At 43.6% G+C, this 69,066-nt stretch overlaps 6 protein-coding genes across 10 annotated transcripts; 2 read left to right on the forward strand and 4 right to left on the reverse strand.

The window, feature by feature from the left end:
- Window positions 1-7,485: 7,485 nt before the first annotated feature.
- On the reverse strand, window positions 7,486-15,900 carry AP1M1 (adaptor related protein complex 1 subunit mu 1). The gene is made up of 12 exons (XM_054805645.1): window positions 15,792-15,900; window positions 14,981-15,137; window positions 14,531-14,598; window positions 13,835-13,965; window positions 13,448-13,595; window positions 12,927-13,053; window positions 12,405-12,547; window positions 11,482-11,553; window positions 11,032-11,190; window positions 10,270-10,395; window positions 10,000-10,075; window positions 7,486-9,401 (listed from the first exon to the last, which is right to left on the reverse strand). The coding sequence occupies exons 1-12, from the start codon at window positions 15,831-15,833 to the stop codon at window positions 9,379-9,381; spliced, it is 1,272 nt and encodes a 423-aa protein (XP_054661620.1). The 5' UTR covers window positions 15,834-15,900; the 3' UTR covers window positions 7,486-9,378.
- A 417-nt stretch (window positions 15,901-16,317) lies between these two features.
- On the reverse strand, window positions 16,318-17,627 carry FAM32A (family with sequence similarity 32 member A). The gene is made up of 4 exons (XM_054805873.1): window positions 17,482-17,627; window positions 17,263-17,401; window positions 17,073-17,126; window positions 16,318-16,903 (listed from the first exon to the last, which is right to left on the reverse strand). The coding sequence occupies exons 1-4, from the start codon at window positions 17,556-17,558 to the stop codon at window positions 16,835-16,837; spliced, it is 339 nt and encodes a 112-aa protein (XP_054661848.1). The 5' UTR covers window positions 17,559-17,627; the 3' UTR covers window positions 16,318-16,834.
- On the forward strand, window positions 17,557-23,241 carry CIB3 (calcium and integrin binding family member 3). The gene is made up of 6 exons (XM_054805952.1): window positions 17,557-17,649; window positions 19,227-19,261; window positions 20,953-21,064; window positions 21,435-21,582; window positions 22,480-22,675; window positions 23,137-23,241. Exons 1-6 carry the CDS (start codon window positions 17,557-17,559, stop codon window positions 23,156-23,158), a joined length of 606 nt encoding a protein of 201 aa, XP_054661927.1. The 3' UTR covers window positions 23,159-23,241.
- Window positions 23,242-23,842: 601 nt separating this feature from the next.
- RAB8A (RAB8A, member RAS oncogene family) lies at window positions 23,843-32,231 on the reverse strand. Its single transcript, XM_054805543.1, has 8 exons — window positions 32,083-32,231; window positions 31,541-31,601; window positions 31,249-31,309; window positions 30,774-30,851; window positions 30,206-30,295; window positions 29,484-29,549; window positions 28,911-28,961; window positions 23,843-27,960 (listed from the first exon to the last, which is right to left on the reverse strand). Exons 1-8 carry the CDS (start codon window positions 32,204-32,206, stop codon window positions 27,868-27,870), a joined length of 624 nt encoding a protein of 207 aa, XP_054661518.1. The 5' UTR covers window positions 32,207-32,231; the 3' UTR covers window positions 23,843-27,867.
- Window positions 32,232-32,588: 357 nt separating this feature from the next.
- TPM4 (tropomyosin 4) lies at window positions 32,589-42,424 on the reverse strand. 4 transcript variants are annotated; one of them, XM_054805393.1, is made up of 9 exons: window positions 42,115-42,424; window positions 39,526-39,651; window positions 36,287-36,420; window positions 35,902-36,019; window positions 35,511-35,581; window positions 35,188-35,263; window positions 34,525-34,587; window positions 34,377-34,446; window positions 32,589-33,113 (listed from the first exon to the last, which is right to left on the reverse strand). In XM_054805393.1, the coding sequence occupies exons 1-9, from the start codon at window positions 42,226-42,228 to the stop codon at window positions 33,031-33,033; spliced, it is 855 nt and encodes a 284-aa protein (XP_054661368.1). In that variant the 5' UTR covers window positions 42,229-42,424; the 3' UTR covers window positions 32,589-33,030. The 4 variants fall into 4 exon arrangements, with proteins under 4 accessions (XP_054661368.1, XP_054661370.1, XP_054661367.1 ...); XM_054805392.1 differs by lacking the exon at window positions 32,589-33,113 and adding an exon at window positions 33,601-33,830 and having other exon boundaries at window positions 42,115-42,422; XM_054805395.1 differs by lacking the exons at window positions 39,526-39,651; window positions 42,115-42,424 and adding an exon at window positions 38,468-38,670.
- Window positions 42,425-52,583: 10,159 nt separating this feature from the next.
- On the forward strand, window positions 52,584-64,692 carry TINCR (TINCR ubiquitin domain containing). Of its 2 annotated transcripts, XM_054805630.1 has the most exons (5): window positions 52,584-52,843; window positions 59,658-59,766; window positions 60,460-60,618; window positions 61,967-62,065; window positions 62,754-64,692. In XM_054805630.1, exons 1-2 carry the CDS (start codon window positions 52,584-52,586, stop codon window positions 59,659-59,661), a joined length of 264 nt encoding a protein of 87 aa, XP_054661605.1. In that variant the 3' UTR covers window positions 59,662-59,766; window positions 60,460-60,618; window positions 61,967-62,065; window positions 62,754-64,692. The 2 variants fall into 2 exon arrangements, with proteins under 2 accessions (XP_054661605.1, XP_054661606.1); XM_054805631.1 differs by lacking the exons at window positions 60,460-60,618; window positions 61,967-62,065; window positions 62,754-64,692 and adding an exon at window positions 59,886-60,164.
- The last annotated feature ends 4,374 nt before the right edge of the window (window positions 64,693-69,066 follow it).

Raw genomic sequence — 69,066 nt, forward strand, 5'->3', positions numbered from 1 at the left:
GGGGAAATACCTGGTACTCAGTCTAAAAAAGAGGTGATATTTCCAGCAGTGGGCTGTGTATGTGGATGCAGGGCAGTGAACAGGACATTTTTGGTACCGGCTGCCCAACAAGGCAGGATGGGACATACCACGTGCTGTCATGCCTTCCCACGCCGCTGGCTTCCCCTGTGCCCTCACACGACCGCCACTCTCACCCAGGATTTGTGCAGGAAACGGGGGTGAGGAGTTCTCTGAGAGCAGACGTAATCCTGCTGCGGGCTGCCCACGGAGGCACCCGGGCACCAGCCTCCCTCTGCGGCATGTTGACTCAGCGCGTGGTGCCCCGCTCTCACCCGGGGATGTCCCATGGCACCTGCAGGAAATTTAAACTGAGTGTGGAGGTGTGCGGCTTGTTGCGAGGGCAGGAGCTTTGATGAGCTCAGCAGGGGAAAAAACCTCTAGGAAGGATTACTCTGAAGTTTTGGAGGTGAGGGACCGCTGTGGTCCTTTATAGCATCACCTTTAACATAATGCACAGTGCAGCATCCACTCCATGCCTGTGGACATGAGCTGCAGCAGCAGCCGCTCTGGGACTGCGGTTTTTGGAGGAGATACCCCCGTCTTCACGCAAGGACCTCTGAGCTTTCCCCTGCATCAGTTCTTCCAGCAGCAAATACATGCACACAAACGCACACGCTCTGCTGGAAGCAAACTCTTCTTTCCTAATTTGAGTTTGCTTAGCTCTAACTTCCAGCCATTGCAGCTGCTGTTTCTTTTCTCTGCTGAATTCACGTTCTTACCCCAATTAAAAAAAAAAAAAAAATCTTGTGTTTGCAACAAAAAAATTTCACTTCATTAATCTAAACCTCTCTGGCTATACTGTCACAAAATACTGCTTGGAAAAAAGAAAGCTGCTTCAATGCTGCTGCCTCGGAGAGCTCGGTTACTGAAATGCTTAAGTCAGGAAGACCAAAATGTTCCCTGCTTTCCCGCCACCTCCACCAGCATGTTGCAAGACTGAGCAAGAGGGAGGAAAAAAGCTCTTACAATGCCCCATCTATGCACTGTGTCAGTCCCTCAGAAATAACTCCCGTTGTCATCAGCCCCTGATATTTTTGGTATTTGACACAATACATGGTTAGATAAGTTTGGGGACACAATTTTGCACAGCAATCCAGAGCTGTTCGAGCGCTGCAGCTCCCTGGCTCTCACAGCGCGGCTCGGGCTTTGCCCAGAGATCTCAGGACATTTTTGGGACAGCACTGCCCATGCAGGCGCAGCACAGACCGGCATCGGCGAGGGGATGCTGCGTTGTGTCAAATGAACTTTGTGTGGCCAATTGAGTGCCGAAACGAGCCTGCAAACTGCTGAGCTTTTCTTTGTGTGAGTAGAATAAAACAGAAAACAAAATCCTGACTTTCCTCATGGTAGAGGTCAGTTTTAGCAATAACAAAATGATCCCTTTGCTCATCTCTACCAAAGAATTGCTACAGAGAAATAACATTGATTTCTGAAGTTCAGGGATGTTTAAGAAAAATTCTGAGTGGAAATTAGAAAAATCTGACTTTGGGAATTCCATAAAAGCAACCATAGATGAGTGCAGTGAAGTTTGTGTAGCATTGTTTATTCTGAAGAATTAAAATGAACCTCCAGCTATTATAATTTTTCATTATGCACTTTTTAGGACAAATTTTGGGCTATCATTGTGCTGGGGTTTTGTTGTCATTTTTCCCTCTTGGTAGTTACAGTTACTTTGGATCATAACAGTGACAGCAACTATGGAAAAAAAACACTCCAGCTTTATCAAATGGTCCGAATGGTTTGCTATAATCAGCGAGTGGTTTAATTCTGTACAGAATATTAATTGCAATATTGGCCCCCTTCCAGCTTTGCTCTTTACAGCTCCATTTAAATGCTATTTGCTCTGATCTAATACCAGTTATAGATGATACTAGACCTTTTTTTTACCATTAACTGCATGAGGCAGAAGGGCTGATCCTTTCAACACATAGGTCATTCAGCACAAGGAACGCTTCTTATTTCAGAGCCCAAATATAACATTTTATCATCTCGCGAATCTGAAATTTGCTTGGATAGAGCTCAATCCTGCACCATAGAAGTCTGTGAGTATTTAATGAAAGCTAAACAAGGCCCGCATTGATATGATTTATGGATTCGTTGTTTATTTGCTAAATGCTTCTTTACAAGACTTATATCACCATGTTAATCACCTTAAATATGTCCATCTGCACTCAAATATTAAAAATATACATATGAACTGTAATGAAATACCACCCTGAACCGTGCAGGGCAAGAAAAAAAATCATTCATGTTGCAACTATAGCAACTACTAAAATAGCAAAGCACACTGATTTCTGACATGAACCTGTTCCTAATGGCCAAAAGACACTGTGTGCTGCGAGCTTTATATACCAGCTCCCAAAATATCCGAGTCCTGATAGGATGAGAAAACACTGTCATGTTCTTGCACCAGGCCAATTACAAAGCTGTAGTTCCTGTGCTGGTAAAGATGTTTCCTGTTGATAACACAAAAGGACAACATAGCACTTAGCTGCTAATGTTATCTGGGACCCTTGTGACCTCTCGGAAACTTTAACAATTGTAGAGTTCACAACACGTAGAAGCGTTCTGTCTTGTGCTTTTGTTTTAATAAATAAGCAAGAAAGAAAATAAACGCTCGTTCTGCAGCCATGCGCTCGCTATTGGCCAGGGAGTAATTAGAGGTGGCTGGAACATAGATGAGAGCTCAGCTCTATGAGCAAAGGGTTCCTACCTCCGGCATGGGGCAGCGCTTGACTGATAAGTCCTTTTCTAAACAAATACAGTGAAAAGGTGGAATTTTACACTGTAGTATTTTCTTTTGTCAATTTTAAACATATTTCTTTTCAACTTTATAGACTGTTTTTTTATGTTTGAAGACTAAAAAGCAGATTTCATTTGTTTATAATGTTGGTGTTTCTAAACAGATCTCATTCATATCCTTTCCCCCAAGCTTTTTCTCCAACTTTTACACTGAAGTCTCTTCAAACTCTTCCTGTCTGTGTAGCTTTGTTGCATCTCCTTGGCTAGACCACAGCAGTCACTGGTCTGCAGCACTCCAGGAGATTTGAGGAAGAACTTCCTGAAAATATAAAACCCTAGCTGAATTTGGGTATATTACCTCTTAACTGTCTATTTCTAAAGTACAGTTGAGATCTCCTACCTGACACCCAACAGGTATTTGCCAGCCCACTCAGAAAGCCCTTATGGCAAAACTCCCTAAATCTTGATACGACAAGAAACCCAGTACCTCTGCTCGCTCCTGGACTTCATGGGAACCTCAAATTCCTCATTCCCTGCTGGTGCAGGAGCACATTTACACTCACTAGAACATGGGTAGGAACCAGCAGCTTCTACAAGCGCTTAAACTAAGGCTTAAAGTGGAAAAACCCAGAGCGAGATTCGCCCTCTCTCTGATTTTGGAGCATAGGCTCGACCCCTGGTTTCCCAACAGTGCAATCCAGAGCCTGCCGGGAAGGAGTCACTCTGCGGAGCCTTCCTTGCCATCCGACAGGTCCATCAATGACTTGTAACCCATTGAAATTCAGAAATAACAGATTTCTCGATTTAGCCCAGTCTGCCTGATTTCCCTAGATCTTCTTCTATCCTTCAGAATCCGTGGTGCAACAACCATGCTGCTCCAGATGGTCTAAGCAAGTCTCAAATCAGGACTAGGACGTTCCTTACGCAGGACACTTTTAAAGCCTTATAACTGGATGTTTGGGCTTTAGTTCTGTGCTAAGAGTGAGTTCTTTCAACGCTGCTTAAAACGCCCCATCCGCTCTTCACCTATACCTGCCTAACTGGAAGAGCGGAGATAAAACTAGTCAGCGTTTTTCCTTGCTCAATTGTTATTCCTGCTGGAAAGAGGCAGAACTTCTTGTGATAGTTTCCTTTGAGCAGTGCTTATTCACAGCAAGTCACAGTGGGAGAGGGTGGGAGGCAGAGTTCATTCATTTTTGTAGCATAACATAGAGCAGATTGTGTTTGGATTTCACTAGATATTTGTTGTTTTACATTTCTTTGCTTTATATTGGAGAAGGGCCTGCAACAAAACTTTGATCCAAGGTACAAATCCACAGCCAAGATTTGAACTAAGCCTACAAAACTTTCTCCAGAACGGGCTGTAGCCCAGCACGCTGACTTTGGGAGCGTCTTGTTCTTCACGTTGCTGATCATTTGATTCAGGCCTGTTTCTGCTTATTTATTTGACCATCAGCCTGCAAATGAACTCAGAGGCTCCAGGTTCTAGTCCGTAAGTTTTTGAGAGTAACCCAGAGTAATTCTACCTACAGCACAACAAAGTTGCATCAGTGCAACGCTGCAACGGCCAGGGCAGTGACGAGACCAGAGTGAGCATGAAGAGATGCTGGCAGCTTCAAGGGGGAAGGAAAAGAGGAAGGAGGGAGAGGGCGTAAGGTTAACCTAGGCATCATTTCTGATATTAAACTCAAAGTTATCCAAATCCTCTGGTTCAACCAGTCTGCCAGTAACCACAAAGCGGCAGAACAGCTGAAGTAGGAAAAGTGGCTTCAATCTTCCCGTGTGATTCCATTGATTTTGCAGGGCTATTGATGATCTCCATTTCAGATGGCTGTTTGCACCAAGTTCCTGGGAACTTAGCCCAGAACACGTCCTAACAAAACAAGAATCCTTCATTTTCAGGAGAACAAACATGGAACTGAGTTTAGCTACAACTCCTATCTTTAAAAATATATTACGTTTTTCTGTTTAGGAACCAGTGCACAAGGAACAGAGCTGGACGCGCTGCTGCCCGGAGCAACGGTCACATTGTGAAGAGCCCACAGCCAGAGCTGGCCACGATCCGCACACAGACCCCGTGCTGCCAAAGCCAGCGATCAAAGTCAACAGCCCAGTTCACCAGCCCCGGGAAGGGAGGAAACACAGAAGGACCCAAAGTCTTTAACTAATACGCTAATAACAGAGTGAAATAACTACAAAAAGGAAGCTCCTGCATCTGACTACAGTGAGAGATGTGACTAACTGCGCTTTCATAAACGCTGAGTCAAGACAATGTGCCCTAACTACAAGAGAAACAAGTTTTATCTGTGCGTAGGGAGGGCATGACTTGTATGACACTCCGGATTGCACAAATTCAGTGGAAAGAAAGGTTTACGATCGTTCATGATTTCAGTACAACTTCTCCTGTAGGATAAATGACATTCTTGTATAATTAATTACCATAGCAATTAAGATTATTCATATTGTCCCTTAACTTTGCTCTCTGACACTATTTTCTGCAAGGCCATCAAGCCTCGTGGTGCCAGGGCTGCTGAAATTACAAAAAGCAGTGGGTGTCAACCACAGAGGGGGGGCGGGGGGACGACGACGGGGGAAGCACTGAACGAATTGCAACATACTGCATTTGGCACAAGATTGAGGTGCCAAGGTTTAGCCCATTTCTTGCCACAGAATATAAGTCAGAAATAAACAGGTGCAACCTCCTAAGTGGCGACAAACCCACTATGGATAAAGTCTTATTGTTTCTCTCTATATGTGAGAATGTTTTATAGACAAAACCAGCTCAGATTAAAGTCGAGAAGCAAATATAAACAGTCCAAACAGCATACAGGCATAAAAGGATGGCAATAAGGAAGGAAGAGTAGAAACACGTAAAAGAAAACAACCAAAGACCCACTCCAGCTGAAGTCAGAGGTAGGATGGAGCTTTTCTAATGCACCCGTTCTATTTGATTGAGAGGAGGTTCTGGCTTCTTTTATCAAGACAAAGCCAGTTTTCTCTAGAGGTAATGAAATGGAAAAAAGAAAAAAAGGAAAAAAGGGATACTCTCTCCACTATGTTGTATCAAACAGGAGCTTCCAGACCCCCAGCTGGGTCTTAATTTGCGACCCAGCAATGTCCACCACCACCAGCATACAACTCCGAGTAGCTGCTTCTGTGGCACTGCAGAGCGGCTCCTCCATCGCCTTTGCGCTGATGCCCTCTGCTCTGTTTTGCAGTATTGCCATTGTCAGGAACGCCAGAGTAACAGAAAGAAATAAGAATGTTAAAAGAAAACTGTCAAATTAAATTGAGGAGGAAGTTGGTGAACTTCAAAAATCATACTGCATAAGACTGAAAAAAAATTGGGTTTTTTTATGAACTCAGAGGTACTAAAATAGCTGTACCTTCCAAATCAAAATGCACACTTTGTACATTCTATTTGAGCGTACAACTTTCTGATAATTAAAGGGAAGTATGTGGCATGCTCAGAATGCCATCTACTGGCAGAGCTGCCAGTGGAGGAGGGAAAAAAAAAAAAAAAAGGCCTAGTAGTTGCAACCTTTCATTCTAAGAAAGCCAAGATATCAGTTACACACACACACCACGACAGGAAGCGAAATACCTATTTACTCCACTCTGACGCACCTTGAGGAACAGCTATCTAATCAGTTAGCAATGAAATAATGCGTAGACGAGGTTAGTTTTGCATTCCTGGGGAGGAGGAGAGGGGGGAATGCTTCCTGCTGTTGAAATAATCAGAGCCAGCAGTCTGTCTTAAGGATAGAGCAGGGTGAACACAACTCAGCTTGCTGAGAAAAACTAGGCTGCTTCCTAGCTTATTACAAAAAGACAACTGCGATGAATATTAAACATTGCTGACTTAGTATTAGGAACAGACATGTTTTCAGAGCCACCTGAGTTTAGTCTTAATGTTCCAAATTCCAGGTAACAGAGCTATGAAACCATGCTGATTTGAAAACACAAATGAGACATTTTACTGCTTATCTGAATTATGCAAATTGTCTTTTAAAAGTACTTTATATCAGGTGCTTATCTGTAGCACAGTGGAAGACCATCAAATTTACATTTTTCCACATTAGGCAGGGAACAGAGGCCACCAGGTAAGAAAGATTTAGCAGTTGCTGTAAGAACAAAACCTACATAAAAAAAAGTTACTCCTTACAAGAGCTAGTGGTAGAGTAACATCTTACTGCCTTTATGCCTGTGTGAGAGTACAGAGGGACCCTACATTTCAACAATGAATGGCTGAAGAGGTGGTCTGGGTTTTTTTGCTTTCTGAAATAGAGGGTGCTAATGAGCACTAATTTTATGGTACATGCGCAAATTTTGCAGAGAACACAAAAGCAAAAATTTTGTCAGAAGTTGGTAAACAAATGGGGGAATATAAGTACTTTCAGCTTTTATGAGTTCAGTTCCACTTATCCAGGGCTCGTATCAGAACAGCTGAGGGTACTCTTAGAGGCTACAACTTGCTGTAGATCATACTGAAGAAAGAGCGACTGAGGTGCAACTGCTTCAAAAAGGACTTTTTGCCCTTTATTACTTCCTCGACAAGCATGGCTGATGCCCCATCATCAAAACAGAATCAAATTGTGTCAAAATATGAAGCTGTTGAGAGTCAGTTTTTACAGGCAAATAATTAAAGCAAACACTTTGAAGAATAGACTCATCAGAAAGCCATTTGTCAACCAGTTACAGTTTTAATATAAAAATGTTTAGTCCAGTCATAAGCTTAATTGTTCAAATGAGAATGAGTAGTGGAACCAAAATCTTGAACAAGATGATTTAATTTGTTTCAACATCAAGCTTGTTGGGTGACAAATACAGTAACCTTACTCCAGAATATACATGTCCACACCTACCGTTGGCCAACTAGCTGTCTGGTTATTGCCTAGATACCTTCCGATATCAGTCCTTTCCGAGGCAGATCTTCCTGTATCATTACAGCAGCTGCATCTCAGGGGAATTTTGTTGATTTTTTTTTGCTTATAGTATATACTGTATACACAGATATATCTAGATATCTCGTCTATAAGGATTTAGTGGGGACAAGGACTGAAATACCTTCTCAGTCTTGTGGGAAAGTCAAGGACTGTCAACAGAACGGCGTGGAGAACCTTGCACAGAGTGTATTATGTCATGTTTGCGGACATATATTTAGGCTTTAAGGGTTTAAATTTAGCCTGTCAGGAGTACTAAATTCAAACCAAAACATTCTAAAAATTGTTTAAAGAAAATACTGATAACTGTCAAAATTTTTCTGAAAAATCAAAATAACTATGTACACCCATGCCAATCTTAGCTTCTCAGAAAAAAATGAAATGGCATGTAAAAAAAAATAATACCTTTAAGTATAACATTCCGAACTGTTATCCATTCTGCCAGGAAGTTATAGTAATAGTTGTTTACAAACAGAAAAGACTGAGAAAGAAAGCATCTCCCCCTTAGGGCAAAGAAAGTTAAACAATTCTAGCAAACTATAGCAAAAAAGGGAAATATTTGCCCTAAATTAACACAAAGGCAAGCTGGAAGAAAGATGGCAACTGTATTTTTATCAGCCTCTTCATAAACAACAATCAATTTTCAGGAAGAGGTTGAAGTATGTTACTATTATCTGGAAAAATAATAATAAACGCCCCTAATCTTCTTACCAAATTTAATCATCTCCAGAATGGTTTTGGTCTTTTTTTTTAATAATTAATCTAAGGTCTTATGCCTACATATTACTGTTTTGAACTTGTTTTACAAATAGAAATTAAAAAAAAAAGCAAATATTAGTCAATTGGCATAGGGTTTTCATGCCCTAGGGTTATCACAGGGTTGAAACTCTTCAGTCTGCATTTCAACTAACTTGAAGTAGCAATCATCATGCTTCCACCGAGATGTTCCCATAGACATTTACTTCTCTGATCTCTTGTTCTCAGTTAACTAGTCTTTAACGCACCCATGTTTGTGTTTCCAAACCTCTCACTTGAAGTTGTTCTGTCAGATTAATTGGTTTGAAACCATGCAAAAAGAACAAATAATATTTTTGGACTTCAGATAGTATTAACTCCGTAATTTTTTCATAAGTTAACAGAGCTTTGAATGAGTTAAGGCACCCATATGCCCAGAAAAAAAATAAATACCTCGGGCTAAATACAAGTGTTCAGCAGTCATTTAATTGCACAATCGTCTCCCTAATTTGTAGCATAATGCTGCCAATGTCTTCAGAGATCCGAAAATATGAGAAACTCTGTGAATGTAACGGACAAGGCTTTGACAAGACATTCTCAAGGTTCAGTCTGTATTCCTGGCTCCGCAAGGTAACTGCTACTCCTAATGTAATTAGCGTTTAGCAGCAAGATCAGCATGTTCTAAGAATGAAATAAATATTCAACACAATCAATACTAATGGTTCAAATGCTCAAACACATTATTGAAAACAGTAAATTTCCAATCTTTCTCCTGCCAATCCAAGATTGCAGAAACAAGACCCTTGGCAACAACATTCACAGCTCTCAGTACCACAGAAGCTTCTGCAAACAAATTCTAGGTCTGAAGTTCTGTCGTCTGTGGTGCTTGCGAGGTGTTTTACTGTGTTCGAAGCTGGTAGTCTGTAAAGGGGGAAAAAAAATCCAAAACCCCAGTTTTAGTAAGTTGCCTCACTGAAGGTAGTAAAGCCGATCAGTGTATCGGGATGAAGCAATATAAAATAAACCCAAATCTCTGTGTGGAACTGCCATGAAAATGGGCTCTAAAGTGATTAAGGTAATTGCAGGCAGTCATGCTTCCAAGCCAGGAAAAAAGTTAATTAGCAAAACCAACAAAAAGCAAAACCCAAAAAACCCCTCTGCTTTTACTTGCAAATGATCTAGTATCTTTTAGTAGACAGTGTCTTAGATATCTTAAAGCTGGCAGAATGATATGCATATGCAATTTCTTTTTATATTCCAAAAATCTCACCCAATCCCAGCTTAATTACAAAATACTTGAACAGCATTACTGAGCTATCCCATTGTGCCCTTCATTAAGACACCAACAAAAGATGACTGGAAAAAGCAGTATACCTTAATCTAACATGTATCTAAACAGTATAGTTTAATACTGAAGGACATGAGCAAGCTGGTTTTGTGTTTCAATTTGTAGGTGTATGCTGGAGAAACAAAACATGCAAGTTGGAGAGTAGCCTACAGACTATTGCCTTCCATTTACCTCCATTCTGGGTAATGTAACGAACCCACGGGAGAGCCTGATAGCCACTCTTCTCAATTATCTTTAAGTAGCGAACCTGGAAAAAAAGATTACTAAGAAATAAAAGTTTCCCATGTCAGCCAAACAGCGTTCAGCAAAAAAGAAGAAGAAATTTTTTTTGGTCAAAAATGTGTTTTATGGATAACACAGAACAGGAATCATCAAGAAGATGAGAAAAACCTATGTGTTAAGAGCCTAGCATGTTAACTTGCCAGTATTTCAGCTACTAACCTGGATTCCTGAAGTGGTGAAATATGGAATCTCAAACTTTACACTAATGGGAGGTTTTCCTTCCTTATCTTCAGCTTCAACACTTGGAAGTCCAAAGTGAGCTCTCATCAGGTATTCTTTTCCACCCTACCCAAAAGGGACAGATTTTTATTTTTTGTTTCAAGAAAAAAAAAAAACAAACTTGCAACAATACAAGTGGCTGTCTTAAGGTCAAATTGCTGAACTCCATTAGAGCTGTTCTCTAGGGCTTAAAAGCAAGCACTTGTTTTTATTTTGAAAAGACTTTTTTTTTTTTTAAGATGCAGATCAAACTCGGACCAGCCTGAGGCATAATTAATCTTCTTCCAGCCTCATACTCAAAAAGACAAGGGTGCTGCTGACCTTTCTGATTAAACGGTGACAGGCAGCTGTACTGCCACACCATTAGCATTTGAAAGAGCTCATGCTCATGGAACCACCCAAGAAGCAGAGTCTGACAAACTAAACCAGCTGCTGCTAAATCTAGGCCAAGGCATTACACCATCCACAGCCAGCACTCACAAATCTGCTCTCTAACCTAGTTCTGAAAAATTATCCCAGTTAAACAAATATAAACAGTCTCTTAAACATCAATTAGCAAGTTTCAATCCTTCATCCACGGGAGAAGAGGAGGCTAGTACTTCTTGTCTGATACTATTAGAATTTGCTTTAGGCAGAGTCTGAACAGTCATAAAACAGTAACTTCAAGTTACTATAAGCGATAAGACTAAAAATAATACTTACTGGAAAAGATTTAATGGACCAGACAATTTCACTGTTCTCTGGAACCCATTTGACACTTCCAACAGTGGTTTTAAACTTTGGCGAGTCCGCATCATTTGGAACTGGAATGTGAATCTCCACATTGTTGGCGGTTGATCTACGCTTAAATTGACTTTTTGCCTAAAGAAGAAAAAAAAAAAAAGAATCAGAAAAGCAGGCCTCTAAATATTTCCATTATGCTAGTGAGTTCAGAGAGCTGTGAGACATACAATTCCCCTCCACCCCAATCTACAGACTAAGAAACAGAATTGTAACACAGAGGTCGTAACTTACAAGTGAAGTTTTCAAAGAGATGCACGTCACACAGAAACACTAAATACTTGCACAAAAAAGCACACGCTGCTGGGCAAGCTTTGAAAACAAATGAAGGAGGAGGCTAAAATTAGCCATAATTATTTTAGAACTTCTGACCTTGATCATGTACTCGATGCGGCTGTGGGAATGTTTTTCAATCACAGACTCAATCCAGATCAGTGGTTTTACCTAAGGGGGAAAAACACTTAACAGCTGTAGGTTTTACTTTGACACGGTCATGAAAATGTTGCTTCCTCGTAAAGCTATACTCAGCACGTGAGCCCTACAGAAAACAGAAAGTCTGTGGTATTCAAAATGACAAACAAGTTGTTGGGTTTATTTTACCAAAAAAACAATTATACAAATGAGTAAGCACTGATACACCAATGTCCAAGTGTTGCAAGAATTACGGGCTTAAAAGGTATGTCTATGTATGTTATCCCTAATAACAAACACTTGCATTCCAAAATATTTCATAATTTAACACACTAAGGACTAAACTATGAGAAGCCCTAAATATAATTCAAACTACTGCCCTTAAAATAAAAAATTAACACTAAATTTTTCATTTCTTGTCTCCTGTCATAGTTGCATATTATAGACCTTCTCTATACTGAATTTTTCCTTTTCTGAAAGGAAAGCTTATCCTTACTACTGTGGCTAGCGTACTCTACTAAAACTGAATGACATAAATACTGTTGTTGTCAAGCACAATGAATTGCTATACTGACATTTCATCACATAGTTAGCTTAAAAAAAAAAAGTCATCACAGGAATGGTATTTCAGAAGCAGTTTCAATAGTAGTCAGAAAGACAGAGACTTATTGCCAAGTTATTTCTAAACTCATTCTTACTTCCTCCAAAAAGACAGCACAAAGATTTGCTAATAACGGTTGACTTGAAAATGCCTATGCTCCCCATCCCTTAAGAAAAAAAAAAAAAAATCTAATTAAGAGAAAGCCATTAGCAATTTTGCCTACAATCTAAAACAATCTCCTATAATTAAATCCTATAGTCTACATCCATACATCCAGACTTACATGGGTATTAAGACGATATGACATGAGTTCAAACTCTCCATCAGGCGGAATGAAAGAAATCGTCCTGTCGTTTTCAAAGCGAGAGAGACGAACGCACTGGTGAAACTTTACATCTTCCAGTTCTACTGATTTACTTTTGCCACCTAGCAGAAAACACACATTTAAGATGCTACACCAATTATGTCCAAAGTCTCATCACAGCCAGTTACACACAAAGCAGTTGTCTGGTGACATTCCTCCCTTTTAGCCAATATTTTCTTTAGCTTTGCTATAGGTTTTTAGCACTACAGAAGTCCCAATGAAAAAAGAGATGAGGAAGCCTAGATGGTTACCATGCATTACCATGGCATTCCATCTTTGCTTGGTATTGTCAGACAAGACCTAATGTGCTTTTCTACACTGATAAAGGGATTATTTCTGTCATCTCAGAACAAATCCTTTCAGCTGAACCTCAAGCATCCCAAAACCTAAGACTTCAGATAACATCTTTCACGATTACCGAGATATCACTGAAATACTCACGGCCTGTATTATCAAAGAGAACTTTGTCATTTAAACCAAGGCGCAGCTCTGGCATTCCCGAGAGAAAGACTCGCATTTTAATGGATCCAACTATCTCACTCCGTAATACGTTTCCATTGGCACTGACCTGAACAAAAACAAAAAGAAAGATAAAACTGCTCTGATGTGCTATGTTGTGACATCAAACAACACTCCCACCCCATCCCCATGTCCCAAGTTTTCTCATACGTCCTTCTCCTCAGAAATTAATCCAGTAGAGTACAATTAGGTCAGGGAGGTCATGGGCACAGATGGAGGAGGAAAAGACATCTCAGAAATCAGCAATACATCCAAGTAAAGCATTATTTGTCTAGTGGATGTCCTTACGGGTACTCAGTCTTAATGACTGACACTGTTTTGAGCACCACAGTACACCAGTCACAGTTAGTCTGACTTGCTATTGTACCCTTGCAGGTTTTCAGACAATAAGCCCTTTTCAACGCTTCCTATTATAATTCTCATTAAAAGTTAAAGGTACCCACCAAAAGGTTAACAGACTCTATAACATCCAGGAACACTTCATTTTTCCTGTATTTTATCCCTTCTGATCTCCATGAAACAGCATTTGTAACAGTGGCAGGCGGACGTGGAGCTCCAGTTTCAAGTTTGTGACCTTCCTGAGTGATGTACCTTTACAGCCACAGAATTGGCATGAAAAAAATGAAAATTATACTTTGCAACTTTTGAAGCACCTTTAATGTCAGATTCACATCAGCAACAAAGAGAAGTTTGATACTACTAAGCTACACTTTATCAAGCATTATTTTTTTTGATAACTAGACCAAGCCAAAATATTTGTTTGCATATGAAAGAATGCTCAAAACTTTCCAAGGAGTTTGTCATTCTAAGTGATGGAGAATGATACTTACTCTTGTAAAATTTTACTATCAGTGGTTTGTGGATAACCAAAATCCATAAGCTCATCTAACAACTCATAAATAATAACAAAATTATCCCTAATGCTCTCTTCTTCCAACTCCTTGAAATATTCAGAAAAAACCTGAAACAAAACGACAGGAGGGAGGGGAAGAAGGAGGACATTAACTGAGGAAGTACAGCACATTCAGAATGTATTCTTGCATCTAAAATAATAATTTTTAAAAAGCCCCAAACCAAACCCCATAATTCACAAACAGCATTCTGTTCAGAAGATTAGCCTCAGGAAACCCACCTCAATTAAAAGAGAGCTAGAGAATCCTAGATGCAACTCTTAATTATTATGAAAAATATTTGTTCTGGAGAAAATATTTTTCATGCCAGGTACAGATGAACCAAACATAGAATCTATATGATATGCCACTACTCATGCATCAAGTTCACAATCCTCCTCTGTGTTCTCGGGTCTTGAGCAACTACTTACAGCATTGTGTCACATCCTTTGCCTACACAGCTACAAAATATCAATTCCATTATTAGTGGTTAGGAAGATAGTTCTATAAAATAATCAAATATGAAGTAAAAATGCTATTACCATAGAGTTCTTTAAAAACACGAAAGCTCTATGCACTTCTATTTAGACTGAACAGAAAAGAAGATGGAAGTTACTTCTGAAATGTCATACTCACCTGAACTACTTTATATAAAAATGAAAATACCAGTGATACACAAGCATTTTTCTTAGAAGTTGCAACAACTGATAAAGGATGTTCAGGAACGTGCATTCAGAGTCACCATTCAAAAAAGTGTTTACTAAGTGCATTTTTAAAAGCCTTTAGGCAATTGGAGTTGGCCAAAAAACCCTAAGAGTTAACTAACAGTACTCCTGGCCCAATGAGATACGAAGATAAACATTCAGGAAATAATTTATTAGAGTAAAACTAATATTAACAGTTTTCTGCACCCTGTGCTGGTGGTGCACATGACACTACGTAAAGCGTAAACCAACTTTATTTAATAGAGCCTCCTTATGTCACTGCGCTCATTTTCTAGGTTTGCACTTAGATACAAACAACGAAAACAACATAGTGGCACTTGGCGTATTAGCATATGCGAGCTATTTGCAGTACAAAGGATACGATATAAGTTGTTATGTTTGATCCACATAAAACGAACTCCTCCATGTGCTAGGATAGGAGAAAGTGTCCCCTCTTCTTCCTTTTCCATGAGGATTGGCATAAAATGCTCCACCTCGGACATGTCCACATCTCCACGGTAATTCCGACAGATGAGAACCTACAAAGAGAACAACAAAGTCCTTATATTTTTTCTCTTTCATGAGATGATGTTACCATGCAAAATCAACACACAAGATATTTGGAAGACCTCTTTAAGTAACTTTAAAAAAGTCACCAAGCTTCACTCTAGCCTCTGTGCACACTATAAATGCAAATCACAATGCCAAAATACTTTGCTGATTAGAATGCAATTCTTAATCTTTCATTGCAGTGTCATGTATTAATATTTTCCAGAGTTATTCTTCACCTATTGCTGCACATGCCCTAATAACGCTTTTAGGATGGGAAAACATGCAAGTCCTCTGAGACAAACCACCTCCAATTACGGCAGAGATTAATTACCCAGGTGGGATGCCCAAGGGCCCTGCTACCAGCAGCCACCTCCCTCAGCATCCACAACTGCGAGGAGATACAGGCCAGGGCTCCCCGTCACACCTCGGACCCGCGGTGCCAGGTGACACCGTGCTCGCAGCAAGGAGGGGCCGCGAAGGGGAAAGCGGCTCCTGCAGATCCCAAGGAGGCCGGGGGAGCCCCACCAACCCGGGGCCCCTCACAGACCGCGGCGTGCCCGACCCCCTCAGCAGCCCGGGGCGAGGGAGGCCCCCCCCCCCCCGCTTCGGCCTCACAGAGACCGCCGCGGCCCGGGCCTCACCTTCCCCTTCAGGTCCAGCACGTAGACGGCGCTGGCCGACATCGCCCCACCGCCTCCCGCCCGGGCCGCCGTGTCGCCCGGCCGCAGACACACCAACTTCCGCTTCCCGCACAGCACTTCCGGCAGGAAGTGACGAAACGAGGCCCGGCTGCTGGAGGGGGAGGGATTCGCGCAGGGCTCCGCCGCAGCAGCGGAAGAACACGTTGACTCTCCGAGTGCTAAATAGTCCCGGTGTGGGTTGCCCCGGGGTCGTTTTCCCCGCCGGGAAATGGTCCCGCAGCGCTGAAACAACACCGGGAGCGGGGCCGGACGCTAACGGCGCCGGAACAAGGGGCCGCAGCTCACGGTGTAGGTTTGGGCAGGCTGAGGTGGGAGCCCCAGGGCCCAACCAGCCACATCAGAGGGGCGATATTGGGATTCAAGAGGCACGTTAGGCTTTTAAACACCAAGATACACGTCATCTCTCAAAGGGAGTAAGAATTGTAAAGGCAGGCAAGGCACTTAAAAAAACTCCACACACAAACTGTTTCAGCAGTGCACTGCCCCTGATTTTATAGGCAAGTCAGCACCAAAAGAAGGATAAAAGCAGTATTTTAATAAGTTACATCAAAGTTGCAAGTTACCCAACCTCTTAAACAACCCTAGATAGAAATTATACAAATCCTATAACTTAAAACAGAAGCTTACAAAGCGTGACACTGTCGGACTTTTCAATTCCAAAACCGAGAACTGTTAGTATCAAACAAATAAAGGAACATTTTCCAGCTGGCTCACAGCGATTGATATTGGCCTTAATCCTGCTTTAAGCACTAAAAAAAAAAAAAAAAGCCCTCTGCACCTATATAAATCAGAGCTTATCAGCCAAGAGGAGCTTGTTGAATACTTGGTTTTAAAAAACCAAAACAATGAAATAAGTACAAAGTCATAAACGTTCAGAAGATATATTAAACATTCAGTATGGAGAATACACAGATTTACATGGCAACCCCATTCAATACAAACAAAACACAACTCCTGATCCAAAGCCTTGAAAAGCAGTCCATTCACTTAGTCCAGCTGACTTTAGGAATGTCGTAATGCTCAGTCAGAGTATCCAAGTGCCTGTTGAAGTCCTAGGGGAGAGAAAGAGAAAGAAAACGTTTAATATTTGGTGCTGACACAACCACCGTTGAACCACAGACCCTCTGCCTCCCCACTTCTGTGTTTTGTGAAGGTGGAACAGTTCCTCCAACCCAACAAGCCTGCATGCTGGCCTGGGTAAATCGGGATGATTTAGCTTACCTCCACTCTCTGCTTATGGGTTTTCGATGCTTTCTTCAGGATCCTCTCCATTTGCTGGAGGAAGACACAAGAAAGGCCGGTTACTTCCAGCAATGTAGCCCCTCAGAGGCTGCATCTGAGGGGTCGATTGGGGTTTTTAAATCCCCCCCGAACCCCCAGACGGAGTCTGGCCCAGGTAGGGCAGCCCTACCCGCTTCTCCTGCATCTTCTCGTAGGCCACCTGTGCCGGGGTCCGCTTGTCCAGGCCGCGCTTCTTCTCCTCCTCCTGCTTCTTGCTGCTCACGATCTGCTCCAGGATCTGGGCCTTGTCCTTCGCCTTTTTCTTCTTCCTGCGGGCAGAGGGCGGTCAGCATCCAGCCCCGGCTGCCCTCCCCGGTTTTCTCCCCCCGGCTCCCCGCCGCCGCCTCACCGCTTGCCGGCCCCCAGGGCCGCGCTGCTGCCCTTCAGCCGCAGCGGCCCGCGCTGCACCGCCTCGTAGTCCGCCATGGCGCTTCCGCCGCGGCGGCCGTCGCACTGCGGCGCCCCCTGGCGGCAGCGTGGCGCAGAGCGCGCGCGCGGCGCCGTTGCCGCGGCAACGGTGTGTCCTCTCCCTCTGTGAGGGGAAACCGCTACAAGCCGAAACCGCCCTGAGAGGAGAGTCCACAGATCCGGGCTGCGCCGGAAAAAAAAGCCATCCCCAGCCCTCCCCACACATCTTGTTCCAGGCCGAACAGAACAATTCTGAATAATTTTTTCTTCACCGAAAGGGTCGTCAAGCACTGGAACAGGCTGCCCAGGGAAGTGGTTGAGTCACCATCCCTGGAGGTATTTAAAAGACATAGACATGTGGCGCTTAGGGATGTGGATAGTGGTGGGCTTGGCGGTGTTCGGTTAACAGTTGGACTTGATGATCTTAAAGGTCTTTTCCAACCTAAACGATTCTATAACAATGGTTATTTGATGAGGAGGCCAGCTTTCCTTGCTGAGGGTAATAGATTTTTCACCAGACAGAGGAGCCCATCCAGCCGGATGGTAGGAATGACCCAGAAATTAAGGTTTTGCAGCCTGTCTGTGATCAATAAATAAGGCAGCCTGCCACGTGCTGTAGCTGTGCAGTCAGTTCCTCCTCCTCCCCTTGTTTTTCATGTTTCATACAGCCTGTAGTACCACATTTCTGTTCATATGTATAAATTTTATACCCACACCTATTTTCAGTGTAAAGGCCATATATGTATCAGTATATGTGTATCATGGCGCACTAATAATCATTAACTGTGGTAATGTGTATTAGCAGATAATGCAGAATAAGGGGAGTGAGCATATATTATAGATACTACCTGCAGTACAAACTACCATTAGCATTAGTGAGAAGGACAGGACAAGGAGTTACTACCACTGTTAATAATTTCTAGCATTTGGTGTTAATTCTTAAAGAAAGACATTGTTAACACTTTTCAGATAATTTACCATACCTGAAGGAATGAAAAAGCATGATCCACGAAGCCTACCTGCTGCTTCAAAGACACAAACAAGAAGCTGTCAGTAGTTTGGCTAAATACTGTAACATGAGTCTTTGTTGTGCACACAGGAGACAGGTGAGCGATGCTGGATAAGAGCCTTAAGTGGCCGGACTAAAGATTTGATGAAATGCTTCTATTATGATACTTTGCAGCCTGTGGAATAAGGAAGCTGGTTACTTGATCCTCTGCTATACCTGAACCTCATTGTTGTAGCTTTTAATAACTGAATATCCAGACCTCCTATAAAGGTGCCTTTGAGGAAAGAACGATGGGACAAGAATCAGCATTCAGAGCCAGAAATGGGCAACAAGCAAACTATTTTCACTCCAGAGCAACTGGATGCTTATCAGGTATAAACCAAACCGAATGGCTGTTTGGACAGAATGTTGAATAATGGTGAGGGCTTTATTAAAATAATCTCTTTTAAAAATTATGACATAGGAGTACTAAATTATAGCAAAGAATTTAGTAACATATTTTGATTCTTACATCAAGAAGGGCTATAAAATACTAACTATGTGCTAAAAAGAAAGAGCTTTAATGCTTGGCCACATATATTACAATATAACTTCTTTTAAATTGCTGTACGGGAAGAGTTTGGGCCAATGCATGCTAAAAACTGTCATTACATGTTATATCTTTTCTTATTTCATAGGACTGCACATTCTTTACAAGGAAAGAAATTCTGAGGTGAGTCTTGTATATACATTTTGTGGGTAAAGGGCAGAGTGCCATAAAGACAAGTTACATATAGGGTGAGGTATTTTTAAAATAATTTTTAAATGGATTTACACAAATTTAAAACAATACCTTTGGGCAATCTAAACATTTTTGTTGTCTTTTTATGTACAAACCCTATGTAATCTATACTAAACTGAGCCAGAATTCTAAATTTTGTATTAAAGTACCAGTCTCTCTATCAGTAATAAACATAAGTTATATTTTAATGCATACTTTGCCAGTGACATCCACGTTCCCCTCACCTTCTTTTATGACAAATGCTTCAAAGTATCCTGTTATTCTCTGGGGTACTTTGCCTGGTTTATTAAAACCTTGATTATTGTTGTCAAGTTTTATTCACATTTTTTATGTCTTCATGTAAATAATTATACTGATACTCTAAAGTGCATTTTTCCCAAAGCCTTCACGTGCCTCATTGAGCACTCCATTTAATCTCTGGCCAAAGGCTCTGATAAAGACAGGTTCAGTATTCTATTCATGATGGTCTGAGAATCTTCACTGAAAACCTCAACTTGTGCTTCTCTCATAAAAAATATTTACCCAGGTAGTAACGTACATAATATTGAAGTTGCATTTGCCTTTCCTAACCATTGTGCATAAAGGGAAGCGTTCAGTTTCTGCATCTCTCAAGATGTCATTGCACAGTATCTGCTAATTTTGCTGCAGGGTAGAGCACGAGTGACAATTTTGTATGGAGCATGTCCCTCTTTAGAACCTTGATATCTGTGTATGAATTCTATACAGGATAAAATATGGATGGCTTTAATAATTGAAATCTAAATCTGTCTCCTTTCCACATAGTAAATAGAGGCCAGAACCATAACTGTGTCATAAGACATTTATTATTGATAAGGATCCCTTTTAAAATTCTGTCCTATTGTTTTGTTAATAACAGCTGTGAATGGGATCCTTACTGTAGCACAACAACTGAAGCAAATAGCATGCTGAAAAAGCGGTGAATACATTCAAATTGTTATGCACATTTTCTGTCTCTTGAACCTGAGTTCTATGGAAAACCAGGAAGATACTTGGGGTGGATAATAATATGGTAGAGATGGTCCCAGATCTCTCTCTGCCCGCCCATGGCTTGAGGCATTCAGAGTTTTATTCTGACATTTAAACCGAATCTTTCATGCTCCAGTTAAAGCCCATTATTTTTGGTCACATTGATTGCAGACTTGGAAAACAGATTCCTTTCACCTTGCAACAAATTTTTGTGTGTTTGGAAACTGATTAAGTGGATCTTCAGGTTGAAGGTCTTGTGCCTTGTTATCACAAACATACATAACTACATGCCTGAATACCATTGCTGGCAATGTAGAAGTAAATCTGAAACTTTGTAAAAATCTGTTTTCAGATAAATGCTATCTAGTAGTTTGGCTGCCTGACCTGTGTAAGCATTTTCACCTAATTGTTCTGTAAGCATTAAGGCTTTGTATTTTTCACTCGTTACACTATGTTATTCTTTTTAATACTGTCTTTTCCACCAACAACTACAGGCTATACTAAATGTTACTTAGTGACTGATATCCATCTGGTAAAGGATGCAAAGTGTGAAGAATGATACAGAAAAGGCAATCACATTGTTCTCAGTGGTCTAAATAACTTGTTCCCTAAACAAGCCTTTCTTTCTATTTCAGACTGTTTTACAGATACCGAGATCTAGCCCCACAGCTAGTTCCACTTGACTACACAGATAAACCAGACGTGACACTTCCCTATGAACTCATTGGCAGCATGCCAGAGCTGAAGGTACGGAGCAGGGAACACAACTAGAATCGAGTGACACATTTCAGCTTCATCTACCCCCTTTTTAAAATAATTCATCTAGTACTAATTGCTGGGAGGCTGAAATACAAATTTTGGCTATTGAAGTCAAAAGTATTTCTGGAAGCTTCTTGTGATTTCCTGAAAACACTCTAACATTGCACAAAGGTTAAAGAAAGCTGCAGCTGTGTCTACCTCTGATACAACATTAGGCAAGAACATAATAGCAGAAAGGGGAGTATTTGCCAAAAAAAGGGCTGCAACAAAAATAATCATGCTCCAATTGTGTCTTATCTGCACTTAAATAAATGGTAGTAAAGATGACCTTCCCTTGCTCCTGTGTTCTGTTGCCCAGGACAATCCATTTCGCCAGCGGATAGCAGAGGTTTTCTCAGAGGATGGAGACGGCAATATGACTTTAGATGATTTTTTGGACATGTTTTCAGTGCTGAGTGAAATGGCTCCCAGAGACTTGAAAGCTTATTATGCTTTTAAAATTTATGGTGAGTGAGACATGCATAAAAAGCAAACCTTGGGGAAATCCTGCAGCTTCATGTAGGGATACAAAATATTCATTTTGCCACCATAATGATTTCTAGTTAGGTATATTTTTAATACAGCCTTTCTTTTCATTGCATTTGAATGACTGTTCTCTCTCCTAGAAACTTCTGGTCTTCTTTATCCTTTTGTCCCTACTCTTCTCTTACTTATTTAGGATTAGGATTTACTACAAAATTTACAACCTGAAATGATCTGCAGTTTTCAAGATCTGATAAACATTTAAGAAATACTTCTGTCTGAGGGCCTGCTTGGAAGAGTGCAGCACAAGGGATTTAGCTGCCCATAAATCTGCAGGGTGTTTTTGGCAGGGGAAGGTGGGAGGCAGGGAAGCACACTTCTAGCATTTTTCTCCCAGGACAAATTTAATGAATTTTTTTTTTTTTTTTTTAACAGCACCATTTTAGTTAGTTTCTTTATGATCAGCTAAAGCCAAACAATATATCAAACATTTTTTTTGCAATTTAAACTGTATGTGATTCAGCAAAGATGTTAAAAAAGTAAACCCCCACCAAAACTGAACAGCTCATTCTCTTCCTTTAACTTGTTACTGTTTCTTGCATTTAGTTCAGTAGTACCGATTTGCTAGAATGATTTAATTATGGCTAGACTATGTTTAGTGATTAAACTATTTACAATTGTTACCCTTATGTTAGATAAGCAGAAATGATTCCAGAACTTTTGTTATTGAATTTTCATACAAGCAAATATGGATAACTACAAGACTTCATTTCTGATTTGAGAGTTCTACTTATGGCCTGGGAACCAAACCCTTCCTATTAGATGTTGGCAGTCAACCATGTAAAAAGCTGCCTTTGAATTAATTTTGTTTCCTTTGACAGATTTTAACAATGATGATTACATATGCAAATCAGATCTAGAGAAAACTGTTAACAAATTAACCCGAAATGAACTTACCCCAGAAGAAGTTAGCCTTGTATGTGAAAAGGTGATTTACGAAGCCGATGTGGACAATGATGGCAAGCTTTCTTTGGAAGACTTTCAGCATATGATAATACGAGCTCCAGATTTCCTCAGGTAGTATTTGCTTTTAATTTCTAACATAAAATTGCTTTTAGTTTTTCCATCAGAAGTCTCTGAAGTGTGTTTTATGTCTCCTCAGCTATTACAGATCATCACTCTTCCCCAACAGTTTCTAGTAGAGGTGCCCACCGCAACGACAGATGCTTGAAAAAGTGTGGAGGCTTCTTGTCTTGCTTTTTGAACCTCCAATGTACTTTTCATATGATAAAAAGTCCTCCTAACTTAAAAAGTTAATATTAGCACTTAGGCTCCACTGATAAGTATATGAGATTAGCTCACTCAATGTGTAACAGTCTTAATATGGTTTCTGATGCATGTCTTACACAAAGCAGCACTCAAATCTTGCCTTTATTTAATGTACCTATTCTTTGCAAGTGCTTTGCAAAACAAAGCTGTACAGTCCTAGGATTACTTGTAGTGAATCCATAAGTGATTGTTACTTCCTCTTTTAATAGCACATTTCACATTCGAATCTGAATCTAGTGAAACATGTAGACGGAACTGCTTCTTGAACCTTCAGCTACTGCTTCACCAGAGATTACCATCCATGAGAGCACAAAATGAGAGGACCAAAGAGGACAATTTCTGGTAACTGAACCAGTCAGAGAACTCTGTCTCTTGTTTACCTCTTTAAAACAAAGAATTCATTAAGCTCTTCATCAAGATTTCCCCGTAATTTAACAAAATGTCTGTTCCCCTCCTCCCCTAGCTAGAGCACATCCGGCCTAGAGAGAGGGGAAATATTTTTTTAAAGTTCGGATACCACCAAGTAGTAAAGGAACTTGCATCAAATTGTAGCTTCTAAAAAAAAAATTTCCTAAGAAAATGCCTTATCCAGTAAAACCCCCTTGAAAATAGATTTAAAAACATTATGGTTAATCAAAATTGCATAAGCGACTCCTCTGATCAGCCTTAACAAATGGTCCTATGAATCAGTTTGCTAAAGCGTTCTCCTAGTGTGTCACAGAAGCCCATTACAGGTTCTGAGAAGAATATGGAGAAGAGCTCTCCATTTCAAAATTTCTAATGAATGGTCAACATACTTTAAAGAGGAAAAAAGCCTACCCTAGGTTCCGTTCCCTCTTTTCTATTTTTAGAAATACCCTATTTTCCATACGATCGTCTATATGCACCAATGATGAAAAAGACTGACAAACTAAGTTTGTAAAATTCTCTTTTCATAAGAAGTTTATTTATGCAGTGCTCAGGGTCCTGTACAACAGAGTAAAAACATACATACTGTAATAAACAACAGTTTTGGTTTTAATACAAACATGAAAATCAATGAGAAGTGTTTAAGAAAGCAGTTGTAATGTGGGAAGGGTGGCAGCCAAAAGTGGTCATTCTAAAAACACAATTTAAAGTTATTTTTAAAAATACTGGGATGCATTAAGTTCCCTTCAAAACTAAGTCTTAAGTCCCAACTCACACTCAACGTAGAGCATATGATTCCTGCAGAAAGGCTAGAGAGACCAGCCCGCTAAACTTGCATTACCTACAGAAACAAAAACTCCAGTGATCAGTGAAAGAGATGGGTCAAAGAATAAGGCAGCCTGAAATAATCAGACTGCACGTTACCATTAACGTTCAATTGAACAGCTCTTTAGTTAATCTAGAAATGAAGACAGAAGTCAGTCATCATTCTGTCCCAACCCCTACAAACTTCTAGTACAAATGGAGACCATCCTCTCCACAGCTGTTTGTCCATTTCCTCTCCAGCAGCAACACCAGCCATTTCAAGTCCAAGAGAACAAGAAATCACGGTAGCTTTTGAGCACAATCATCAGCCAAAGACACTGCCACCACAACAATAAAACCCTTAGCAATTGTCAGTGAGATGATTAGCATCTCACATGAAAGGAGAGACCAAATAATTTTCAGCAGCAGTAAAGAGACTTACAATAATCCATAGGATTTATAAATCTGAGGCTGAAAGTCTGATGCTGGCATAAGGCTCTGATGTCAAGGAACATTAGATGTGCCCATCAGCATAGGACCTAGACAACATTAAGTGTTAAAATGGCAAAGTGTTAAAACAGCAGTTCCACCATTTATTGACAGACGAGCTACTGACAAGTCTACACCGAAAGGGTGAAGACTATCTGAAATATTGCAACCAGCCTCAAAAATAAGGTCAACCACAGAATTCTATGATACTCATTAAAGTAAGGGAATTTGAGAACATGCTCAAAAATGGGTTTGTTTCTCTACAAACAAAGTGTTAATCAAAGTGTTAATCAACTGGAAATTTTAGTGGCATTTAGACACTCAGAATGTATAGTAAGCACATTGTTAGTTTTTCGTAACTACTTCAATTCCTCAGTTTTACAAATTTTCTATCCAATTTCAGATTTTTTCCTCCTTAAAGAAAGCTTACATATAGATACATTACTGTATGCATTTACACCACAGTACCTCTTTTGATCATTGTGTTTTCCATAACATTCATACTTAAAAAACACAGTAATTTAATTGTATGATGGAAATATCAACTACCTATTGTACTTCTCCAAGATCTGATGTCCAAATTTAGTGGCACAGAGCCAAGCATACATGCAATTGCAGTGTCTTTAACCTTTTCCTGTCTTACACTTGCATTTTAGGTTTCATATTGCTTACACTGATTTAATTTCTGTGTAGTCTGTATACCCTAGAAGTACAGTGATAACTGTAGTCACAGTAACTATATGAAACTTCCTGAGATTGGGCAATAATGTAGTTGTTCATCGAGTAAAACCAATCATTTTGTGAAAGGAAATCATGCTATAAATTAGGTACATAAACATGTGCAACAACCAGCATAATTTTAAACAGACGGTATTCATGTACAAAGAGTTAGCTCCGAATGCAAAAGAGTAATTTAAGATTTAGAAAATGAGGAGTGAAAAACACAATTCCATCCTTCGGGTTTTATCCACTTGTAAATTAATATTGTTTTCTTTCTCATCTCAAGATGAGTTATCACTTTAAAGACTGCCGACGGGCAATACCCAGTATCATGGTGGACAAGTTAGACTAACCACTTATTTTTCCAATCACTTTGAAAAATATATCTAGCTATGTTAAAGTAGAAGGATGGATGTGAGACAGTCCACATTTACTATTAAGCCAGAAACAAATCATTAAACAGATCTGTTTTGTGTAGGAAAAGAACATTCAGAGCATGCCTTAATCACCTCCCCAATTCTGCCTCAATAATTTCTTGAAGCATACACAAAGTCTTTCTGTAAAAGCATCCTTATCTCAAGAGAGAAGCATTGCTTGGCTGATCTATAGCTCTGTATTAAATACACTTTGAAGCACAAACTGACTAGAAGGCTCTTCAGTAGCTTAACATGATTTTATCCTACAAATACATTTGCGTGTAATCCACCATGGTGCACGTTCACCAAGTCCTCACGCTAAAAAGCCACAAGTAAACCAAAAAAACCCCATCATAAGGTTCTGGTTAGAGGAAAGCTTTATGTATGATTTTAATCATGAACAGAACTCATTGTAATCTGCTAGCTATAAAAAAAAAAGGTTGGTAGCATACAAAATGCATTTTTATAAACCAGTAACTTACACAGTAAAATCTCCTTTTTCCATTTCAGAAAAAAACAGGCAATATTCCTGTTGAGCCCAACTGCATGCTACAGATTTATAAAGTTTAATTACGAATCTGATAGTTCTTAATTCCAGTAACACTTATGAGTGCTACTTTGAGGCCAGACTAGAATAGCACAAATTTGAAGAAAACAAAACTGGTGAGTAAATTCATTAACTTTAAAATCAGCTTTAATTTTACCCTTAAGTGCAGTTGTCAATGTAAACAAAGCATGTTAACAATTCCAGTGAGTTGCAGGACACAGCTGATATTTTCATTTGAATTAAATATACCATGATTCCAATCACTTGACAGCAGGCTTTGAAGTAGATGGCTCTTACTGGCTCCTTTTGTCAGTCTAATTAAGAGTCAGGCTTACAGCCTCTGAACTGAGAGCAATTAGCTACCTAGGAGCTTTACTTGGCTGTTACATTTTATACATCGGAATGTAATAGACTGTGTTTATAGGAATAAATACATAGAATATTTCCACTGAGGACTAAACATCATTTGCATTGATGCACGCTATTAACAGGTTTGGTGCTGCTTGAAATCTGAAATGATCAATACACAGCAGCAAGGCAAATCTCAGTTTAAAAAAGTCTGTTTTCAGAAAGTGTTCATATGTGCAACATTTATTTGCATATGTGAGCAAGTGTGCATGAGAACACACAACTGGAAGCAGTGCAATACATTTTCTTGTCACAATTTAAAACTAGCTACTACATCATGACAGATCCGGAGTCACTGGAGGAGAAAAAGCCGCCCATTGTAATGTTACAAATTTTGAGTAAGTGTCCCTACCCACACCACGGTCTGCTTCTCTAAGAACGGACGACTCATTGTAGCTATCATCTCCTGTTAAACGCATCTAAACGTCTGGAGTATTTAATTAAGCACGCTCAAGTCTAATATGGATAAAGTCATTCCTGGTGGTAAGGATCCTTTATATTAACAGCATACTTCGGTTTTTTAAAAAAATAGAGTCCTTCGAGGATTTTTTTTTTTTAAACTTCAATTGTACTTGTGGATTGTCTAGAATAATGCAACAGGCAGATAAAGGATTTTCTCTGTAGTAGCAGAGGTGGAGCTGCAGAAAGCTTCCTTCTACCTTCTGAAAAGGTATAAGCCTGTACTGCTTACTAAGTGCATTTGTTTGATGTTTTGATGCAATTGTTCTATATGCATCTATAGACATGGATATGCACATGTATCATGTACACATACCTGGACTTTATTAACATTGGCATTTCAGTTTCTTATTTTGATCATAACTTAGTCTTTCTAATTTGAATACATGACAGATACGAACAAAAAGATTGAAGCCTGTCAGCAAAGGTGCTGTATCACAGGTTGCATTTGATCTGTACTCCCTCTGCTAGACAATACACATGCCCAGTGGCAATCTGACAAAAATAAACTTGTTTCATCTCCAAAATTGAAGAGTCAGACAATTACTAAAATAAACAATTTCTTATTCAGATGGTCACAAAGTGACAAGGTGTGTTGAAAATGCTAAGTCCACAGACAGAGGAACTCTCACTCAGAACAGGCACAGTCCAGTTCAGCTGAGCAGAGGCTCAGATTAAGGCCGTGTCCCTCACAGAAGAACACATCGGAAAAAGCTGCTTTTCTTTTGCTGGTCTGGTGTGATTTTGACTCCCTGGTTGCTGCCTTGCGGGCTATTGCCCTCCTGAAGACGCAAAGAATATTAAGTTACTTATTTATACTTAACACCTTCTAGCATTGTTGTATGATCTAGCATCCATACTACATCTATTCATTTTGTCGCATCGCGCCTGCCACATACAAAACCCATTGCTAAAATCAACAGGAGTCTTCACTCTTATTTGAGCCTTACGTCAGCCACTATGAGAAGTCAGAGAACCACATCTGCTACTGTTGGCTGCAACTAACACGCACTGTGCCTAGTTGCCGTCTTTCTATAAACTCAAAGACAGCTGAGATGAAGAAAAAAAAAAAAAAAGTTGCAGGACATGTTTGGCTCTTGCTGAAACACGTAGGAATCGTCAGCAAGACCCAAAACATCACAGCTCTATCAGCACATGGCTGGTTCCACGCAGGTTGAATGCTCAGGAAAAGAGAAGGAATCTTTGTTAGCTTCATTTCGTAAGGAACGAACCAACATCAATATACGTTCACTGGTTGTACAAAAGATAACTTTTGTGAAAGCATCCTGAGAAATGATTTGGTTATCAAGAAGCTAATTAGTTCTTTTCCTATTTTTAAACATAGTAGTTTGAAGACTACCCTGAAGTATGAAGTGGGCCTCCTATAGGTCTAATTTATATGATTCTGTTTTTTAGACTTGCAAGAGCAAGAAATATCATTGAACTACTCTACCACTCACTTGACTGTCAATAAAACAAATAAAAGGCAGTTTTATTTAGAAAACCTCAACTACTGCAGGTAATTCCTGAAATGCAGAGACAATTGTTTGTAAGTCAAGTTCAGAACGTAGCTTGACAAAAGTAAAAATAAATGTCTATAACAGTCAGTGCTTTCCCCATGAAAGAGACCACAAAATGTTTTTCATATCCCGTGAAACAGTACTTGCTGTTTGGCTTTTGGTTGGGTTTTTTCCTATTTAAGTACAGTGTGGACGAAGTAAAAGTTACTCACCAACTTCTTGTCCATTTTTGCTTTGATATCTCTTGCAAGAGTGAAAAACGCCTGTGATGAGTAAAACCATTAAGTGCTACATGTAAGTAAAATCTATTCCAACATTTTTCTTTAGTTATAAGCTGCCTTCCCGAGTTTCTACATATACTGAACTCCTGAAGAACGTCATATTCGCAGGTCCCCCCTCCTTCAGGTTCTAATGCTCCTTTTCTACTCCACTACCTCCTTTCCGAGCCCGAAGACCCCACCAGCACACACCATCCGCAGCGGCATGCCAAGGTTTGGTGCGCCGAAGCGTCGCCCCTTATCGATCACATTTTGAACGCAAAGACATAAGCTGAGTTTTTCAGCGTGCTGCTCTAACACAGTTTGCTGTAGCATCCTTGTATTACACTCCGAGCACCAAATTAAATCATCCAGCAGAATGTGGGTTAGACAATGCCATCATGGAAGGTACTTAACAACCCCCTTAAAGCATCTACAAACTGAGGTTTGCATCCAACCAGGATGGGCAAGTGCTACTGCTTGTTTGCACAAAGACAATAAATATAAGAGAAAGGTTAGAGTACTTACATTCTCTATGTTTATATTTGCTTTTGCACTGGTCTCCATAAACTTAATTCCAAAACTTGCAGCAAGCTGAACAAAAGCAGGTTTCATGTTAGTTGGGTAATTGGGGGAACAGCTGCAAACACAACCCACTGCACAGGATCTGCCCCTCCGGGTGTGACTCACAGCGACTTGGGGATGTCCTCAAGCAGAACAAGTAGCAGAAATCAGGAACTATATCTCATTCCTATTAGCATCTGTTCTTACTGTGTTTTGTTCTTCTGTTTTACACTCCACACACATTTTAATCTGCCCCTTTGTCTTTTTTTTTTCTTGCACGGATATCTTGTCAGTCTTGTAACATCTGCCATGCGTAGCCGTATCTTCTCTACCTTGACTAAGTAATATCTGATGCCAGAAAAGACAATCCTGTCTACCTTCCCTCAGTGGCTTTCAGCCAGACACACACAATTTTCTAAATATCAAGCTCTAGCATGCTTTTTCTTCCTCTCGCTAAGAAAAAATCCATTGTTTTGCACCCAACACATCTTGACCAGATAATCAACAGGAATTCGTAACACAGACTCATCTTTTTACCAGAGTGGGGAAACATATTGCAATTACAGCTTGGGAAACGTTCAACAGTTCTGCTTGGAAATACCGCCGAGGTACCAAAGCAGCGTACAAACAATAACAAATGTAATTTTTACGCTCTGAAAAGCCAAAGTTGAAATACGTTCACTTACCTTCTCCCCTTGCTCTCGAGAAACTTGTCTTTTGTCATTTGCATCACATTTGTTCCCAAGGATCATTTTTTCAACATCTGGAGAGGCGTGCTGAGACAGAAACAGACCAGAAAAAGGGCTTTGCTTTTAGACAAATGTCGTCAAAAAGATGAAGCACACAGCAAGTACGTAACACAGAGATGCTGGCGCTAAGCATCTTCTGCAGGTTTATGGGCTCCCCCCAACCCCTCATCCCAGCCACTCGCCGCAGGCACTGGCAGCCCAGGGCGTCCTGCACAGAGACAGCTCTTAGAGCACTTGTGGTGGCAGGAAAACAATAACTTTTAGATTCCTGCGTCACTAGGAGGACTGTGGTCCCCACAGCTGGCTCTCATGTGCAAGCACAATGAATTACCCTTAACCAAGACGTTCCACAAGTTGTTACTGATTTTCATTCAATTTATTTTCCAAGTACCCTTCAGCACAAGAATTCAAGAGAAACATAACAATTCTGAAGCACTTAGCTTTCAATTACTTTTGGAGAAAGAAATAGCATCTTTAATGTTCAGTAAGCAAATAGAAAAATTACCTCTTCGATATTCCTGACCCAGTTCCGAATATTTTCAAAAGACTTTTCATTGGTGATGTCATAGACTAACATAATGCCCTAAAGATTAAAAAGAAGACAGATTGTTTCAGCCAGTGTCAGTTTACACAGGAGTTAAAGACTCATCTGTAGCAGAAAGGAGTAACTTAACAAAGACTATTTTTAAAACAGTCGGTTCACAGCTCCATGTAACATTTAATCACAGTTTGCCCCTTGCTAGATAAGGTGTGCAGGACACGTGCTTATAGTATGAGTCATGGAGGAAAGGTGCCTCCAGGAGCTCCCACATTGTCCCAGCACTGCTGGAAACAGGAACACCACTGCAAATACTTAGTTAGGCCGAGCTTATGTGGTGGGAGAAAACACAGTTGTGTGTCCGCCACATTAAATCCAGCTGATGTGGCTGCGAAAGACGAAGCACCCAGTTTAGCTTTAGCACGACCTGTATCACTCCTACCATTGCTCCCCTGTAGTAGGCGGTTGTGATGGTTCGAAATCGCTCCTGCCCAGCAGTGTCCCTGGAACAGACAAAACACAGGGCTCACACAGGCCACCTGCATCAGGCTCAAGTCAAAGCCACCAAAAATTTTAAATTGTGTTGAAGCAGTCTTTAGGTGCACTACAGTTATCTTGTCGTTTCTAAGAATCAGAAACTGCTAAAGAGCACAACTGGCGTAAAGCCTCAATGACATCACTGCCCCACACCATGCACACACATTATGGAGGTGGCGTTAGAAGAAAAGTCTTACCATATCTGTAGTTTAATTCTCTTGCCATCTAGTTCTATAGTTCTAATTTTAAAATCAATACCTGAAAAGAGAAGCAACTAAATTACTCATAGGTTCTGCCAAAGACCAAATTAACACTTTTCCCTCTAATTTTACTGCTCAGGTTTCCCGTTCTGAGGAGCAGCCCCAGCAAAGCAGCCCCCCCCCCTCAGCCAGCGACTTCGCAGACGCAGGTGACACCCCGCAGCGAAGCCAAGAGCCACCGCGACACCGGCTGAGCCTACGCCCGTCTCCCTGCGGGGACGCGGTGAGTAAATCAACAGCAGCTGGAGCCGCGGCTGCAGAGCCGGGCTTCGCACCAACGACCAACCCGGCACCGAGCCTCTGCGGCTCCGGAGCCACCCGCGATGGCAGCGAAAACGCCGCCCGAGCCGTAATCAAACTCCTCCGGGCGGAACAAGCCGCTGCCCGGCCGCGCCAGGCGGGACCACCGGCCGGCAGGGCCCGGGCCGGGCCGGTCACCTCGGCTGAGGCGGGCGCAGCCGCCGCCCGACGTCCCTCACCGATGGTGGAAATGAAGGTGGCGTTGAAGGCGTCCTCAGAGAAGCGGAAGAGCGCGCACGTCTTCCCCACACCCGAATCACCGATGAGCAGCAGCTTAAAGAGATAGTCGTACGTCTTCGCCATGTTCGCGGGCACCGCCCCTCCGGCTGCCCCCGCCCCCCGCGCCGCCCCCCGCGCCGCCTCACGGGCCGCGCTCGCCGCCCGTCACCGCCCGCCGCGCGCTTACTGGCTGAGGCCGGCGCGCGTCACCGCGGAGTCCGGCAGGAAGCGCACGCAGCCGGCGCTCCGTTGGCGGGCGGCGCGATTGGCAGCTGGCCGCGCTGCGCGTGCCCGGTCGAGCGTCACTTCCTGCTGCGGGCGGAAGGCGCGTGCAGCGCTGCTTATGCGAGGCGAAGCCGGGCGGTTCAATAGGTACGTCACGGCTCGAACTGCCCGCGGCTTGGCATGGCGCTCCGTGACGTCACCCGAACACAAGGAGTACAAAAAGACCAGGAGGAGACCTCGGTACTGTGAGCAATTGTTTAATATGAAACATCAGTAACAGGCGCACCGCAGAGGGTGACACTACTGCTCGAGTACAGCTTCTACTGGGGCTTATATAAAAATGACTAATCAACTGTGAAAAAAGCTACAGCTGCTACCAATAACCTGCAGAAATGGAAAACAAGGGGGATCACGTGGCCCCGGTGCAGCTCGTGCTCCCCTGCGTGCTGCACGAGTGTTGGCGGCCACTGCCTCCAGGAGCACGCACTGGAGGGGCTCAGGGCCACACTGCGGGCATCAGTGGTGGGAGACTGCCTTCAAGCTACACCCAAAGCCCCGCATATGTCTGGACTGTTCATAACTTAATGGTTTTTCCAGGATACAGAGAGAGAGAGAGAGGACCGATATGTTAAATGCAGAGAAGAGTTTCGGTTTCTGTTGGCCGCAGGGATTTCTTCGCCATTTCATATACAGTTCAGTTCGTTTAGTGTCTGGTCCAGTGTCTGATGCAGCCCCAAGTTCTCCTCTTTTGCTTGAGCAAGTTTTTCTGATGAGAAAGAAGAAAAAACCAAGACTTAACCCACATTATTTTATAGCCTTTTCTCTTTAAATAAACCTGTGATTACTTACCTTCGCGTTCAAGACAACACTGTAACTGCATCTACAAAACAGGGCCAATTTTTTTGGTAATTGCTCCAATTTAGTGAGGTTTCTGGACACGTCTTATGTGTAACGTGACAGTCTTGTGTTCTGATGTAATGTGATTTACAGGACACGTCTGTCAGGAGCTGTCGTTAACCAGCCAGATGGCGCACCACAAGTACACCCCAAACATGCCCAAAGCTTTTCACTGCCGCACACGTCCTTGGGAACATTCAGGTGCCTGCCCACACGCCGGGTCCTGCTGACCTTGGGGACGCCTGCACTGATCTCATCTGCCGTGCCTGGCATGAGGAGCTGAACTAACTTTCAGTGCCATTATACTAGTGTATTTTGGGTGAATTCTAAGGAAATAAAGCCCCAAAGCTGAAAGGTAGAGGTATCTTGTTTTTATTGAGCTGAGTTCTTCCAGAGGAGGCTGAAGGCTCACTGGTGGAAGCTGCAGAGAAGTGACAGGTACAGAAAAGCTTAAGAAATGGAGTGATCAGAGCAGCCCTTGTGCCCCCCCCCATCGGTGCAGCTCACAAAGAGGTCATGTCATTGAGAGCATGGTCAAGCTCCTCACTGATTGCTTTGTACTTCAGCTTCTGAGCGTACAGCTCGTCTAGCGGTCACAAGGGCAGAAGGCACATTTCAGCAAGAAATGCAGAAAAACAGTCCAGAGGAAGAGGTGCGCAGGAGGAGACATGGAGACAGTCGGAAGGCAGCAGCCAAAGCGGTTGGGGAGGAAAACAAAACAAAACAGATGCGTAACTGAGTATCGGTACGAAAGCAAAACATCCACACAGCTGTCAGGTTAGAAGCTTTGTCTAAGTTTCCCTTTTTTTTAATCGCTCAAAAGGATTTTTCGGTAATCAGATTACGTAGGGCTGCCATCTTGTTAGGAACAGAAGGTGCCCTTGAGTCCCTGTATCCGTGAGTTGGCCAGAGTCGGGTTATTGCGACCCAAGTTTTTTTGAAAGAGAACAAACCTCTTTCAGGAAAATGTCCTCTGGCTAGGAGGTGCCATGCAGGACAGACGCATCACGCTGACCTACCAATACACCTGATGAGCACTTCTGTCCCTTCCCAATAAAATCTAATACTCCTAGAATTTTGTTTTCTGATTTGAAATTGGCCACTTCTAAATGAAACGTGAGTCATTTCATACCTTCCAGGTCATCAATAGACTTTTCCAGTTTGGCAACAGTTCTCTCTGCAAATTCAGCACGAGTTTCAGCCTAAAGAAAATAAAGAGAGTAATTGGACACTGTTAAAAAAACTGTGCCCAAAACCAGTTTGGGGATAGATAAACTTACTTCTTTAAGCTTGTCAGAGAGAATCTTGATTTCTTCTTCGTATTTATCTTCCTTCTCTGAGTACTGTGAAAACAATAAACACTCTTTAAGCAACAATAAATGTTTATGAAACCGTGACCTATTTATAACCACTTTTCCTTTCACAGCAGCTGCAAACACCCCTTCCATGACATTTGAGCCTCTGGCCCATTAACCATCATTTTAACACCTGGGATGTCCAAGTTCCTTTGTGCGTCACCTTAGACCTTACTGGGGTTACCTTGTGCAGCACAAAACCAGCTGAAAGTGCAAGAGACGGTGAAGCCTTCCACACCGTGCCAGGCTAGCCAGAAACAATGGTTTTGGGAAATCAGGATGTTTAGCAATTTTCTTTATTAAGAGGACAAAAAGCACAAAAAGAGCGTGAGCAGAAAATGACGAGCAGCCAGTGGTGTACTGGTGTGGGAAACAGAGATTTAGGTGCTGGCTTGAAGCAGTGTTGCAGATAATTATCAGATTACTGACTTGGGTTTGGGCAGAACTGATTCAGTGTTATCAACAGCCTCTGTTAAACAGGCAGGCAGCTAAACCCCTCCACTTTCTTTGTATTTCTGGCATATTCCTATGGATTTTATTGACGAGGTTTGACTTTGCCCCATCCCTTAGTTTACAGCAAGAACCAACCTTTTCAGATTGAGCTTCCAGAGACTTCAGGTTGTTAGTGACATTCTTTAACTCCTCTTCAAGGTCGCTACATTTACTACAGGAAAAAAAAAAAAAGGTATAAATTACTACTGTCCCTGTTATGACTTAATTTAATTTTCAGGAAGTCTAAAAATACAAGAGATGAAGTAATTAAGTCTGAAAGGGGAAAATTGGGTATATAGAGTACAAAGCTTTTCTACACATACAACGTGCCTGCCTACCAGCAGTAGATTTTTCTAAAGAAACAGAGCTTTGACCTTTACTGTATTCTAAACGGCTTCCGTGTATCTGAAGCTACTCACACTTCGGACACCTCTGCACGCTCTTCAGCTCTTTCCAGTTCACCCTCCAAAATAACCAGTTTACGGGCAACCTGTGAAGAGAAAGTAGCTGTATTTCCTACACACTTCTCTGAAAGCACTACGCTCGTGATTTCCTTCTGAGTGATGGAATGAGATTAAAACATACATGTACAGACATGACAGACTCTTTCCCCAAATAAGTTGAATTTTGCCGTGATCTTTGCATTAAATATCTAAGGTGCTGCGAAAGTCGCTATTAAAATTACCCCGTTTGGGGAGTGTTCTAAAGTCGAACAGTCACACAGTGAAAAGCGCACAATGACTAAACTGAAGAGTAACAAAGTTGTTCACAGTTCTCCTGTATGTCGACTCATTTCCTTATCCCTTTTACCTCCTCGTATTTGCGGTCAGCTTCTTCAGCAATATGCTTGGCCTCCTTCAGTTGCATTTCTTGAATTTCCATTTTCTCTTCATCTTTCATTGCTCTGTTCTCAATAACCTTCATTCCTCTGCAGAAGTCAAAGCAAGTGTGTTTAATGTAGAAGCATTTTAGCACTTTTTCAGTATTTGTAACCAAAAAGCGGCCCGTTACGACCATACCATCATGTTCCTCAAGGCTAACAGAATTACTCATTTAAGCTTGTACAAAAGGCACCTATAGTACTGGGTCTCTGACCTGCAGTGCACATTAGCACACTCAGATACTAAATTATATGGGAATATTTTATTCATTTATGTTCAATTTTTTACAGGGGGAAAAAAAAAAGGAAACATACCTCTCGCTCTCATCTGCTGCTTTCTCCGCCTCCTCCAGTTTCTGCAAGGCTGTGGCCAGCCGCTCCTGGGCACGGTCCAACTCTTCTTCCACTAGCTGGATACGTCTGTTCAGAGCTGCCACCTCGCCTTCAGCCTGTAGGAAACACAACCGCCCAGGACGGAGGTTATGGACCAGCTGCTTCCCAGCTGACAAATGTTCTCAACTAATCGGTTTCCTTACAGCTGCAAAGGCTTCTCCTCGGTGTGTGCAGGGGAGCTCTAGGAACCTTTCTGCCTCTGCGTTTTGTTTGTTTAAACTATGGCATCTCAGGAATTTCAAGGTATGGAGTATGTGCTTCTCCTTTCTTTGTTAATGGTACTTATCATTCCTGCCATACAACGGAGGATTCGACACCGGTTGCCAAGAGAGACGTATTTTCAGATCACTGCACAGGGCTGGATCTACCCATAGGATTCCAAAGTTAAAACCCCAACTGTTTCCATAATGGCTCGTTCCAAAAACTTCAGAGTTGATTTCCCTGATCTTGGTTTCATCACAGATTGCAGCAATATCCTGTCACAGCACACTGCTGAAGTTAAAAGCCATCTCGTTATCCATTCTGGGCTCCTGAGCCTGCAAATGCTATATAATCTTTCCGCGGTCAGCTGGGCAGATACAGTTGGCCTCAGCATGGGGGAGTCAGTCGTCTTTGTAACATAAATAGGGCAAAATTAAGTATAGTCTTAAAATAAGTTCACTTTCCTTTTTCATTGCTTCCTATGGTACTTAAGGCATTAGGCAGAAAGTGTTTCTTAATGTCTGTTTATATATAATTGAATAAACTATGCAGTAATTGGAAACACTATTAATGTTTAAAAAACAGACTAGATAATAAATTGAGAGGTTGTTGGGAGAAGAGCTTGCATACAGACAATATGAACCAATTGGTGTCCATAAATCCATTGTGTTTATTAAGATATTGCTCCTTTAATTGCTCGTTATTTGAAGGAAAATAAAGCCCTACTTTAATAACTTCCAGGTTTGCACACTTAATTGTCCCCAAATCTGACCATGATTACGATATGTAAGATTAACTTTAAAAGAAAAAAATCAGTTTTACGGGCTATAGATCCTGGAAAGGCAATTGCTTTATGTTAAGTACTTGGAAAAAAATATTTGGTTTGCTGCAGCTTCTCAAATTTGGTTACTGACTGCTCCTCCTAAGCTGGAGGAAGTGGTTTCCATTCATAGCTGTCCCATCTTGGAAGGATTTCAGTGACTGACCCAAATGGAGACCGACCCAGGATTCCTCTAGTCGTAAATTATCCGCATTTCATTTGTTTTCTACCCAGTCCTATGTGTTTAACTCTTGATTAAAGCATCGATCATGTAGAAAACTGGCATCTGTTATGTGGCAGTCTAAACTCCTTCCACTAGACAGGACACTTTTAAGTCATATTTTAATTAAGTGAGATTCCAAAGCTATGGAGACGGGGCCACGGGGAAGCTGGAGTTAGTCTGGCTCCACCTCTGCCAGCAGCAGCCCGCAGTCCTTATACGGTAAAACTAACTCGCTGACATGTGATAAAATAGCAGGAAGATGCCGGGAAGGCTGATCACACACAAATCTAAGTGAAACCAGCTGTCCAGCCCCGGGAGAGCCGCACACTAGTGGAGAGTTCTCATTTCTCTGTGAAAACCAGGAGGGAAAGTTATTTTCCAGCAGTTCGGACATTTCCCAGCTGTGCTGGAGCCAGCGGTGCGGCGCCGAGAGGCGGGAACTCCCCGCTCGTTGTCATGCAGCGCTTTTTCCTAATTAAACAATCATTTCCTACGAAACTCATAACCGTTTCCCGATGCCGATCGGTGCTCGCAACGCTTTTTCCGAAGGGAACGGCCCCAAAGCGCGATAAGCAGCGGGCGCCTGGGATGAGCCGCCGCCCCGTGCCCGGTGCCCCCGGAGGACGGTGCGGGCGAGGCGCTGCAGCAGCGCCGGCGGTTTCCGCAGGGAGTTTTGCGGAGCGGAGCAGCGAGGGGGACAGCTGAGGAATGAAGGCAGCCGGCGGCCGAGCCGTCCTCCCGGAGCAGGAGAGAGCCAGGCACGCCCCAGCGAGAGAGAGCCAGAGACAGGAAGGAAGGAGCAGGGCAGCCCGGGAGAGAGCGACCGAGAGAGGCGAGCAGGCAGCCCGGGCGGTCTCACTTTCTCCCGCAGGTCCCGTTCCAGGTCCAGCTCCCGCTGGAGGACCTGGGCGCGATCCTCCGCCTCATCCGCCTGTTGCTGCAGGCACTGGATCTTCCTCTTCACCGCTTCCAGGGAGCTCGGTGCGGCCATGGGCGCGGCGCTGGCGGCGGGCAGGGCGCGGAGGTGCTGCACGTGGCGGCGCGCGGCCCCGCGCCTTTCAATGGGCCGATGACGTCACGCCACTGGAGATGGAGGTGGGGGTGGTGACGTAGAGGACTCGGCGCAAGCAGCGCAGGGACAGTCGCGCCGCGGGGCCGCCCCGCCCGGTTCCCTCCCGCCCCCCATCCTGCGGGGGTCCCTGCTGCGGCCCCGGGCCCGCTCCGAGCTGGCCCGGGCGCCGCATCACTCGTGATGCAAAAACGGCTGCAAATCGCCCGGCTGCGGGACTCCCGGGCTTCCCGGGTCAGCCCGGCCACCCTGAGGACCCCAAAGGTGGGGTTCAGCAACGTGCCGCCGGGTCCTGCCCTCCGGTGTGTTACTGTCGTGTCTGAGCCTACGCAGACCAGGGAGAAGCCAAACCTAACCCCTCTGACAGCAAAATGAACGGAGCATGGGGCTGGGGAGCTGGGACTGGATTTTAAGCCTGCTATGTGCTGAGGCCAAACTACATCCTTACGCCACAGCACCTCCCTGCTGCTGTCCCAGCTGCCCTGAAAGAGCACCATTTTGTTTACTTCAATTAAAGGAGATTTCACCTTTCCTAACGAATTCCCACCCACAAACTGCCCCCCCTTTCAGACCCCCCCCCCCCAGGCGCAGTGCTACAAATCCCCCTTTGGGTACCTGTTAAACACCGGGAACGGCTGCATCTGCCATACACCCAGTGCAGAACAGCCAGCCCGAGCTCATTTTGGCAGAGCGGACAGGAGACTTCTGTACCTGGAACTAACGCTGCCTTCCCTATCCCCCAATCAAAGTATTGCAATACAAACATTCTCAGCAGTTCTATCATCAGTGTACTACATACAAAATATACGGAGCATAGTTACAGGCAAATATTAGCTGTAGGTACGTACATCAGTGGCCTTCTTTTCAGCCTGCTCTAGTTTTTCCTGGGCATCTTTGAGAGCCTCCGAGTACTTATCCAGCTCGTCTTCAGTTCCTTTCAACTTTTTCTGCAGAGCTACCAGCTCATCCTCTACCTTTCAAGAGAGAAAAAAAAAAAAAAAAAAAAAAAAAGAACAAACCCAAAGTGAGCATTTTGATCTATTATCAGTTACAGTTCAATATGGTTAAAAACCTCTCTTTACTATTAGGTTTAACCTAACCTAACATACAAAGTCTCAAAAGACCAGATCAAAGTTCTGCTGGGGCAAGTTACTCTAATGACTGGTAGCAGTTGCCAGGAAGAGATCATTAGAAACATATCATCCTTAGAACAACATTTCCTCCCACTGCACACACAGGATCTGGTTTAATAAATAACTTGGTATAAGCCCTTTTTCACCTTATTTCTATTTTGGACTCCACAAGACCCTGCCACAGTTAGTTCTACAGCATAATTACAAATGTTTTAAAATTACGTCCTTGGGTTTGTTCTAACACTATTACCCAATGATTTATTAGGAAACTACTTGATTCCTGTATAGCTAGGAAAAACGAGTGGTCGTTCCCTGATCATCTTTTGCCAAACATGACACTTGGGAAGCAGGGGGAACAGGTCTGGCTCACGACAGACCCTGCCGTCAGCGGGAGCCGGGACTCGATGACCTCCAGATGTCCCTTCCAGCCTCAATTATTTGATAACTAATTGTGGGCCCACAAGGTATCCTACCATGAAGTGCAGACTCTCTCCGCCATACCATATAAATCCATATTGTACGCTAGAATGGCACTATTTATAACCTGCTGGGAGACTGTTCAGTGACAAACTGTCTCATGCTCCCTGAAGAATTTACATTATCAGGAGGCTTGCTGCTGATAAGGGTGGCCTGCAAACCCATCTGCTCCATCATTTCATTTGCAATACAAAACAGCTCAGTCTGCAGAGAAACTGATTTAACCATTTCGCTCTGCCTTCACATAAATATAGTCAATCAGAATAGTTCACTCAAAATACGTTGTGTTTTAGCGCACTGACTTTCTTCATTCTAGCTTCAAAGATAGCTTTACAACATTTTTGGTAGCATGCTATTCTTGAACGTTGTTATGTTGCTATACTTTACCAGATAGTGTAAGAGAACTGAATAGGCTCGCTTGGATGCTTTAACAGAAGGACAGTAAGCAGGATGAAGGAGGTGATGCTTACTTTCTGTATGACATTAAAATAACTACTGGAGTACTGTACCCACATTAAAAAAAAAACCAACCAACCAAACAAACAACCCACAACTGAAAAATTTGAGACAATCCAGAAAACAGGAGTAAGCTCAAAGACTTATTTTTCTCTTTTAGCTTTTTATTGTACATTATCTCCATATAGGTACTTGAAAATTCCCACAAGTGTGTCATCACTCTGTAGGAAATCACCTTTGATAACTAAATGTAAAAGAAGGCCAAGCATTCAGTCACCATTAACTGCTGTGGCTGTTACTGAGTGCAGAAAGATTAGCTGAGGAAACTGTGCCCCAGCAGAACAGCATCTGATCAACACCTCTCAAGCTAGGAAAGAAACAGGGACTGTGTACACGTGGCGATGCATGCAGCTTGCAGAAAGTCACTGTAATAACACAGGACAGACAAGTAGTTTTCCTTATGTTGGGGGTGGAGGGGGAAGACAGTAGCAGCTGACGCTGAAAGTTTAGTTACATCATCCAGAATCTCAAACTGAACTTGAACATATGAAATATTTGGCCAAATAAAGGCTAATAATGTATTAGAGCAGTCTGGAAGATGTAGTAGAAGCAGCCACATTTAAAGAACATAAAAAGAAAAGACATGGTAATATTACAAGAAATAGTGTAAGAAACTTGAGTGTAGTCAACTTACGTTTCAAGATAGTTCTGAAAATACTATAGCTCAAATATGAGGTAGATACCCATAACAAAGAACATTGAAAGGCAAACTAATATGAAAATGTTATCACTAAAATTCAGTTAAAAGAAGAGCTTTCAAATTAAGATATTTCTGATTATTCTTAGCAAAAAAAATAATACAACGTTATCTACTGTTGAGTCACAGCTGGCACCTCAAGGGGCACTCTATATACCAAGGACTAGTCAAGTGAACTTTAATCACTTCAAGGAGAGGCTCAATTAATGTTTAGACATAGCTGATTCTTCAGGAGGTATTAACACTAGTCCTACAGGTGTTCAAGGTATACAAGCTTTGAGTTCGAGTATGTGAGGCCTTTTCCATGGAATCACAAGCACAAAAAAATTAAGGCAATTATGTAAGAGTCAAGAAAACTTAGACAAAGTACTCTTAATAATCTGTGGATAGTGCTAATTTTGCAAAGACTCAGATGGCTAAAAAGAGAAGTTAATACCTAGTCCTGGCTGTATGAGAGTAACATCACAAAAAGGCAAAAGACTTCAAAAGAAGATTAACAGAAAACTCAACTTCAAATTATTTTGCTTGCTGAATCAGAAAGTTGCAACATAGTGTTTTGTTACACTTATTTCCACAGTGCAAACACACAATTTATTGATTTTATTTCTACTTACCTGTTTGCATTTGTCCTCAGCTGCCTTCTTATCTGTCTCAGCCTGCTCTGCTCTGTCAATGGCATTCTCCTTGTCTAACTTCAACATCTGCATCTTTTTCTTGATAGCTTCCATTTTTGCTAAACGATAGGTTGTAGCTGTCACACAACTGAAAGAATTCCAAAGAGTAAAGTTTTAGGTTTTTAACAGCTTGGGCAGAGGAAGAAGTCGTACCCAGCCAAGTCACAGGGAAAATGAGCTCAAGTGGTTGTAGAGAGCTTTAAACCCAGAGACCCCTGGACAAAACCCAGATCTATCGGCCTCTTCTCTGATCTTTCATACACAGTCTTTCTAAGGAATGAGCTGGAACAGACTCACTAGAGGAATCTTCAGCACTCCATCATCTCCTTATTTGGGTCCTGTTTTCTTAAGAGAAAACTGTTTCCATTTTTAAGCTTCTGACAGAAGCAAAAGTGTTGACATATGAACACATGCTTGAAAGAAAGCTTATTAGCACCCCTCCGTGTTTGCAGAGCAATTAAACAGCCCAACAGATCCATGGGAATGACCTGGCTTCTTACAATAATGGCATAAGACTAATGAAGGAAAGGAAAGGATCTTTTTGGATAACTCCAAAATAAATCCATGCATAAAATGGAAAAAAAAAAAAATCTACACTTAAGAGTTAGCTAAATTTATGTTATGGAAAGATGCAGGATATGTTATAAGACAGCAGGGGGGTTTTGCTGTGAAAATAAGCACTGGTGTTAAGGAAGTAGCTATAATCTGCAATAGTATAATACATAACAGAGGTCAGATTTGGATCACAAGTTCAGGCTCAAAGGCCTCCAGTGAGTTTGAGTGCCTGTCTTTGAAATTTCGCTAAGTACTTAGGGAACCAAACAATACACCTGAAGTTGCAGTCTGATAAGCACTGTAAATTATTTCTTCTGCTGTATGAAGCAGTCACCTTCTCTCTGTCAGGCAAGGCAAGAGTAGGCTCTGGGAAGAACATCAGGAACAGCTCCACTGAAGACACCAACAAGTACAGCCAGCAGTGCCAGGATGAGCCCTATTAAACACATCCCCATGTCCCAGCTGCCCTCTCCCATCCCTTCATATGTTCTAGCTTAGCTTTAGCCCATGACACCTACTTTGAGCTGACTGCAGCAAGGCCTTACTCTACTTCCCAGAGGAGACTGAAAGCACTTTACTACAGAGGGGAACCTGCACACCCTCACATTTCCCCACTTCTTTCCCAAACTCAGGTCCCATTAACCACCCCAGGATCCCTTCCTCCCTGAATCTGCCCCTCCTCTACTCCCCACAGCCCCATGCTCCCTCCCAGGCCACACACAGCCCAAACTCTCTGCACACCCTCACAAACCCTGTCAGGCCTTCCCTCAGAAGTGCTCTCAGCATCCCCAGCCATGAGGGGTACCAGAAGACTCAGCACAAGACCCAGGAACTCCCCCATCCTCTGGAGTGAGCTGACACGGCACTGAAAGGCCTTTGGGAGAGACTCCTGAGGAAAAAAATGCCCCTTACTTATTGAAGCTCAACGACAGAATGGACACAAAGGCGGTACCAGCACAGTGCCCATGAGGAGGGCCAGAGCCCCACAAACCACCCCCAAACGAGCACCAGGGCAGTCAGAGCACTCACTAGGCTGCTCAGGCTGCCTTTTGTGAGAGATTCACTACTGTTTCGATTCAAAATAAAACCAACGCTCACACTACTATTACCACCAAGACCTCAACCCCCGACGGCCGCAGCCGCTCCCTGACAGGGGGCTCCGGCCCCCCCATCCCAAGATGGCTGCCAGGAAGCGCCCCGAGGGGCTCTGCTCTGGCGGTGCCAAGATGGCGGCGCGCCCGAGGACTACACTTCCCAGAGGGCTGTGCGCGATCGCCCCGCTGGCGCAGTCCGAGCCGGCCCCTCCTCAGCGCCGGGCCAGGCACACCCATCACCCACTGTCCGTCCGTCCTTCATTAACGGCAATTAAATAACCCCACGTTCAGCCGCTTGGGTTCCCCTCTTCCCCACCCCCATCTATAAAACAATGCTCAGAATTTTTAACAGCTGTAAGTTGAGCGTTTGCAGGGAAACTGGTGCTGGCTCATCCTGACTCAGTGTGCGCCTGTACTCTTCACATCATTAAATGTGCTTTTTTCCTCCAGAATTGGGAATATTTGCCTACTCTCCCACAGCCTGCAGGTACTGTTGCGGCAAGGTGGTCCCATGGGCATTTTGTGTCCAATGATTTGAAAAGTGAAAGATAAAAACACCAAAGTCCTGAGCCTGGGAACAGGTTTAAAGGAGTCGGGGTCAGGCAGTGAATTAACAGTGCTGCTGAACATGCAAAAATGGCATTAAAAACTAATAAACCATGTTAATCACCATCATGGCTTGCACTTTCCTGTACCCTCCTCCGCTGTAGGTTTGCTGGCTCAGCCCTGGCTGAGGGCAGTGGGTTGCTGCAGGGATTTGGGCCGATGGGTGAAGCCCCGAGTGTTGACGTTGGGTGAGTGCCGGTGATCGCAGACTGGTGCTGAAGTGCCCGAGGAGACACGCGGGGACATAAACCTTTAATCTGGCTGCGACCTGGTGGTCCAGCTCACACGCTTCTCCTGGGAGTTCAAACCAGTTGTCCGCATTTTATAGCTCCTTTGGAGCTGCCCATTGCTGGCATCCTGCCTCCAGACCGAACCCTGCATGGGTGTACCTGTTTCACCCTGTCACCTGCCATGAGGGGTAGATGTGCCACAGGCCTTGTTTGTAGCTGTATTTCAGAAGGAGCAGGTTTTGGAGCAGGGCTTTAGAGACACATCGGGTGGGGGAGGAGAGGGAGGGGGGAAGGACTGTGTCAGCCCTGGCTGAGCTGGCACATGTGGGAGCTCGTGTGATGGAGGCAGATGCAAGACCATGCATGCTTCTCCCCAGGACTACAGCTGCATGTAGCCTCAGGTGCGTGTTTTGAGCTGTTTCTATGGCTGCTCTCACAGCCTTTTCAGAATTTGTGATTATTGAGAGGCACAGAGGTGGCTTTCCACCTCCAGCCAGCTCACCAGCCCCTCTCTAGCCACAGGCTTGGGCAGGCTCAGAATCAGGGCTAGGGAAGTGAACACTGAACAAGACTTGTTTGCCTTTGTATTTCTACTGCAGGCAGATAATTTTTCTAATCAACTCTGTAGCCACATTTAGAAAAGAAAATCAAGGAACACATCACCCTGTGTAGCCCTTCAACCAGATACATTCCCTTTTCCCCTCCCTGCTTCACAAACTGGAGAGAAGTACCTGAAAAATTCACTTTGGTCTCAGTAATGATAATCCTGTCACTCCCACAGCTCCTGGCTTTCATTAACTTGGGAAACAGCGAGCAACCAAGAGAGAAAGAAGAGCCTCCAAACCATTTCTTTTTTTTTTTTTTCAGGCAGGTAGGAGGGTGCTATAAGGAGTTCCTTTGTCTTTTCTTTCAGAGGGATTGTTTGGGCCTAGCAAGGCTTGGCAAGGTTGGGTGTGTAAATATGAGAGGATACCAGAAGGAAATGAAGTTGGATTGTCTGAGAGTGTGCTCATTTCTTTGGCGGTGGGCTGCATGGGGAGCATGTCACAGCAGGCATTTTAACGGGGGGGGGGGGTCAGACCTGTGGCCTGAAGTCTGGCAGGTCTCAAACTTTTCTATGCTTTCCATTGCTACTCCTTTTTTATTGCCCAGAAGTTAGCTGGGGCCCACACCATGTCCCAGTTTGCTATCTGGGAAAAGCAGACACTTTATATCCCCACTTTCTCCCCCAGCTCCTGCTCCATTCTAAACTCCTGGTCATAAAAGATCACCTTCCTCTCTTTCACACTGACTGAGCTCCAACTCCCAATATGCAAAGCTGCATGTGGCAAGGCTAGAAACGTTTCAAAGCAGAAGAAAGAAGCTGCCAACAATCCCTTTGCCAAATTTCCTTTGGTTTCTTAATGTAAATATCTCCTAACAGTCCACTCTCTATGTACATTTTCTGTTCTAGAAACTATATAATAAGGGATATTGTTAGCAGTGCGCTGTAGCAAAGGTGGCACTAGAATGAACATCAAACTTGTCTCTTCCTGGCATTTCCTTTTAAATGACAAAATCTGTAAACCCTCACATCTCACTGCATTTCTTTTCATTGTGGGTTCTCGCTGCAGGGCTGTCTCCCAGCATGAAGGGTACGGCAGGGCAGTAACAATCTGTAATATTCTCTTTCTGATACTTTCCCATTAAGTATCCATTACTCACCATGGATGAAGACAAGGTACTGGGCTAGGTGTGACCAAAAGGGTAGATCCACTCTTCCTGTGCCTCGATCCAAGGGGAAATTACCTCTTTTCTTAAATAATCCTGGTTATCTGCATTTCCCAGCAGGGTCCTGAACACTTGAGATGCTGAATTTGACACTGTTTTGAATAGGATGGCAGAATTCAGTCAGCACCTGAAACATGCACCTGCTTGGGAAGCCTGTCTCACTGCCAGTATCTGGTACACCAGAAGACAGCAAATCCCATCCTATACGTACATTAACATTACAGGCTAACAGAGAATGGAGTGGAGAGGATGCCGGAAGAGGAGGAATCAGCAGCCCCTATCCCAAGACTTTGGCTGCCCTTCCTTTCTCTGGGCTGGCTGTGTTGTCTTCACTGTCGAGACCCATTCTATTGCAGAGAAGGATTTGCCTTTAGACCAAAGGACAATCATCTGCGTGGACCATCCCCTCTTCCCTTACTTTGCTATTATAGTCCGTTTCTGTGCCATACGGAAAGCTTTAAGCTCTTCCTTGCCATTAGATGGCAATGTAGATCCACAAATCCTCTTTCTTCCTTGAGCCCCTGGAAAACCATCTTGCCGCTGGTGGAATGGCTGGTGGAGTCTCAAATCTATTTCTGCCTACCTCACCTTTTAAGACTGAGGCATCCTGGATTTGTTTCGCCTGCAAATGAATGGAGCTGGCTGCCTGGGATGCCAGCTCCTCTGGAGTCCTCAGTAGCATGACCACTCACTCTCTCTCTCCATCTAGGGCCCTCCTTTGTGCACTGAGGTTTATTTTTTTGCTCTGCCAGCAATTAATTAATTTGTCTCATTTTGCTATTTCCACAAGACATTTTGCTGTCTTGCTTGTTTCTCAGCTTACTGCCAAACCTGGTAGGCAAGTGAGTCATGGGCCGCCACAGGCCAAACCCTGGAGGATACAGACTTCTTCCTAGGGTCATGAATCTCCCATCCGGGAAGTTATAAAGAACTGCAGTGAGAAATAACTACGACTGCAAAATGCTTTCCCCCATATCCATTTTTCAGCTTTTCCATTGTCTGCACTTGACTGGTTCATTTAACATGTGCGTTACTGGGGTTTTTTCCTTCACATTTCCTTTTCCACCAGAAAATGTCACCAACTCACATCCAACTTTTGCTCAGAAAACTTGCAGGTTCATTTGTGTTCCAAAACCAGGCAAGTTTGCTCCTTCAAAGCTGAATATACATAGCTTTTTTTTCTGGAACCTGTTTAAAGTTCAGTCCCATGCCAGAGTCTACCAGCTCCCAGTCATGCAATATTGATGCTGGGCAGCTAGCCAGGGAAGTTGCAGGGTCTTTTGGAGTCTGATTCTGATACCAAGCCAGACGGATCCCGCTGCAGTAACTTCAGCAGCATCAGTGGCAGAAATCCTCATTTGTACCAAAAAGAATGAAACCGGAAACAACCTCCCTTTTTGAGACATCTTTTTTAAAAAATAATCTGTTATGCTGTCAGAGCAGATGGGGAGCTCCTGACTGTTGTCTAGAATAGGGCAGGATAACAGGGACATTTTCTCCTATACCAGGCAAGGATGGGAGGTTGTGGCTGGGAGGTCAGTGGGACAGAGAGCCCATTTTGCCTGGGAGCACAGGACTCTACAGCTTGACAGGGAGATGACAGGATAGGATCAATGCAGAGACTGTCACTTTCCCTCGTCCCTCACACCTCCCATAATATGTTAACGTATGCACCTTCCAGCTTTTCTGGATTTTAAATGGCCTAAACAATGAGGATTTTGCCCTGATCCCCAAGAAAAGTGCTCCTCTGTCATAGAAAGGCTCCCTTTATTCCTGGTGTGCAAGAAGTTAATAGCATTCCTAAGCTCTCTTGCAGATGTGAGCAGTATGCTGTAGATAAGTTATATCAGGAGAAAGCATTATCGCTTGGGCTTACATATTTTGTGCTTATCCGTTGGACTCTAAAAAGCTGTTGCATTTAATTACCCATTTTTCAAAGCATTTATTAATCATTTATTAGCTCTTTGTTCATTTGCTGTAGATGTAACTTGACATATAAAGTGAGCCCGCTCATTTTATAACCAAGTACATCTCAGGAGGAGGAAAGCACTGGGTGATAGGAAAGGTCTTACTCATCTTATTTATCTGTAAAGCACTTGGCACATAGTGGTACAGCTCTAGCTGGGGCCTCTGGGTACTTCAGGAATATTAATATTAGTGCCTTAAGCAGCCCCATCACCTGAGATATCTGGGACATTGAATGAATTAGGTGGCAGGCTGCATATTGGACTAGAGATTTCTAACCATAAGTTATCACTGTCAAAACTCATGATTTGTCCTGCGTGACCATTCACTCCCTGTGAGTGAACCTTTCCCAGCGCCCAGTGTGGGTCTCAGAGGTCACAACACTGCAGCCTTCCCTCTGCACCATCAGTTAATGGAGCAGGAGGAAATCATGGGGTGGAGAACATGCCCGGCAGCAGAATTGTGTACTTAGGTAAATCTAACACAAAGCCCCTCTCTGGTACCCAGCGTTGTAGAGTTGCAGGTCAGTCTGACAAGGGCAGTCACCTCTCTCTCACGCTTCATCTCTTGCTGTCCGTCTGCTCCCAAACACAAACTCGCCCCAAACAGCTAGCAGAGGAAAATCCTTAGTGTTCAGCACTACTGACTGCCAAGTCCCAGCATCAGAGAGCTTCAGGAAACAGCAACGTATGTCCCTTGCCTGAAAGACCAGCACTGTGAGGATGGTTTCCCCAAAGACTGACAGGCTCTGCCAGGGGAATCAGGATCAAATTTTCCCCAGATGTTGCAATTTCTCTATGATTGCTACCAGGAAATAAAGAAACCTTTATTTCCTTATAAAGCAACATCCCACTTCTCCTCTGTTGTCCTCTGCAAGGAGAACAGCACAGCGAGCAGCAAAACTACAGCATTGCCAAAAAAAAAAAAAACCCCAAACAAAAACCACCTAAGAAATGAGTGTCTCTATTCTGGCATTATAAGAAGACATTGTAAGGCCCAGGATCATCTCAAACAGCTTGAGGCATCTTAATGAAGCACATCTTAATTTAGGCAGGTGTTTCTCTTTTGCTCTAGTCAATGGAGTAAAGAAGCTTTGAGAACAGAAGAAGAGACAACATTTTATAAATACTGTTGCTTTATTTCATTCCCCCCCTAAAAACATAGCCCACCTAGGTTTTAAATTGCTTTTCAGGCTTCCCTAATGAATGTTTCTCTGAATGTTTACATGTCTTCCGTTTGCCCTCAATATGGGGAAAAGCTTAAGTCAATAAGTTTTTACTTGATTTGTAAATAATGCCAGAGTGACACATTACCACAGATTCCCAGAACTCTGACTCCATGTATTGTCCTCTAGATATGGCATGCCAGAGACATCACCCAAGTAGGCTGCAAAGCACAGGGTAGGGGATGGAGGTTAAAAAATCTTTGAGGAAAGACCACCTAGAACTTTATCCTGTACCTCTGTTTAGCCCACAAACCATCAGGAGCTGGTGAAATAATTGCTTCGGACAGATAATAAAACATCCTCCAGCAAAACTAAGGTACTTAATATACTGCCCAAGTCAATTTCCCTTATTTCTGCTGTCCTCTTGCTTTTAATAATGGTTTAATGAAAAATTCAAAATTAATTGGAACTGGCATTAGACATTCACGTGTTCCAGTGAGGGTTTCACTGCTTCAATATTTCATAAGCTGACTTCACTGCTATGCTTCTCCTTATCCTGGCTTTCATAGGCTAGAATATCATCTCTTTTCATAAAATGAAAGGTCCCAATATAGGCAGATGGGGGTACATGACAAAAGTTTGCAACCACATCATAGGCAAAGAAATAAAAAGAATAGCTGTGTGCTTTCTTTCTGTCACCATCCCCCCTTTCTATGTAATGATATGCATCTGAGCCTCGACTGGAAAGAGCTGTCCTAAAAATAAACAGGAGCCGTCTGAAAGGTGTCTGAGGGAGGTATTTGGCAGCTGTCAGGCTGTCACGTATGCGAGAAGGATGGAGCTGATGGACTTGCTGACACCAGACGGGCTCTGCTGAAATGAGAATGCCTTATGCTTCCCTTGGCACTCACTGGGCAAATTCTGTTGGCCAGAGCCATCAGACCTCGGTGTGTCTGGGGCCTGATCCAGTTCTGGCTGCCATCAATAAGAGTCTGCCCTTGGATGGCAGTGGAAATTGGATCAGACACTTGCTTTACCCCTCAGACTCTGTCTTTACACCAGGGATGACTTTTGGCTCCCCAGCTGAATGTCACCCCAATGGAGTAGGATACACCAGGCCTCAGGCGTGAAAAGTCTCTGTAAGACTCTGAAAATGAGACCTCTCACTGAGATGCCTAGATATGGGGACCAGAGCCTAACCTTTGACATTTTTTGTTGTAACAGCTTTGCACCACTTTGTGCCTCAGTTTCTCCTTCTCTCATAGGGGTGGCATTATCCTGTCTTCAAGAAGATGATTGACATATCTGTAGATCCAGGCATTTTTAAATGCTTCCAGACCATGACTGTGCTAAAAGCCGTTCCTGTTTCCCACAAGGCGCATAATAGACATGTGTTACACCATACAGCAGTCATGAGATGAGCAAACAGAAACATGAAGGCATGACATGACTCATCTCAAGCCTTTGCAGCAACTCAGTGGCAGAGTAAGGACCCAAGAATCCCAGTCCCCATCAAAACAATCATACCTTTACAGTGACCAAATCTGGAAAGAAAATCTTGCTAGCAGAAGCTTCAGTTCTTCTCAAGTGCACAGGGAAATCTCCATTGCCTGTAGTGTAACTGAAGATATTTGCTGCTGTTCTTGGCAGAGGCAATGTGCTGGGGAGGGAAAGAGAGGGAGGTGTGAAGACAGGGTGGGAACCTCCTTGTTTCTCAATGGGAGAGGGGACACCTCTCTTGTTCTCAATGGAAGCTGACTGCTGCCATATCTGAAAATCTGTCTGTCTGTTTTGTTATCTAATAAGCAAGAGCAGCCCCTTTTTAGTGAAGAGCAGACTCTGAAGTCAACTATCTTGCAGTACTTTGGTCTGAAAATACTGGTCTGTGCTGAGAAGAATGGACAAGGGAATTAATTCCTGTAATATGGGCTACAGGAAATTACCTACAAGATAAGAGAGTGACTTGGATCTTTTTGAGAAAAAGAAAAAAAAAGACAAAAAAAGAAAAAAAAAGAAAAAAAAAGACTTCCTTATCTTGATGATGTTTGCTCTGAAGTATCATCTTGTGACTGCCAGAGTCTGCTGTGCAGGATCATTCAATTACAGCCGGCTCCTGCAGCTGGCATTGCTTCCTTCCTTTCCAAGGTATCATATTTACCAAAGTGTTGCTTGCTTCTCTTGGTATTCTGAGGCCTCTGTTGCTGCCTGTTTGCATGGTGTGCCTGCAGTCCTGTGATGCTGTCCCCACTCACGTGTTAGAGCAGGATACAACCAGCCCTCCAGTTAGGTAGGGATCTGGAAGGAAGAGGAAATCAAGATGATGAACCAGTGAGGAGCATGCGTGAGTCAATATCAGATATCTGATGGTATGACAAGCAGTGAATGAGTCCTACCCCTTTTGGAGGGTCCTGGCCTGTTTGCCTACAATAACTATACAGATCTCCTAGGGGGAAACTGCACTAATGAGGGGTGTTCACACCAGTCAGGCTCTGTGACTCCTTCAGGATGCTCTGGCTCTCCCCCCACAAGGAATTTTTCACTATGCAGAGTACTTTTCTTCATTAAAATGGCCATGTTAAATAGCTGTGAGGTTCCTCAACGCCTGCTTTGTTGAACTGATCTACCCCACAGCTGGCAGCTTTTTAGAGCAGGAGACATGAGGTTACTAAACCCATTCATTTCTCACATGCACCCACATTTCTAATGGCTATGGAGATCCAGCTTTAAAGTCCTCTGAGAGCCATTGGAATGAAGAGCACTTTGTGAAGACGTTGTAATTATTATGGGATTTAGGGGTGTGTGGAAATGATTCATGGAGATGTTTCCCAGCCAGCAGGCTCTTGGAGCCAGGTGAGCTCTTCCCTGGAATGTGAAGCATGCAGCACAGCAACTGGGAGGAACAGGTTTGGCAGGACATTTTAAGTTGTTCACAGCAGACAGCCTCTTCAGAGCCACATCCCTGCTTTACCGACCTCTCAGCTGGATGTTCCTCTCTGCCACACTGGCCCTGGTGAGCTGGAAAGGATGGACACGCTGCGAAGGAGCCTTTCTCGCTGGAAGAGGTACCACATTAAGGTGCACCTGGCTGACGAGGACCTGATGATGCCCCTGACGGTCAAGCCCAGAGACACAGTGATGGACCTACGGGCTCACTTAGTACGGGAGGGCGTCACTTCCTGGAAGAAGACATTTTATTACAACTCCAGGCAGCTCGAGGAGCATGAGACTCTCAAAGAAGCCAATATCCAGAATGGCTCTGTCCTGCTTCTTGTCAGCAATAAAAGGTAGGCAAGGAGCTTGTCTGCAGCAGGGGTGGTGCAAAGGAAGGGGAATGCTCTGCGTATCTCAGCCCTTTGGGACACTTTCCTGCTGGGGTTTGCAGAAAGCAGATCATGAATTCAAACCCTGCAATTTCCAGCAGGCAGATTGAGAATCAAGGCTCTTCAGCTCCAGACATGCTGTGATGTGAAATAAGGGGGTAAGAGGAGGAGGAAATCTGGTTGATGCTGCCTGTCCTGTCTCTGATCAGGTCTCACTTTCCCAACTATGTGGCCAAGCACAGAGGGAGAGACAAGATGTGCAAAAGGGCAAGGGAGATTGTGCGATGCGGGGGAGTGCTCTGGGAGCCTCTCACTTGTCCTCATTCTTTCTTGTCGTGTCTGGCTCTCGCCATTTCTTTTCAGTAGATACTTTCTGCAAGTATTTGGGGGTGGCGCACTCCTGCTTTGACAGGGAAGAGCTGTGAGCTGCCAGCTTACAGCAAAGCACAATGAGTGCTGGACAGAGACGGCAAGAAGCTGCAGCTTCCCAAAATGCAGCCAGATTGCGGCAGAAAGTACGGTGAGACTAGAGACTTCCAGGATAGCCGGTATAAAGGACATCAGTCAGGGCAAGTATTATGTTCCAGTGGGAATGAAAGCTGAGATAATGGACCTGAGACCCACTGGCCCGCAGGGTAGTTTAAATTCAGTGGGGTGAATTTACGACCCCCAATGTCTTTCCTAATGCCTGGTTGTTGCTGCCAGCATGCTTAATTCTGTGAAGCATTTTGGGGATACTGGGTAGAAGAGGTGCACAGCAGAGCACAGGTGTATTGTGTCTAATTCAGCTTTCTAAATCCTGAGTCCTCTGAGTTATGTGTCTATGCTGATCAGAGTTTCCTCTGCAGAAAAACCTGCACTAAAGACTTCAGTTCCTGATTATATGCCACATACTGGAATGGTCCTATTTTCCAGTCCAGAGGCAGCTTGAAATCTCACACAAAGAAGATTTAATAAAGCATTTCCTTTCAGAGCTCAGCCAGACACAAGAGATTTCACATCACTCAGCTAACTGCAAACCCCAAGTCACCCATGGCCCCTTTCACCAACATCTCGTTTCAGCTCTCTGATTAACTTGGCTCAGCTCCTCCTTTTCACCTTGTTTTTAATGGCAGGAGCATTTCTATTTGTTGTTGTTTCCAGTGTTTATTTTCCTAAATTGTACAGCCTGAATTTTCGAGAGTAAAAAAGGATTCTGAGGGACTCAGTTGATAGAGTGCACCTATTGATGCTCTTTTGACAGATGCCTGATTTCCATAACATGCTATGCACCTTCCCACATACTGCAAGAGCAGGGCATAACCGTGGCAGTGCAAAAATCACCAGGAGATCCCGTCCCTGGTGTGCTGAGTTCAGCAAAACCACTTGAAGTCACTAGCCATTTTTGAAAATTTAGAGCCTTTTGCTCAAAGCTCCAGCTCAATTTTTCTGAGTACATGAAAAAAGGAGTGGAATTTCTAATATTTTTCTCCTTGAATTTCATCAAAACCTCCCTGGCTCCTAAATAAGCACCTTTGTCCACTCATTCCTTTTCCCATGGCTGGGTGCTTTGTGGGGGGTGGACAGTCTCTCCCTGAAGTCACGTCTCTCCTTGAGTTCTTGGACATGAAGGATTATTGGGTTGTGACAGCCTCAGCCACTCCCACAGTATTTTGTGTGGCACAAGTGGTAGATGCCCAGGCATTGGGGATACATTTCTCTGAAGGCTCATGGGGGTGACCGAGCTATCATTGTAGCATGGTCCCCCCAGATATTTCTGAGACATGCTTGTGTGTGGCTTGGCAGTCATCACCCTGCTGGGTACACAGTCCTGGGCTGAGCGCAGCCTCTGTGATTCAGCACCTTGCCAGACCCTCAGCACCTTGCCAGACCCTCAGCATGCAGAGGACTGTTTTAGAGGGCTCGCTCTATCACTTAAACTGGAAGTTAGGAAATACAGAGTGGGAGAAGGCAGGCACTGCATTGTGATTGAGATTACAGCACCATTTTGAGCCAATTTGGTCAGATCTTTAGGTATTATAAATCCATGTTGCTCCAATAATGTCTGTGGAGATACGCTGGTCTGTATCAGCTGGGTAACAGTGCGCAACCTTGGAGAATACGAGGAGAATAGCCTACATAGTGTTGGGACTGTCTTGGAGGCACAGGAGCAGAGAGGAATAGAGAATGTGGTGCTGGGTTTGGCCAGCAGCCCCGAGGATTTAAGAGTTGGTTTAGTACTTCACCAATTCAGTGAAGTATGGACCCTCTCCATCAAAGGTCAGCATCTGCTTCTTAAGTTCTCCCTGAAAATCTTGGTGTCTCCTACTTACTCTTTTGTACTGAGATGTCAGCCAAGCAGAGCTGTATTAATTCCAAAAGTGGAGTTGCTCCAATTGCCAAGGTCTGCAGCTCCGTGTCATGCCTATAAATATTAATGGTCACTCCGTATGCTATGTGTTCCTACAAGGGGCTCATGGGACAGTTTACTTTGAACCAGAGAAAACATGAAAATGACCCTATTTTTCACACCTCTCCCCCCTCCCCCGTTAATGCCTTTGTAGATAATTGGCATTTAGCAAAGGCCAAGTCAGCATTTCCACTTCTTGCTCATGTTTTCTGGGGTTTATAACTTAGTCATAAAAATTCACTTAAGGCTGCAGCTTGGCAGGAAAGGGATCAGCATACCAGCTAATGCTGAAAATTTATTTGGACCTTAGTGTTCAAAAGTTCGAGCAAGCCATTTTGGAGTTCGGTCAACATGACCCCTTGCCCTGGGAAAACACAAGGGCAGCCCAGAACCAGGAATATCACATCCACTGAGGATGCAATTCCCCCTTGTGCAGAGCTTGTTAATCACATTACTGCTGCACTGATTGAGATTGCAATCCTGTTGCAGTAGAAGCTGAGCAAAGAACACACTGAAAAACAGTTTCTGCCCTAGAGAGCTGCATATTACAATAACATGGTTTGCAAGCGGGTAGAACAAGCAAAGCAAGACTTGAAATGTGAATGAACAAGCAGAGAGAGAACCTCCTCAGCTCAGTGGCCTTGGGCCAGCCTGTGGCGTTCAAGCAACCGGTGCCCAATGCAAGGAGACCACCAGCGAGTCTTGACATGAAAAGAGCAGCCAACCAGCACAGATGCAAGAGCATCCACAAGGGCGTGCAGCAGGCTGTCCCAAATGCCAGAGGCGTGATCAGTCCTGGTACTCTGGACCACGCCATGGCAGAACCTGTTTGGCTCGCTTTGGAGGTGGTGCAGGGCCCCAGAGCCAGGTAGCTGCTCAGCTGGTCTGGTGGTGATGTGGGAGTTCCTGAAACCGGCATGACTCTTCCCAAATTTTGTCTGCTGCAGCGAGCCGCTCAGATGCTCTTTGCCAGCTGCGTGCTGTGGAGCACCAACCAAAGAGGTCTCCCCATGGTGTAGTCAGCAGCAGTGCTGGATAGTGGGTGTATGGCATTTGCTGCTCCTGCTGCATTTTGATGTTAGATGTTAGGTGGAGGGATACTGTCTTGAACTGGTGAATCCACCACTTAACCCATGAGCTATTTCAAACAGAAGATAGAAATGGTGATCCAGAGCAATTCCTAGACGTGCTGTGTGCCTGTCACTGACCGTTCCTAAGGATGTACAGCTCCAGCTGGATCTGGACGTGGTATACACACAAGCACGTTGATAGAGTCTTCGCACTTGGTTTCAGGCTCCTTGTGCAGTCACCGCTAGCAGTCAGTTAGATAAGGTCTGTGCTAATAAATAAACCAGTACCATGACTGCTTTCTGTTACAATGCTGGACTATTGCACTGCAGTTTTGACCCAGTTCAGATGCATTTCAGGAGCTAGCATAGGCCAGGGACTGTTCCTTATGGGCTGTCTGGATGTGACAACGCAGGTTTGGAGGGTAAGAATTTAATACGAAAACATTGGCCATTCTGTGCCAGCTGTCCTCTCAATGCAGAAGAAAGTCCCAGGCGTATTTAATTTACTGGCACAGACTCAGCCACAGCACGTGGGATCCCCTCAGCCTTTTAGAAGCTGAGGTTCATTGAGGCCAAGCAGCTATTGTCATCATCTATGGCTTGCCTGGAGAATGGAGCTCAGTAAGTCATTGGTGAATAGGTTAAAGTAGACGCCAGCACCGAGTTTAGCAGAAGTCTATTATCTGGAATCTCTTGGTGTTGATTTTCTGGCCTGGAGCCACCTGAAAACATCTATCTCAGGGCATTAGCAGTTACCATAACAACTCATCTGGGAACAACTCCTGACAGCTCAAAGAGCAGACCAAGGTCCCATGTTATATAGAAGCCACTCTTAGGTCAAGCTAAGCACATCCAGGATTCTCCCTCTTCTGCAATCCAGCCTCAGTGTCCCTGGTGAGTGCCAGTGCTTATACAAGCTTTAATATCCTTGGGACCCTGCTTTATCATTCAGAGGCTGTTCAGCCTAATTTTCCAAAGGTCCATCCACTCAAGGAGCTACCTCCTGGCAAAACAACAAAACCATCCATCTTTGGGGAAGCCAGCTAACTCCCTTATTGGCATTCAGTTTACAGTCTCTGATTCTTGGCCTCATAAAGGCTGTGACTGAGCCTTGGCATGAAAACTATGACTGAGCCACTCGCATAAGGTCCAGTTTAGCTGATGCTAAGAACTACTGCCTACATTTGAGTCCCATGATGACATAAGGATCGATGTTTGACATAGACACTCGGCAGTGGCTCACTCCAGGCTTATATTACTCCACTATCCAGTCACCCCTTCTCACTCTCACTGGAATAGCCCAAGAAGCAGTCACCAAACACAGCAGACGATGCTGGAACTCTAGAAAGAGAAACCAAAAAAATAATGGGATCTACACAGTTTGACCCTGCAAAGAAAGCCAACGTTAGAGCCCAGACATGAATTAAGTCCCTTACACTGGGTTTCAGTGTGATTTTGTGATGCCTACTCCTTGCACTGACCTTCCAGCTCCTGGGGTTACTCAGCAATTACTCCTCAGCATGGAAGGAGACTTTTCGCTCCCATCCAACTTCTACAGACTTGCCCTGTTAAGCTTAGGCCTAGCAGCAGGCTCCAAGGCATCTCACAATAGGATAACGATCCTTTAAATAGCACTGGGAGTCTCTCTTCTCAGGGAGAACTAATTAAGTTCTTCAGCACATGCTTAGACATATGTTGACCTGGTATGGCCTTAACAGGCCTGCTTCCATCTACTGGATAAATAACACTGGCTTAAAAAATATCCTCCAAGAGATGCGTTACTTAGGCAACAGCCAGGTGGGGGTCTGACTTCATCTCTGTGGCTGAAGGTAGTATTTATGTGTATTACTCATGGGCCAAGCTCTCTGCTGGTGTAAACTCCTTGAAATCAGTTAAGTGATTTTTAAATTTCGAAAGCACCAGTGCAGTTACCTCCGCTGACCTCTTGCAGCACACAGGCCAGAAAATGACACCTGTATTTAGCTCAGTTACTTACTGTTCAGCCCAAGAAGCTCATTTAACAAAAGCAGAGGTTTGCGTCAGCAGAGAGCATGGTCCATAGGATCTGAATTCCTCCCCTGTGCAGTTGCATGGGATTGCAGTAGATGAAACCGAGCTCATGTGTCCCGGGGTGTGTGTGTCTGCCTGTCTTGGCTCTAGGCAAATAATTAAAGTATATTCTAAACTAGGTTCTTTTCTGGTGTGATACGGCACAGCTTCCTGGACTTCTCTGTAGTTGTGCTGATTTATACCGGGTGGGAATTTTGCCCAGTTGGGATAAATATCCTCCCCTGTGTCCTGGTGTTTATGGGGCAGATGTGCTACAGGGTGGGCTCACAGCAAATCCTTGGCTCTTAAAATCCCCTGAAATTTCAAGTGAGGAAGCAAGTGCTGGAATATGAATCCTGTTCTGGCTTTTGCAGAAAACCCAACCAGCCCAACTAGACTTGTAGTATCCTTTGCTAGGACCCAACAAAAAACCCCACTCCATAAACTCTGAACTTCTCTAACTCCTGATGAAACGTTTGCAGTGCAGGCTCAGTTTCTTGTCTGCATTAATTGCAAAGAGCAATTCACAGGAGCCAAAAGACTCAGCCCTGCACTTACTGGCTTGGCTGGGTGGGGTGGCTGCCTGGTAGACCTGCTGCCTACGGGCCATGAGTATCTTGGTTGCAGTCCAAGGCATGATAATGAGCTCTCTAAGCAAATGCCAGCCCTGAAGAGGTACCCAGAGAAACTTGCAAGAGCTTCAGCCTCTGTTCTGGAGACCCCGGGGGTAGCCCTACATGATTTCTTAGGGTCTTTGAAGAGTAACTAAGAAAGTAATCCTACTTTTGTTAGCTTAAGTCTTCCATGCAGGGTCTGTACCCCTGTCAGAAAGCATTTATGGAACCATAACCCCAGAAAGCCACACTTTAGTGCTAATGCATGGAGCTGTGCATGTCTAGAGCAATTCAAACTCTGTCTTACTGTAAACATCCTCAAAGTGCTCCTAAGTTACAGGCTGCCCTTGTTCTAAGATGAAAAATGGATTTCCAGAAGCATGCACTAAAGAGGGAGAGCCTTGCTTATGAGAAAAAGGCTTCCAGACAGTTGCAGATTATCTGAAGGAGAGCGAAGGCATCTTTTGCAGAAAGATAAACAGGTCTAAAACCCTGCAAGTGGCTTATCCTCAGCTGTACAGTGTGATTGAAAAACCAAAACAGTAAGAGGATCAGGTTTATATTCTCCCCACGCCAGGGTCAGTGCCTCCTTGGTCAAATGCCATTTTTGATTGCCTGTCTACAGTGCTCCAAGTATTTGCCTCTTTCTTATTCAGATAATGCCAAGAAGCACAGCCAGAGCCATGAGAGAGTGTGACAAGGGCTGAAGGGAAGTAGATGGAAGAGAGCTTGGCCATGGAAAGGCAGCCCGGCCGCCAGTGTCTGGTAAGTCCCTCCCTGCACACCAGCTCAAGGACTGTTCAGAAAGCAGCTCCGAGTGTTTTCAGCACAGTACCCATGAATAATTAACCCAAACAAAACAACAAATAACGTTTCCTCATCAGCGTGCCATGCGGTCTCAGCTGCCAAAGGAGAAGCGTGGGTAAGACTGACTCAGCTCCTGAGGGCGGTGAATCAGAGTGAAATGCCCATCAAAGGGTGACTTCTGCCTGGGTGATGAAGTGAGAAGGAGCTGAGGTGGACTTTGCTTGGGGCCCTAGATGGGGACAATGGACATGGGAGACTCCTTCCGACTCTCTCACAGGTTTGAGATCTTGGCCTTTGTTTTCCTATGTGTAAGTCTGAGATAATTTATTCTTCTCTTTCTCCTAGTCTTTGTCCATCCAGCTGTAAGTGACTCAGGTTAGGGGCTGTCTGGGGTCCTGAGCAGTTCCTTTACAGCGGGGCTCTGCTTTTGACGTTGAAGGCTCTATACAGCAAATAAGTGGTAAGCACACTACAGACAGCCCTGGAACTTGACAGCCTTTTTATATCCAAAGGACAGAGACTGGTTGGTCACTGTTATGGCAACTACCTCACCTGACATTAGGGACCCATTGTTACACCAAAACTGCCTTGTTTTTGAGCCAAGGTTTATAAGGCAATGAGCTTCCTTGTGTTCTTCTATCTGTGTACCAGTCCCCCTGCTCCAATAACTTCTGAACCAGCAGACCTGATTCAACCCAGTTTGATGGAAAGAGTGAGGTGTCACAGACCCAAGATTCCTGCAATTTTCATGAAAAAAACAGCAGCTGGATAGAAGAGAGACATTTAAGTTAATATCCTACTGAAGGAAAGGTAATTACACCTCTTGCTCCCTATCTATTTTAAGATGCAGCAGCCAGGTGACCAGCTGGCATTTAGATACTGGCTGGTCAATCGGTACCTGCAGAGCTTGAAACCAGCTACTGCACTTACTGCCCCTTGCCTGCAAAGCAAGAAGCTGTTGCAAGAGCAGAGGACTTTGCGGGGGAGGTCTGGAGGGGATAAGGATGCCCTGGGGATATTACAGTGAGCTGGGAGCACCAAGAAAGGAAGAAATAAAAAGCAGTTGTAATACACAAATCAGAAGGAGAACGGGTTTCACCAGTTCCCCTGCTCACAGAACAACTTGATTTTTAGGTTCAAACTTATTTTCAAGAGAAAATGGATGTTTCTCTAACCACTACGATACTTTCCCCAGAAAATTTCAATGACTGGCAACAGTCTTACTAAACCCCCCCAAACTTGCATTTTCTGTTTTTCAACTGAAAAACATGCCTTTCTGGACTGTTTTTGGCAATGAGAAGACATTTGATTCTTTTTTCCAACAAAAGCATTTAAAGAAATGCCACGGAAAATGGAGTTTCTCATTTTCCAGGTTTTGTTCTTTCCTCAGAACAAAAATATTTCCCCAAGCACTTCCTTGCACTTTGCACAGAAAGAGATTCTAAGACAAAGACAGGAACATAGTCACAGCTGAAGATCTTTCAGTCCAAGCAACTGAGATGGACAAAGAGTGGGATGGGACTAAGCATGGGAAGAAGGAATGTGACTTTTCCAAGGTCAACCAACAAGCTGGGCGCAGTGGAGAGTGTGCTGGCGCTGTTGGGTCAGCATTTCTGCCACTTGACCATGCGGCGCCTCTGCGCGTCTGTCTGTCCTGAAATAATGAGTTTCTTGGAGCAGAGCCAGTCCTTTCCTGAATGCTTGGAAAGTACCTCGCGCAGCCCTAGGTGCAGTCATAAATAATAATTTAAATGATAATAATAATATTAAAGTGGAGATGTGCCACTGAAGATGGGACACACTCAGCAACAGAGTCCTAAATCCATGTCCCTCTTCTAGTAAAAGGTAGAGTTTTCCTCACAAAGCCTAGGAGACCAGTATTTACTTCTCTGAACCTGATTTTCAGTCTTTTGCTCTGCAAAAGGCAAACTGACCTGAGTTGAATTAGGTCCAGTACCTACTCTTAACACCTCATGCCTGTAGCTGGCAGCTCTGGAAGTCTTTCTGCAGCTCAGGGGGATATCTGGAAAGAGTAAATTAACGGTGGTGGTGTGGGGAGCTGCCTGGACTAATGCTTTTTTCAGAGATAGGCTTTGATTGACACTTTAAATCTACCTGACAATCTTTTATTCTAAGTGCAGTTGCTGCTTTTCTTCAGAGCAGGAAGAGCTGGTTTGGTTGCTGTCCTTCAAATGATGGATCTTATCACATGGGAAACAGAAGGAAAAAATAGCAAGCCACCTGGAAACAGCTACAGGTACAGCATGAAAAGAGGTAAAACTAACTGGATCTATTTGAGGTCTTTCTGTTTTTTCCCTCTATGCCATAATCCAATGCAAGACATATGAGAAAAGAGGCTATGCTCTGAGGAACAAGAGCTGACTGTTTTATTTATTTGACTGTTCATTATGTTGTTGTTTTCCTTCAAGAGATTTTTTAATGCTTTGCAGATAGGACTGTGCCACCCTCCACTGATGAGAGGACTGGGAAGTCAGTGGGACAACTCTTTTACTCACTTGTTCCACACTGCCTCTTCTACTGCCTGTCCTCCCCACGTTGTCTCTTACTCCTTAGTTTCAGGCATCCTTTATGCTTGTTAAATACTAGGATCACACCATTCAGTTGCTCACAGAAGAGGTGACAGCCACTTTTTACAATGTAATTTAGACATTTGAGCTTTACCTGAGTCTGGCCAAGAAGAAGGTCCGGTCTCCAAATGGGCACAAGCATGCTTCGAATCCTCTTCTGGACATCCACTTAGGTGGCAAAATAGGTCTCGTTTGAGATGTCCTGTCTCTCCTCACTCATTGAGATCCACCAAAAAACATCCAGGCTCTTTAGACTGCAGAGTATAGGGCTGTTATTGAATGTCCAAATACCAGGAAAGATGCTGATAGTAAGAACTGCTCTGAAACGGATATTTCACTTGTTCTCTGTGAACACAGGTGCAGACAAGACCAAGGACCAAAGCTGAAAGGCGTACAAGCTCCTGTCTGTGCACCAGCCTGGGCATGTTGCAAGATGGAGACGTTTGCAACTTCGCGTGCTGCACCAGGGTTGGCATTTCTTCTTGTCAGGAGTGTTTATCTTTGAAATCCTGCTACTGACGGGGCAACACACACAGGATTACCACCATTGTTCGTTGTTGCATTCACCTCCACCTTGGAGCTGCAGCCAGGCCTTCCCAGCCAGCTCCTTTTCCCAAGCTTCATGAGCAGAAGACAAGCCCAGGCAAGCCATCTCCACCAGCTGCTGTGCTTCAGCAAGGCAGCTCAGGCTGAGGCACATTTCAGCAGCTCTTCTGTGCTTCTCCTGTACTCGAGTTGTGGATGCATCAAGTGCTTCAGTTTACAGGGCCATCAGCCTGGCAGCTTTCCTCAGCACTAAATTTACTTTTTAAAGTTACATCAATGTTGTACCCAGAGGAAATGGAGGAACAGATGCAGCCTGTGAAGTCTGGCTTTAATTCACCTGCCTCATTTAATTTCCTGCCCTGCCTTCTAATCAATGAGTCTGCACTAGTGGCCCTGGGAATACAGAGATCTTTTCATATACAGGAGAATTCAACGCCGTGGCTGTGCTGGCTGTGCTCTTGGGGTCTCAAGCAAGCTGTGTCACATCTCCTGTGAGGCTGCTTCATTATGGATTTCCCTTCCCCAGAAGCACTTGCACACACTCTCCAATCCGTGGCAGCTGCACCACATTTCCTTGCAGGGGCTCCGTGCCACGTTAGCCTCTCTTAGTCAGGCTGGCTGTGCTGTGTTCCCTCCTGGAAGTGCTCTCCTTCCAGGTGTTCCTGGTTTTCAGCCACATGGTTTTCTTTTCAGGGCCACATGCTGCTTTCTAGGGCTCTGTCCCCATGGTGGCTCTGCTGTGCTACCTCAGACAGGCTGCTGAGGCCAAATGTGCCTTGTTACTTCCTGGGGCTCCCAACAACATCGTGGGACCAGTGGTGCTTCACAGTGGCTCCTTTCTTGAGGCAGCTGTGCCGATGCTCCCTCGCATCGTGCCATACTGACCCCGTGGAGTGTCACTTCCCAGGTGTCCCTTCATCGAGGACAGCAGCACCATGACTAAAGCACAAAGGTGCTTTCAGGACTACATTGCCTCAGACTCAGGGCTATCAGGAAGCCCTGATAAATGGCACTTTTACTTTGGTTAAGCTGACTGTCACCGTCCTGAGTTTTTTTGAGCTCACATTAATTCCAGGCAGTGCTGCCTGTTGCTTAATCAGCTGGTGTCAAAACCCTGGGAGACAGGAAGGCTGTCTTTGGCTGGTAGCACCTATTTGGTGACGTTGCTGCTTTACCTCACATATTATAATCTGTATCAGATTGCTCTTTGTCTGCTAAAATGGACAATTAGGATCCAGTTGTAATGCAAATTGCATGGTGGAATAAAAACCGTGGGGAACAAAATCACAAGTAAGTATTTATGTCAGCCTTTGTTATTGTGTGATGGGTCCTGCTCAGTTAAGGCTTGCTGTGAAGCATCAGACAGAAGAGAACCTGGTGCGCCTTTGTATTTTATAGGCACGAGCTGCCGAGCTGCTCTGTGTAAGACTGCCTTTAGGCACTCGCAGGCCCCAATAATATGTATGTGTGCAAACCTAACAGACAGATTGCCGCCTACACTGGAAATTTGATGATTGCCTTGTTTTTTCAAGGCTCTGTTTTATATACTGCAGGCCAAACCCATGGGTAATTTCCAGTCTCTCTGCACAGGGCTGAGATGACGTGGTGAGAGAAGCATAGACATGCTGAAATTTCAATCTGCCACATAATGTGCTCCTAACACTGATAGCCTTGTAAGTGTGGTGTTGTCATTGGTGTCGTTGCTGTTCTTGTAATTGTAGTCTTCCCATGTTTGGTGCTAAATGTTGTAAATTAAGAGAAATATTTAAATTTGTAAAGGAATCTAAAGTTACTGTGGAATTAAACACACAGGAGTCCTGCAAATGCAAATGGAAGAGGTATGTCTTCATTTAAAATGGCAAGCCACATCAACATAAAGCAATATGCTGCTGATGTAGCTGCTTTTACTGCATAGCAGCTTTGCTTTTCCCCAGATTCTGGGTAACAAGGAATCAAGCTGCATGTTTTCATAGAAAAACTCATCTTTGAGAACTGAGGTGGAATATCCATGCTTATAAAGCTGGCAGTCAGTAGGCAAGTGTTTTAAGGGTTAGCTGAGCTTGTACTGTACCTGTGAGATCCAGAGTGAGAGCAAGGCCTGTTCATGGCCCATTGAAAGGGTGGCTTCTAGAGGACAGCAAGGAACAAGAGTGAGAGGTTGTGAGGCCAGATGGATGAGCTGAGTTCACAGTCCTAGAAGCTATGGCAACATAGCTTGTATATCTACTCAGAAGAGCCATTGCAACTACCGTAAATCACTCTAAATGGCCTTATTTTCCTGCTAGCAGTGAAATAAGCAGCTTCAATGGGGAGGAGTAAATCCATTTGATTGCACACGTTGCTGGGAATAACCCTCTTATTAGTTATTTGTAATAACGCAATCTACTGCTAGCAGCGTTGCCACCAAAACAGAGACAACCTTATCTGCTAGAGAATCATCGTATTGCTTCTAACATTTCCAATTACAACCGAACAAGGGGAGTCGGAAAGGCCTCAAGGGAGTAAGATCTGTAGGAAGCAAAAGGCAACATGGAGAACTTGGGTTATAAACAACATGTGTGACAAATGAAATACATCAGGGCCAATATGTCTTTTGAGGAAGACTTCTGCCAGGCAAGGCGGAGCTCTTTCTGTCCCTGACTTTCTTCTAAGCCGTTGTGTGGTATTGGTAGGTTAGGTCATGAAATGGTGGCAGTGTTGGCTCGTGGCTTCTATACCTTGGGTGTGCGAAGCAGCAGCTGTCAAGCCAAGGGCTTCGGTCCAGGATTTAGATGAAAATTCTCCATTGAAATCGATGGCAAAGCACCTGATCACTTCACTACGGCAGGGGTGTTCTCACATGGCTGGCAACGCCCTGGGAAATTCTCACTTGTAATAGATCAGATTCTGCTCTCATTTATGCAATTAGAAATCCAGTGTAGCTCCATTTGAAACAACTGTTTTCATCCAATGCAAATAAGATCAAGATCTGGCCCAGGCTGGTTTTGTACACAATGGAAACTGACTGAATTATGGAAAACAGGAAACAAATCTAATGTAAATCTAAATGGAAATATCATGCTCTCTATTACATCAGAATAAATTGGAAGCAAGTCTGTTGATTCTAATGGAATTCATCTGGATTTACACCAGACTGTGGCTCAGCATTTGTCAGTTGGCTGCACACCGACATCAAAACGCAAACCATGCTACCTCATCTGAATAGCTTTGAACAATTTCTTCCTTTTCCTTTACATTTAAGCAATTGCTTCTGCATCCTCATAGCTGATTAGCCTTTTCAAACAAATAAACCCCTGCAAACAGACATCAACAAATGAGTCCTGCTCTCGCTAGCATTATCAGAACCTAAATGATGAATCTGAGGTACTGAGCTTGGTTTTGGAGTCACTTAAACTTGCTCCTCTTCCTCTGGGTTCATGATGTAGAGCAGTAGGGTTGAGCTTACAGGAGGACAGACCTTAGCAACAACTATCCTGATGTCCCCAAAGGACATGAAATTCATTGCCTTCTCACCATCAGTGGTCAGGGCCAGCTATCTCCTAGGATGCAGAGGAGACCTTTCAGTAGATAAGCGAAATAGAATCGTACTTCCACTCTTGCTGTGTTCAGTCAGATGGTCAGGACGGAGCCATAACCCTCCCTAATGGATCTAATAGGTAGTTGTGTCATGCTCTGTTCCCGCAGGCAAGTTACTGCACTGCTCTGTGCCCTGTGCTCCTGGCCATTGGAGCCTGTTGCTCATGGGACACTCTTCATGGGGAAAGTGAAAGGGTTAATTAACATCTGAGCAGCAAATTTCACTCCCTAGGTGAAAGTCACTGGAAAAGCACAATGTCTGAGTAAAAGCACAGCCATGTCAGCCCCTTCCCTTGAATCTCAGTTACCCCAGCTTCTTACATAATTCAGTTTTTAATCTGTGTTCATATTTCTCTTTAGATAATTAGTAAAATGTATCTTAATTAAAACAAGAGGAGGAGAAGACGACACACAAACTAAAGCCCTAAGTCAACAGGACTCAGGGAGGGGCAAAGCCATTATTCAAATACAAATCTTGTTGGTAACCAGGCAAACACAATAATAACAGTTATGGGGAGTGTTTCAAAGGTGAAGAGTTTTCTGAAAGTTGGATAACTGTTTGCCTGTACACCCTTCCTTCGAGGGACTGGCTAGAGCCTGACATCTGAATACCACAGAGCCTGGCCTGCAATCGGGCTCCTGGGGAGAAGAGCTAGGGGAGCGGTGTGGTCAGCAACCCCTGTTTCTATTTCTCTACCACTTATTTTCTGTAGGATCCTTGGGAAGTTAATTGGGCAAGATTTTCACAAGTGGGTCCTGTCTATGGTTGCTTTAATGAGTAGATGTTCAACCTGAGACAGACACAATCACCCTTTGCTGGATCGTTAGCAACAAAGCACACATGGATCTCGACCAGCATCTGAATGTGCCAGCCACTACCTCTCAGAGTCTTTATGTTCCCATCTGTAAATCGTTATAATAAATACTTTCCTGATTTTATAAAGTTATTAAAGTCTCTCTAATGAAACAGAGGCTTTCAAAGAGCTGTGATTATTATGGCTTACTCTTGCTTAGGCTTATCCCTGCAGGTCAGCTATGCTTAATTTGTGAGAGCTTTCTCATTGCTGGCACTGCAGACCCTACATGGCATGCAATGTCTTGCTATCTTGTTTCTGTTCTTCACAGCATCACCTGGAATAAATGCCTGCAGCCAGGATGCACCTGACAGTTGTGTTGTTGATACACAAACAAAAGCACCAGCTTACTCATTGCTCACAGCCTCTATAACTCTGTTTGCCACATACCAAAGGCTTATTGCATCCATGTCAGTGAAGTTGGCTTGTGTGAACTTGGAAGCAAAGAGAAAGCAGAAATGAGAAGTAACTGGGTCCCAGCCCAATCCCAGCTCTCTGCAAGAATGCACCATATGCAGGCATGGGCAGCACAGCTAAAGTCAATTTGCCAAGCTCCTTGGAGAGTATCAGCAGCATCACTGCTTTTTACTCCCTGCCTGTAAATGATCCTAGCGCACATGAGAATAAAACCTATATTGAGGTGGGTGTAATAGGACCACCAAATACAGAGTCAAGAGAGAATCACAATTGCAGAGACATTTTCTGCTCCAGCAATACAAGAAGATGGGGGCCAGTTATTTGCTTTTATAGGAATAAACCTCTTTAGGCAAGGACCTCAAAAGTGGGAATAATTGTAGTTTACTGTTCACACTGTGCAGTGGGCAATCAGGCCCAAACTTGTAGCTACAACCTTTAGCTATAAATGCTGTGGACTGGACTGTGCTGTGCAGAGCTTTACTGAGTGACTAGTCACATTGATTTCAGAACAGCTATCCCCAGGGTATGGCACTGCTTCATGCGAGTATGGATGTGAGACCCTATGCTTGATTCTGATCTTATATTCTGAAAAATCAAGTGATTTTCAGTCAGTATATGCCTGAATTACTTGAATATGCATGTAATGTGGCTTCAAGAGCTGGTCCAACCTTGACAAGATTCCTATTAAGTTATTCTTCTAACTAAACCCCATCTATGTTGGGCAGAATCCTATCCATTTCAGCATGGAGACTCTTGTGAATACAGAGCTGGGTCTTATGAGAGAAATCAGGTTTGGCCATGATGGCAATAGAACAGGTTAGCCTAAAAGCCCAATGTAAATTTGCAAACTCCATCTGTTTAAAAAAAAAATGCTTTAATAGATTCTATGACTGATCTCCTGAAATGTCATTTGAATAGTTTTGACTGTGCATTTGTTTTATTCCTGGGAAATTTCAGAGTACAAAAAGACTTTTATTTTCCTTCTTCATTTGCCAAGAATCTGTTTGAAACTTGCTTGTAATATAGACTGAGACTTGGACCAGATCTCTAGCTCACATAAACAGACGTATCTCTATTGACTTCTGCAAAGAGATGCTGAGGATCAAGGACAAGAACATGAAAGCAAGAAACTGCTAGGTATGAAGCTTTTTGACCAGGGAAGTAGTTACTCTAGGAAATGTGGTATTTCCTAAAAAATTGATTCTTCCAACATGGCAGTCTTACCTATTTGGGATATGAATGTCTAGAACATGACTTACTGACCCAGTGCCGTCCTT

Source organism: Grus americana, chromosome 28, assembly GCF_028858705.1.
Source record: "Grus americana isolate bGruAme1 chromosome 28, bGruAme1.mat, whole genome shotgun sequence".
NCBI classification, from domain to species: domain Eukaryota; kingdom Metazoa; phylum Chordata; class Aves; order Gruiformes; family Gruidae; genus Grus; species Grus americana.

Excerpts from the sequence above, each read along its gene's own strand:
- FAM32A (XM_054805873.1), bottom strand. The coding sequence starts at position 17,558 with ATGGCGGACTACGAGGCGGTGCAGCGCGGGCCGCTGCGGCTGAAGGGC. Across the intron at positions 17,402-17,481 it reads GCCCTGGGGGCCGGCAAGCG|GAAGAAGAAAAAGGCGAAGG; the intron begins GTGAGGCGGCGG and ends CTCTGCCCGCAG. Across the intron at positions 17,127-17,262 it reads AGAAGATGCAGGAGAAGCGG|CAAATGGAGAGGATCCTGAA; the intron begins GTAGGGCTGCCC and ends GTCTTCCTCCAG.
- TPM4 (XM_054805393.1), bottom strand. The coding sequence starts at position 42,228 with ATGGAAGCTATCAAGAAAAAGATGCAGATGTTGAAGTTAGACAAGGAG. Across the intron at positions 35,582-35,901 it reads CTGACCGCAAATACGAGGAG|GTTGCCCGTAAACTGGTTAT; the intron begins GTAAAAGGGATA and ends TTCTCTTCACAG. Across the intron at positions 34,588-35,187 it reads TGGAAGCTCAATCTGAAAAG|TACTCAGAGAAGGAAGATAA; the intron begins GTTGGTTCTTGC and ends TTGTTTTCACAG.
- TINCR (XM_054805630.1), top strand. The coding sequence starts at position 52,584 with ATGGACACGCTGCGAAGGAGCCTTTCTCGCTGGAAGAGGTACCACATT.
- AP1M1 (XM_054805645.1), bottom strand. The coding sequence starts at position 15,833 with ATGTCGGCCAGCGCCGTCTACGTGCTGGACCTGAAGGGGAAG. Across the intron at positions 13,054-13,447 it reads TAGAGTCTGTTAACCTTTTG|GTCAGTGCCAATGGAAACGT; the intron begins GTGGGTACCTTT and ends GTTTTTGTTCAG. Across the intron at positions 11,191-11,481 it reads GCATCGAGTACATGATCAAG|GCAAAAAGTCAATTTAAGCG; the intron begins GTCAGAAGTTCT and ends TTTCTTCTTTAG.
- CIB3 (XM_054805952.1), top strand. The coding sequence starts at position 17,557 with ATGGCGCTTCCGCCGCGGCGGCCGTCGCACTGCGGCGCCCCCTGGCGG. Across the intron at positions 19,262-20,952 it reads ACAAGGAAAGAAATTCTGAG|ACTGTTTTACAGATACCGAG; the intron begins GTGAGTCTTGTA and ends TTTCTATTTCAG. Across the intron at positions 22,676-23,136 it reads CGAGCTCCAGATTTCCTCAG|CACATTTCACATTCGAATCT; the intron begins GTAGTATTTGCT and ends CTCTTTTAATAG.
- RAB8A (XM_054805543.1), bottom strand. The coding sequence starts at position 32,206 with ATGGCGAAGACGTACGACTATCTCTTTAAGCTGCTGCTCATCGGTGAT. Across the intron at positions 31,310-31,540 it reads AGAATTAAACTACAGATATG|GGACACTGCTGGGCAGGAGC; the intron begins GTAAGACTTTTC and ends TGTCTGTTCCAG. Across the intron at positions 29,550-30,205 it reads CTCGAGAGCAAGGGGAGAAG|CTTGCTGCAAGTTTTGGAAT; the intron begins GTAAGTGAACGT and ends GCTTTTGTTCAG.